This window comes from Anas acuta, chromosome 1, assembly GCF_963932015.1.
Source record: "Anas acuta chromosome 1, bAnaAcu1.1, whole genome shotgun sequence".
In the NCBI taxonomy this organism is placed as follows: domain Eukaryota; kingdom Metazoa; phylum Chordata; class Aves; order Anseriformes; family Anatidae; genus Anas; species Anas acuta.
Genome location: NC_088979.1, coordinates 117,283,720 through 117,355,808, shown reverse-complemented (window position 1 = coordinate 117,355,808; position 72,089 = coordinate 117,283,720). Strand labels below are relative to the sequence as shown.

At 44.1% G+C, this 72,089-nt stretch overlaps 1 protein-coding gene across 1 annotated transcript; it reads left to right on the top strand.

Moving 5' to 3' along the window:
- Positions 1-33,707: 33,707 nt before the first annotated feature.
- DPT (dermatopontin) lies at positions 33,708-60,983 on the top strand. Its single transcript, XM_068696434.1, has 4 exons — positions 33,708-34,083; positions 44,068-44,193; positions 54,957-55,064; positions 59,564-60,983. Exons 1-4 carry the CDS (start codon positions 33,785-33,787, stop codon positions 59,628-59,630), a joined length of 600 nt encoding a protein of 199 aa, XP_068552535.1. The 5' UTR covers positions 33,708-33,784; the 3' UTR covers positions 59,631-60,983.
- Positions 60,984-72,089: the final 11,106 nt, after the last annotated feature.

Below are 72,089 nucleotides of genomic sequence, written 5' to 3'. Positions count from 1 at the left end.
AGGAATATAAACCTCTGGCATAGTTAGAGCAAACCCTGAACTCGTTTTAATAACATTTTCTTTGGATCCATTTTAATCTCTCTGCAGGATAAAGGTTAGCTGGGTAGAACGTTAGCTGAAGTCACCTTGCCCTGCACGCTTTTCTCTGAGACAAATATTAACTTGATTCATCTGAAAATCGGGCCCATTATGATTAATAATTTCTCAGACACTTGTGGCACTGACCACATTTATACATAACCAAGTCATTTTCCTCGCAACTGCTGCAATTGCATCAAAATTCACATCCATACAAATGGGGCGGTAACAGGAAGATTGTGAAAGGCAGGATTCTCTGCAACTGGCCGTATATTCAGATAGTACGCTCACCGTATCACAGTTGCTTGTGAGACTGCCTGATTGCAAAGACGCATGGATGATGAGAAAGATCTCCAATCTTACCACAACTTAAACACATAAGAGTCAAAATACTTCAGAGAAAATCTCCCTGTTCAAGACACCAGCCTCACACAGGCCTGCGCACCTGAATGGCTGCAGTAGCATAAACAGACCCTTTCACCACAGCACATAAATTTCGTTTCTGAAGACATAATGATTACAGTAGAGTTTAGAAGACTCCAGACTGAAGCACATGTAGAGATGGGCTGCAGATCAGGCTGCCTGTTGAAACACAGGCACATGTGAGTTTCCTTGCATTATAGGTCCCCCCAGAATAGTCACTCCAGATCATTTCAGCAGCCTTGCATAGCAACTGCAGTATCTGCTGCCTTTGCTTTGTTCTCTGCCAGCTTTATTTATCTTCCGTGCATTGTATTGATGGGAGTACATGTGGTTGACTGGCTCACATGACAGCATGACAGGTTTCTGTCCTGCTCTGGGGCACCTGTTCCCCTGAGATGCTCCCCAGGGGATCACTGCTGATGCTCACCAGCTGTGCCTGGTATGGGGGGGTCACAGGGGAGAGAGAGGCTGCACTGTTGCAGAGAAAGCACAGGGCAAAAGTTGCCTGCTGAGGGGCACAAGCTGGGAGCTGACTGCCCGAGTTTTTCTTCCCTTGATGAGCAAGATCTGGCAAGTCTGCTGTGTTAGCATCTATAAACCAAGAAATCTGTCTGGGGTCTCCCAGAGCCCTGCATCCCGCTGGTAGCTGTGTATTGCCCTGGCCACGGCCACAATACTGATGGTTTTTACATTCCTTCTTACCACTGCTGGGCTGTTGCTGCGGTGATCTACAACTGTGAGAGCAATGGATGGCACAAACAGAGAACTAAGAGATACTGAAGGGCAGTGGCTTGCAGGGCAGCACCTGAGCTGTGGGCTTCAGCTGGCACGAAGAGAGAAGCGAGGGCTAGGAGTGAGCTTGAGAGAGGCAGGCTAAAAGGGAAGTGGAAAGTTAAACAAGGAAGAAAGGTTAGCAGAGACAACAGCTTTGGGTTAGGCAGGGAGTAGGAATTGGGTAGATAATCTATTCTACCACAGATTTTCTGAGCAGCTTTAGGCGAGGCACTTTGTCAGCTTTAACATCAGTTCTTCTTCTGTAAAAAGTTTTGGTGAGAGGAACTGTCACAAAGTGAAACGAGGAGCATAAATACAGAATGGCAAACACCTTGTAAGCGATAAAAGAGGACGAACAACACCCAGAAAAAAAGACAGCTTTCATCTGAATGGCCTCAACTAAGTCCCAGATCATGGGGGAAAGCAATCGGGAACAGACCAGGAGAGTCAGGGCTGTTTCTCTCTGCCTCCAAGACTGGTCTCTAAGAGGATCTTTTGGCTCATCTGTTGGCACCAGTATCGCAGGGCTGTATCCCCAGTTTGCAGGTGTGGTGTCATCCTGTGCTCCTCAGTGCTAGGGATGGACAAGGGCCTTCTGCTGTAACAGTATTTGCCTTTCCCTGCTGTCACTCTCTCCCCACCAAGTCTCCCAGTGAAACACCAGTTTGCACCTGAGCAGTACTGGTGAGGCTGAAAGCGTAGACTTAAGTCTAGGTAAAGTGATGACCTTTTGGTTATGGATGCCACCAAACTGATTCCTGGTTCAGCAAATATAGCTGTAGAAAATTCTGGGTCACTGCGTGCCATTACAGGCAGCCACGGTATGAACTGCCTTTCACTTAAGTGAATTCTTCTCAAAGCAAGTTGGGCTCCTTTCCTCACTTCTACCATTAATGACTGTTCCCAAACCTAATTGTTCAGATGGCTAGAAGCTTTCTTCTAATTTCCAAGCTAAATCCCTTTATGGTCAGTTCATACCCGTTCGTTCTTGGGATAAACTCTTCCTTCACCTTTAATGATTTCCCCTCTTCTGATCTTTACACCCTGATACACTTACACAGAGGAATTGCAGCCTTTCTCATCCGTCATTTTGCTGGCTGAAAAAGCCACCCTCTCCTCATCTCTCCACGTAGGCTAGGAGTCGCCGTGTTCCCGGTATCATCTGCTAGCCCTTTTCTTCACCTGTTCCCACGGGAATACATATTTCTAGTAAGTAGGTGACAAGAAGTGCACATCATTTTTTTTTTCAGTTCAGCTGTCTCCTGAGCCCTGTATAACACTATTCATTCTTCCCTCTCTCTCTGGATACGTTGTAGGGTACTATTTGTCTTTTCACATTTGTAACACGTTGGGGCTCACAGTCATCCTGTGATGACAATATAACATATTACTTGTGCAAGCTTTTGTGCTTCTCTGGCATTTCCAGCTGCCGAGCCATCACAGTGTTGTTGTTATGGATGCTGATATATTTCTGCATATTAAAGCTAATACACTAGCAAAGCCAGTCTCTGATTTCCATTCTTCCAACCTGATGCTTTCCTTCTCTGTACAACCTACCTCTGTCTCTGCATCAGCCAGTTTTTATCTGCCTTCTAATTTTTTCATAACTTCTATTTTAGCCATTAATTTTGCATACGGTACCGTGTCAAATACCTTACTGTAGTCTGGGGCAGACAAGATCTCTATCATTTTCCCTGTCCAAAATAGTTGCCTTATCAGAGAAAGATACCAAGTTATTCTGGCATGCTCTGCCTTCGACAAACTAATATTGCACTGTATCACGTTGTTGCTCATTTGCTTCCATATTTTTTATTATTCTTTCCTACAGATTGGCTGTAAGGCTGTACGCACTGTGGAGGTCAGAAGAGTGGGCCTGCAGTTCCCTAGATTACACTCTTCCTTTTCTTAGAGATAACAGAAGTACTGCATCTGTTATTCTGCAGTCAGACAGTGCCACCACCAACTTGATAGATTAATTAAAAATCCGCCCTAGAAGACTTGCCGTTTCATATGCCAGCTATCTCAATATTCTGAGATATTCTGGTCCCCGGGACTGGAGCTGATCGAGATGCTTACGTTCGAGTTTCATCTCGAATGCAGGCATTTCCTTTTCTATGCATACAGTGTTTGTCCTGCGTTCTCCATTGTCACAGTTACTGAAAACTGAACTATTACTCCATTTTATTCCTGCTGTCCTTGGGTCACACCTGTGATCTTCTCATCACTTTCCCCAAACACGCGTAGGTCCCCTCCATATCACATCGTAAAGGAGTTGGTTGTTGTTTCTTTTTTTTTTCCTTCTCAAGGTCTGTCTCAGGTTGGCCTTTGTTCATTCTTAATTAATCCTTACAGTTTTAGACCCCTTGTCCCCAGCCCCACAGCAATCACCCCAGTGACCAGCTGCTTACTTCTGGTGGGTCTGTGCTTTCTGTGCTCACCTCACTCTTCACTTACCATCGAAAAAATCAGTCTGGAACCAGTATAACAGAGATGTCACAGGGGCTCGCGTGGGCTTAACAGTAGTCACGTTTTAGACTACTTAAAATTAAACTTGTGCAAGCAGTGTGTGAAGATATGCCCTAAATCATTCACAGAGATTTAAATGAAGGCACTTCGTGCCCACGACCCAGTTGCTCTGGGTCAGGGAGAAAGAAGCATTTTCTCTCCTTGCCTGTTCTACATGTTCACTTATTTTGTAGATTGTCTCTTTTGTATTTTTAGAAGTGGATGTTGCTAAGGCAACCAAACTAGCTGAACATTTTGTTTCCCTAAGAACAATACATGTTTAAATATTCAGGCAATTTTCCATTGTTCGGCAGGAATGGTGAGATCAGTCAGATTATCCAGACCAGATGAGGGAAGTTTAGGTTGGCTTTCTATTATATTTAAAAGCCTTCAGCGTACTGACAGCCATTCAGCAGCTCTGTCCAAGGGAGGAAAATGTACAGCAGACACACAGCAAACCCTCCATAAATAGGAGAAATGTAGTTTTATTCTCTTCTGTTACACTCCCTACAATAAATCAAAGCATGTATGTCCTTCCAGGTAGCTGAGCTATGCTCACTCCTGTGTTGAGGCTCACAGAAGGCCTGCTCGTGCTCTGAAAGCACAGCATCAAATAATGATACTATCATCCAGCTCAGAGAGGGGAAATAAAACAGCTGTCTGATTTATCAGATCCTTCTCTCTTGCTCAGCCCATGGCTTTCAGGCACACGTTTCAAGCATCTGGAAAAGATTTTGAGTATTCCTGCAGAGCCAGCTGTTTGCTGGTATCCCCAAACGGGACTGGTGATGGGATCCTGCAAAGGACTCTCTAAGACTGCAGGGAAGCAGCCTGATACTAAGGGTTGATACTAAGGGAAGACAAGGCAGGAATACAGGGCTGAAGCTCTGAAGCTACTACTGTCAGCACTGGCACAGATGCTGCGCAGTGGAGCGAGTACTCCTCCACCGAGTGACACACAGCACATGCCTGCCTGACTAGTGTTACTATGGGATGGAGCTATTTATCCTTCCCAACTCATCTAGCTCCTGAAGCCTGCAACTCCTTCCTCCTAATTACCTTTTCTGGAGATGTGAGCAATACACCATTAACACTGGATGGCAAGTAATCAATTTGAAAAGAGAGCGAGCCTTAGAAACTTCTTTGTTTTTCATTATTTGACAGCTTTCTGTGTGTATTTCTGCTCTTCTCTGTCTTTCTCTTTTTAAAAGTGAGGCACATCACCAAGAGCATTCATATACTTCAGCCGAATAGCTAATCACTGCCCAGAGGGCCATGCTGTTCAAAGAGCAGTGACAAGGCCTCCTAGCATATCTAGGCCAGGTCCAAGCCAACCAAACAGCGTTGAGAAGCATCCTAGGGTTTCCAGAGATACTAGGTTGAAATGGCAGAGTCAGCAGAGAGAATTAGCTTTCAGGAAACCAGCTGGTTCCTAGGATGATGGACAGCTAGGCAGTCTGAATAACAAGGCAAGTCAATGAATCATGGGTTTGTCTGACATAGCCATATGAGCCATGAAAGAGCCATATGAGCCATCTAAGTCCTAGCCCCAACACAAGCTCATCTGTTTGGTTCTTTTCCATCCCATTATTTTTCCTGCAAGACGAGAACTGGTGGATTGGAGGTGGCCTAGGGTGGGTACACATCGCATCACAGATAACTAAACCACTCCTCTGGAAAGACAGCTGCCAAAAATGGCAAATATCATTTGGGATGATTTCCATCACCTCTGTCCTTCGCAGCACTCTCTCCCTGCAGAGCGGACTGCCCATGACCAGTCTCCTCAAGCCTGGGGCCTGGCCAAGCTGTCGGACTAGGAGGAAGGTCAAAGTCCAAAGCAGGGCTCATGGGTGAGAATGCTCTCAAGTCACAGACAGGGGTCTAGCAGATGCTTAAACCTGGAGGAATGGCAAGAAGAAATCAGGCAGAAAAGGGTTACTCAGATGTTGAGAAATTGGGCAGGCTAGTCCACCCTGAGCTCCCGGTTAGAGGAGGCTGTCGAGAGTCCTGATGCATCACTGCAAAACATCTGACTGCAAAACAGGTGACTGTTTCAACTTTTGCCTGTGGTCTACTGAAATCTCTGCACAACCAGGAGCACCTGAGCATCACCTTCCAACAAGGAAACCAAGGTAGCAAAATCTAGGGAGTGAAGGAAGCAAGGGACTGGAAAATGTAGACTGGAGTGGATTGGGAGATGGTAACAAAGGGATGAGGAGAAGAGGGGAAACATGAGGTGTGCCCATTCTCAGAGCATCAGAAGACAACAAAGCCTTCGTTTCATCATTACTGACTCTTCAAATGTCAATGTCTCTGCTCCTGCCAGGTGGTACCTATAAATCATTCAGTCACCCAACTGTATCATGTGCCCAGAAAGTGAAGACTGAGCTAAACTGGATCAAAACCCAAAGGAGATTACTTTAATTTAAGACAGAGCACCTATTGTGTGAAGAATAAGCTACTGTGGTGGTGGTGAGGGGGTTGTTATTGTTTTTTAGTGTCAACACGGACACCCTCAGGAGAAAGAAAGGGGAAGGTCCCCCAGGAGCACTGTTGGATCAGAGCCAACACTGGTGCAACCGCAGCGCTGGCTGTGCCAGCAGCGTGGAGCCCAGGGATGTGGCAGTCCCATTTATTGAACGTCTCACAGAACCTGCCCTAAGCCAGGCTTATTTTGAAGACTGGGCATTGCTGCTGACATTAGTCATAGCAATTTGAGCAGTTCATTTTCCCTCCATCTGTCTCAGTTTGTTCACCTGTGAAGCAGAGCCTGATGGTGGCTCTGCAACGTGTGCCTGCTCTTCTGGCCCTGGCTTCCCCGCCTGCTCAGCTCCTGGCACAGCAGTCTGCAGGTGGGTCTGCTTTCAAGGCTGCAGCCCTAAGGTCGGCAGTTTTTGCTGTGGGAGATCACAGCTGTGTGAATATGTGAGCAGTCAGTGCTGCTGTGACTATTAGAGGCAGCAGCAGTGGCTGATACAACCTCTCCAACACGGAGATTGCGGCCCGGAGAAGGCAGATGGTGATGGTGCAGACACGCGAGGGTTACGCCTAGCGCCTTCCAATCCTATTTGCATTCATGTATGTGCTCTCACTGCAAAGTGGCTTACCCCTACCTTTCAGTTAGCCAGGTAAATTCCCCTCTCACAATATAACAAAATAATCTCTGAATAGTCCTCTTATGAGGATTCCCCAGCGTACTTGCCCCATGACAAGGCTCTGCGGTGTCTGCATGTGACTGCGAAGGCTCTGTCAAACCTTTGAGAACAACCTTGGTCATGCACAGCAAAAAGGACACTTTCCATAAGGCAGCAACCAGAAATTGTATTGGGAACAGATATTGCTCTGCACTGAGCAGTGAGCTCCCAAATGATCTTTACTGCCAGTTTGCTGAGGACAGCAGCTTTCTATTCAGTTGATATAAGGAACAGAACCATGAGCTTAGGGGGCTGTATGGGTGAGATTACTTCTCTTTCTGTACACCTCTGCTCACAATTGCTGTTCTTAATGAGCATTTAGGAAACAGGAGGAAGGGAAATAGTATAAGAAGAAGGGATGAAACAGCCAGGCTTGTAGCTGTCAGGCTTGTGAAGCAGCTAACTGGACTTTCTTTCTGTACAGTACTTTGACTTTTGCAAGGCAAATGCAGAAGTTAAAAATAAAGCTGTGACCTTAATTATTCCTGCCAGCAGAGCAAACTATCTGCAAATGTAAGCCACCAAAAAATGACATTATAAAAAAAAAAAAAAAGGCGGAAAACCAAACAGGAATGAGGAGGTTTTCAAAACTGAACGAAGGTGGAGGTTTGGATTGTGCTCTGAATTTCACTTGTTCCTCAGCGCACGGCCATCCTCGCGATTTCGGTGCTGTGAGTAAGACACATTACATAACTCTGCAAAATGCCAGAGATGTGGGGGAACGAATCCTGTCGGGGCTCAGGTATTAGACTGGGACTTTGAAAATATTGCCATGAATTTTCATCGCAAATCCACTGAGTCACAGAAATGTTACGGATTATTCACACCGTGGGAGGAGACAAGGAAACCCAGATCTGGAAGGAGACCCTTTGTGTGAGCCAGCTTCTGCTTCAGGCAAAGGCGGCCTCTGTGCAAGCAGCCTAAATGTTCTTCTGACCACTGCACACCAAGATCAGATGTTTTCGCACACTCACACATACCTCTATCCTACATGTGTACCACTTTCCTTTGGTATTGCCCTAAAATATTCAACCAGTCTGGCCCTCCAAGAGCTTTTCCATCCTGCAGTGATGCAAAGAGCTGGCAGCAAATTTATCCTCATGTCGGCCAAGCAGTTGGGAAAGGCCTAACAGTGGGCCCACAGCTGAGAGCACAGGGAGAAAGAGAGGAAGATCTCCATCCACAAGGGGATCTCCACAGAGAGTTGAACAAGCACCCTTTGCTTTGATTTCAGAGAGACAATAATCTTCTCTTCAAAATGAAAGCTCCGAGCTCAGCTGCCACAACACCGTTTTTGGAATCAAATTACTGGAAAGGTCAAAGCCATTAACATGCGCTTTAGGAAGAGGGAAAATACCAGGCAAAACCTGCAAGCTTCCTGGGCTGAAAGATGCCCCCTGGACTTGCAGATGCTATTATTTGCTTCATTTCACTGTAGGCAGAAGGGTGTCCTCTCACCGAGGGAGCAGAAAAGGAGGTCGTTCTATTTGGAGGTCTCTCAAAAATGTGCACAGCAGGAGGAGCCTCTCCTGACTTTGTAGAATTTGAGAAGCACAAAACGGTGTTAGAGGCAGAGAACGAACAGATGATGTCCCTCTTACCTGGAGTGGCCCTAACTTGTACAGTACCTGCAGGGCCCCTTTAGCATGCTGTGTTGTTGGGGCTTGTTGTGCACATTGAAATGTACAGATTAATTCCTGCTCCCACATCCTCCGGGAGAGAGTGAATATCGAGTTGTTGTTAGGGTGAGACCTACGAAGAGAATTCTGCTTGAGCCCTGATCGCATGGACTGGGGCATAAGCATAATAATTGATTACGCTACAGTTCTTCTTCAGTGCACAAGTGCTGATAAATAAGAGAAAAAAGAGCAGACAAAGGCTTCCGCAATGTCTGAGCTACAGCTTTGTCTTTGTTGTTTACCAGACACCTTTGTGAGGCCACCTGAAGACACTCAGTACCTCAGCTGTGTATTAATCATCCAGGTATCTGGCAGATCAGGGCAACATATTTCCCTTCTGAGAGCATTCAAATGAAAAGCTAAATCATCTATCAAGAAATAGTATTGAATTCCTATGACGGGCTGTGTTTTGGGTGCTTTGTGCACCATTTGCCTCCTCTGAGCTGGAACTCGCTAACTAAAAGCCAACCCTACAAGCTCCAAAATATGGCTGACACAACACTGAGCCCACAACAGAGTCAAACTCTGCCCCAGTTTTTAAAGTTTAACAAGATAAACAGCATATAGTCACAGGCTTCTCTCCCACCAGTGCGTTCACCAGCTCCTCCCTTGTAACTAGGCTGCCTCTACATTTCATACTCCAGTGGACCTCTCGTATTTGTCATGCATACTCCTGGGTGGATAATAGGACTCACCTTGATATGACAGTGTCAACCTCCCTAATGTAATCTGTCCCATGAAAAATCATCCTTTTAATCCTTCAGAATGTCATGTGTATTAGCTGCAACCCTTCTGGTCTGAATCCTCTACAGTGGATTCAATTTCATGCAAGTCCTAGCAAGATGGACCGTCCTTGGCTAGGAATTCATATCCTCCTACAGCCTCTGTTTTTCAGAGACAAGGAACCCCTGCTTTTCCCATAGGATCCACCTTTAAACCTATATAATCCATGTTTGCCTTCCCAGACCAGGGAGGTTTGCTCTGGCTTTCACTGGTTAAATACCTTGGGCTGCCTTGCCATGTGTCTCATTTTTGTATTTGCACACCCTTCTTTGCAGCACTGCATGTTCACACTCAGTGTTCACCTTCACTTGCAGCATTTGAGCTTTTGCACTGGCTTTTTCCTTATCCAGTTCCCCTTGACCCACAAGAACCTTCCACCTGAGTGCAATGAGCCATTCAGTCTGGCTCCGGCTCAGGTTGTTAGCCGCTGTATTCAAACCCGCTGGTCTCCCAGTGCTTTTCCATTCCTTCCCCTGGGCCACATATTCTTGGTCAGCTACCTACTCACTCCTCCGACCTCAGAAATGACCCTTCACTACCACGCTGTATACCAGCTTTAAATCCACCTGGAATGCAGCCTGATGGGCAGGCATTATTTCTATTATTTCCATGGAGACACCCAGACCGGCTTCCAGCTACACAGAAAAAAAAAAGAAAAAAAAAATGTATCCAAGGGGTGCTGCAGGGCTGAGGACCTGGCAAATGATTGCACAAGCCCTACGGCCTCACTTGAGTGGGCGCTCCTTTGCAGAGGACACGCTCCAGTACAGCTTGGCACTCTTGTATTTGCTGGTCTAGCTCAATCTGACCAAGGTCATGCAACAGCAAAAACGTACCCTTCATGCAGGATACTCGTGAGAGCTCAGCCTTGCTGCATGCTTTGCTTGCTCCTGGTTGCAGCTGCCACGTGGTTATTCTCACACTTGTCACAGATCACTGTGACACAGACTGACTTTTTTTTTGTGTGGATACATTTGGCTTTTATTACTGCTTTGCATTGTATTGTGTTGGCTACAATACTGTCACTGCGATCAAGTATTTCGGTTCACAGCAGAATAAATGTTTGACAATATGAATAATTACCCTAATTTACCCTATCAACCCTGTACACAAAACTTTAAGGTTCTTGCAAGCACCCCCGCTGGAGAAAAGATAGAGCAGAAACAAAACATTAGGGAAGATTTTCCTCTGTATTCAGGAAAGGCAATTCAGGAAGGTTGTCTAGAGGTTGCATTTAGTTTGCCTTTAATGTTTTTGAAGGGGAGAGCGTTTAAAACCTTCAGAAGTGGGCAGCCACCTCAGGACAGTGGACTCTGCTCTCTCCAGTGGAGATCCCTCACTCTTTATGCCTGGCCCCCTGTGTGGGCCAGCATGAAATAGCTGCGGTCCCAACCATGCTCTCACCTTTACCTCTTACTGAAGATTTCTTTGGCAGCTGGGCACTTTTGGGGGCATGAGGGCAGTGAAAGGACTATGCTCACCTGACAATGTGGATAGGGCTTGTCTTTGTGCAGAAATGTAGGAGATGTAGTGAAAGCAGGAGTGCTGTGCTCCTCTTTCCTCTCTGGGGACTCAGGCATCCAGCACCTCCAGGCAGAATTCCCTCAAGGGATGGGCAGGGCTCACAAATCAGAGAACTGGCTCCTGGCCAGCACTCGGTCCTTCATCTGTTGTAAAAGCAAACTCCTAAGATGCCCTATATGTGAAATGAGCTACAGACAAGCTTGGTTCTACCTCAGAGGGTATTAGAGTTAATAGCTTAATGTTCTCGCAGCAGGGAGAAAAAAAAAAGCTATGCAGGCATTTTGAGCAGCCTCAGTACTGGGCTGTGTGTTTCTGGTTGTTAGGGAGAGGAGTAGGATCCCATTTTGTATGCAGATTTCAGTGCTGAGGTCTAACGTCTCATGATGCTGGGGCAACAGATATCTGGCCATTCCTTCTGCAGTGATCATCAGGCGACCTTGAGATCTACCCAACTGGGGCAGTACGGTTTCTATAAATATCCCATTTTCCAGGACTGTGTTTTCAGCTGCATCAGAGAAAATCCTAGTGAAGAATCAATTCGGTTGGGCTCTCCCTCCCCCTGGCCCTTAGTATGGGTTGTAAAAAAAGCCTTGGAGATTTCTCTTTTAGCACTGACCTTCTGAGCAATCTAATGATGAAGATAGGAAGAGGCTGCAACCAGACTGAGAAAAAAGAAAAGCCTTTTGCTAGGAGGGAAATGTGTGAGTAATATACACATTGTTGGCCAGTGGCCAAATCACTCTAGTAACGGCTGTTAGCTCCTCTCACCAAGAAAATGATCAGATGCGAAGGAGAGGCTGCAGTCGGGTGTCAGAAATGCTGAGTCGCAAGGGGAGAGTGCCGCATCCGATGGAAATTTACCCAGGAGCCGGCGACCTTCACACGCTGCTGGGGACAAGGAACGGGGGCTTGCAGGGATATCCTGCTCTCACTCACACGCAGCTGTGCCACCTCTGTGTCACCGCCCAGGTAGAGCACAGCCCAAAAAAGGAGGCCAGGAGCTGAGCTGAGGAGCTGTACAAGCTCCAGGACAGAGTGGGGTGGTGCTTACACAGCGCGCAAGGATGGCTGTCCCCACAGCATCGCCTGATCTATGGTGATTACTTGCCTCAGGTGACTACTTGCTGCTCATCTGGCCACTCCCCTGCTGCACTGGACACACGGTCTAGAAATGAGGCAATTTGGTCCAGGGGACTCGTGCCTGGGGCTACCCCCTCTGGAGAAGGCAGGCAGCAAGTTGACCTCACAGCTCCCTGGTTTTAGGGCTTTCCTAGGGGGAGCTTCAGTATAGCCATTTTCTCCCTGTTTCAGACATGGTAAGCACAGTTCAGAATTAGTCTGGCTTCACCCTTCTCAGAGGAGTCTGAGGTTTGGGAGATCACCAGAACATCTCCCTTCCTCCTCACCCCAAGCACTGGAACATGGTCGATGGCTTCGCCTGCAAGATTGCATCCTCTCCATGACAGACAGTGGGGAATGGAGGAGGATGTGTAATTATGCCAGAGGACAAAGGATATAAGGCAGTAATTGAGAGCTGGAGCTTAAAATACAGAGCAACTACTTGCATTGAGTTGCAAGATGAAAAAATAGGGAGAAAGAGGCAGTTGGTGATGCAATGATGGAGATGCTGGCTAGATGGTGCTAGCACATACTCCTGTGCACTTGTCAGGGACTAATACAACATTATTACTTATTTTCCTTTAGACAGAGGTTTCGTTTCCATTGCAAAAGCCTGAGAAACTACTGCTGGTTGATGGTACTGCTGACAGAGAACTGGCAGTCCCCAGGGAAGTTCTTGTCCCTTTCAAAAATTAAGGGCTTCTGCAATATAGGAAGGATAATGCACTCTCTGCAGCGTGCTGAATGATAATCAGATAACTTACTCAATCCAGTACTCCCATGTGGGCTAAACATAACACAAAAAATGGTATCTGCCTCACATCACCCTTGAAATCACCCCTTCTTGCACGGCACTGCAGGGACTTGTCCTTAATCCTCTGGACCATACTGGATTAAACTCTCCTGGTTGCACTAACAGAGCCAGCGGCAGTCACCAAGGCAACAGCAGGCTCCTCGGCCCCTAAAAGGAGCATGTCTACATGGCGAGGTGAAGATCTTGGCCCAAGCACACCCAGCCCTATGATCCACGCACCTTCCTTTTGTACACTGTGCTTTTAGTTTGACCTCCACCTGCTTGTGGATCTGCTCTTCAGAAGATCCAGGTCCAGGCGGGAGAGATCCTGTGCCTGCAGTGGTGGAAACCAAAGTGCTTCTGGGACACCTGCTGGGGCTTGACCCAGCAGGCTGTGTAAAGCACACTAGGATGATACTCAGACTCCAAAGCTTGGGTTCCATGCCCTCTGACTGAATATCTGTGTGTGAGCAATATAGATGGAGGTAAATTAGATCTTGGAAGTAGGCACAGACCTAAAGTGAACTCCCTATGAAGCTATGCCTTACAGAGAGCCCAGTCACCACTAGAGGGAACAGAAGGCCACACTGAATGACAAAATTATAAGATCGCTCTCTAAAATAAATGCAGTCAACTGGAAAATACCAGCAGGCATTCTCCATTAAAACTAGAAAAAATGAACCTGAAATACAGATACCTCCTAATCTGCTGGGAGGAGAAAGCAGAAACCGGCAATGGAGAGCGAGCGGGAATTTCAAACCTCCTTCTTCCAAGCTCCATCACCAACCCTTCCATATAAGCAGTGGAATAGAAGTGACACCTTTGTATCTACATATCCCCGAGGCTGTTGACAGGAGGCCTTTGTCAGTGGAGAACCAGGCCAATGGAGGCTAATTAGTGCTGTGGAGGAGCACAACACTACAATGTTCCCACCAAGATCTGGGCTCCCAAGAAGTTAGGCAAAGCTATAACCTGAGACAGTGTCTGTTTGGGCGAGGAGAAGATATGACCTTTTCCATTTGTAGCAAAAACATCCTACAAGCATTCCAAGCCCTCTTCTATAACGTACTGCATGTGAAAGCAGAACCAGCTGCTCTGCAGATGTGCAGCAGGCTGCATTTTTGGGTCCAGGCTTACCATGCACAACAGTGAGAAAAAAAGGCACCCAACTAATGAGCTAGAAAGCAGAAGTAAAAATTTGCCCAAGGTACTAGAAATAACCTCAACTTCAGCAGATGGTTATCCAGCACTGAGGCGAGCAGGAGCAAACGAGACCAAACAGCACAAATCCCTGCGAGTCCACGCCTGTCCTTAGCATCAGCAAGAAGAGGGCTTCACCAGCCTCTACTGCTGGCTGCTCCTTCAGGGTACTGGGACACAGCAGGGCGCCTTCCTGGGATGCTTCACACCAGCCCTCCTGCTGGCTGATGGCCGGCATCCCAGAGGCTTAAGTGGACTACGGGGGCAGAGCGGTCCTTTTCACTTGGTAATTCTCCCTAAAGGTCAAGGTTGGCTGGATAGAGCTGTGGGAAGAAACTACACTCCTACTGTCTCTGCTGCCAATCATTTTAATGTATCCTTCAGTCTTGAGGGCTGTCCCTTTCCTGGGTGATGGGTTTATGCATCTTTATCCTTCAATACTGTGTCACACCAATTGCTCTGACTTCGACAGATTCACTCCTGATTTACCCTGCTAAAATCAAAAGGAGAGGTAGGCCTCTGTGTTATTGTTCCTAGGAATGAATGCTGAAAGTCTCTTTTGATCTGTGCAACAGCTACAGAGCAATCTGTATTAGAAACTGGCCCATTACTGCCCTTTGTCCATATGACTCATCTTGATCCTATTGTTGTCAGCCATTAATGTAATTCCTAAGAAATCTTTTTTGTTGTTGTTGTTTTTTAGTTTCTGGCTGCCAGCTTTAGTTCCAACTCCTTCTTATGCACAAGCTTTCCTCCCATTTTTGCAGGTGCTACCCTGCCTGGCACAGAGTGAACCTCTTCCCCTCACTCACACAGGAGAATCGGGGCAGCCCTGTGCAGTGGGTACTGAACACTGCCAGTCATTCTCCAGTGAGAAAGTGGGTGCAGGGGCCCCCACCTGAGAAGAAACAGCTACAAAGCCAGCTAATGGGATGGTTCTTTTCTGAACCCTCTCCTCGCCTGGAAGAAGAGGGAACCCTTAGGTTAAATGTGACTGCGGTCACTGTGGCTGCATGACATAGAAGTCAATGGAACAGCACGGTGTTAATCCAGTCCAGTCCCTGTGCTGGCACTTATCAGGTCTTGAGCTGCCCCTTCTCTTCACCCCAACCCTCACACACAGTCCCACCACTTCTGTTGCCTGCCAAGCCCAGCTTAGTTCTGCTTTCAGCTCCTAACTCACAGATCCACTCACACGCATACACACACACATATCATCAACACCTGCACTCGTGGCTTGTCTTTCCTATTCTCTCCTCACCCCGAGATGTGAGTTGCCCACAGCCACAGGGCAGGCACAGATGCACAGAGGCTGACTCAGTGCAGGGCTGCATGCTGCAGCCCACCCATGCCCTGTGTTTCCAAGCAATCCTCCCAGGCCATCTTCACCTCAGAGGTCAGCTGTGAGTAAGAACGATGTGTCAGACGAGAATGCAAAACTCCTTTGCCAGTGACAAGGAGGGCTCAGGGTCTCGTTCAACCTAACGCTGCTGGTGAGACAGGCTGATGCCACGCAGCACAGTACTGGGAAAAACTCAGAAATCAAGGAAATGATGACTTGCAATTTCAGGCTTTCTGTGAGGAGAGAATGACCATTTGCCTCCATGTGGTTCCCAGTTCAGCCCTGGAATCTGAATCCTGAAAAACCAGCAGTTGGGTTTTTCCCTAATCTTTTCTGAGAGGCGCTTCAGAACTTTTCCATGCTGCCCAATGAAGAACATTGTTGCCTCATCCCATACAGCTCGAGAGTCTCTTATCAACTGTGTGGCTGTGATCCACTCTTGACTTGGTCACCACAGGTACACCATTTCTAAAATGAGATGTACTTTCACTACAAGAACAGATCCTTCTATATAGAAGCATATTAGCAGCTCAGAAAAATCTGGCCCATTCAGACTTTAGCCACTCACCATTTCTAGCAGGTAAGGTTTTGTGATCCTTTCACCCAAAGTATGTCAACTGGGAGCTTGGACCTTTATTTCTGTGAAGCCAGGCTAATTTCAAGGGCATTTCACCCCATCAGAAACCAAAAGCACTGCATATATTCCGTGCACATAGGTCTTACCGTCTCATTCAGGAAAATGCTGTCTCCGTGGGATGACCATGAACTGACAAGACATCTGTGTGCATGCAAAACCACCATATCTAGGCCCTAATTTTTTGGAAAATGTTTGGCTCCGAGAGCTATGCACATTAAACAGTTCACTTTCCCTTCCCTGTGGTAGAAAATAGGCTGAATCAAGAGAAGAATTACAAATGGGACTTGGAAAAATGTGTAATTCTTCAGAACAATTTGGGCAACAGCATGATATAGTAGCTGCGCACTTTTCCACGTGTTTGTATCTCACCATCTTCATGAGAAGTCTGCCACTGTCCTACAAACAAGAAATGGCTGAAGCATTTGAGGTATGAGAAGGCCAAAAGAAGCACGAACTGTCTCACAAGCCAGCTCTCTAGTTGGTAAGCCAATTCTCTTTCCCTGAAGCTATTCTGATGCCAAGATGATATTGCCATACCTTTGGCAGGAAATCACACTCCGAGAAAGGAGGGGGAAACTGAAACAGTGAAACCACGCTTCACCTTATAATAATAACCATCTTCACATAGGCAAGCCTGCAGGGACATGGGGAGCCTGTGCCTTATACGGAGAGAAACTTGCCATATGCCCAAGGGTCTCACAGCATAGGGGTCCATTTTAGCATCTGAACTGTATATGATCACTGATAGTCCATAATTTTCAAGGTAAATATATATGGTATTGTATTAAACTGCTTGCAATCCTGTTACCTCATGAGCATATCTTTACCTACAATGAGATGAAAGTAGAGGTTGCTGTCTCTTTGAAAGCTCCAGTGAGAAGTGCTTCTGTTAGACAACCTTCCTCTCACTCTGGTGTTACAAAAGCAGTGCTGCTGTGGGTTGCATGATCACCATCAGTGGACCTCAGCAAACTAGGAGACAGCTCAAGCATTGCTGACCAGTGATTAAGCATTAACAGGAATCCAGCAAAAGTACAGCAAAAGAGGACATCAGGGAGCAAGGAAAAGAGCTGCAAAGCTCCAGTCAGGGAGAGAAAAATGTTACATCTACACAGCAAGGCTGTTCCCCTTCCTACTCTCAGCAGATCTTGCCACTTCTGCAAGAGTTCTCTTTGCAAACAGTCAATAGGGGTGAGGTTTATACAAGGGGAAAAACAAACTTCTTGAGCATGAAATGCAGAATGCGAAAGACAAAACCAGCCTGAATAGTCTAGCAATCCATTAACATAAGGTTATGTGACCCATATTTTCCATGTTTCTAAAACACATCCAAAGTAGCTAACATCTCGTATGTGGCGGGTGTCCAGAGAAAGCCAAGCCAAAGCAAGACCGGGCAGTCCTCCAGCGGAGTGGTTTAGCTTCAAAAGCTGAAGTGCACTTAAAAACTTTAAGGGGGAACAAGAGGCCATCTTTAGATGCTGTTTCGCCAACTGTACATGGATTCCCAACCTGAGGAGAAGTTCCTCTCTCTGGATTAATGCTCCATCTTTGTGCTATAGTTTAGCACACCTGAACAGCCCTATCTAAGCAACTGAAAAAGGGTTTCATTGTTCTATGAATTAGCACAGCTGACATTGCCATTTCCTATATACTCTCTGCTCTGTACCCAGGGCAAATTTCCACCAGCACAGAAAAATACCTACTTATTTAGCCACAGACCAGGGCTCAAAGTGGGGAGGAATGGTTTTACAAATGAAGAGTGCCAGAGAAATTCTGCGTATGGCAGAACATAACCAGCCTCCAGTAACAAGTGCCACAGAAATGCATGGATAAGTAATCGTATGTTTAGAATAGGCTGTGTCAGCCTCTACTATTGGGGAAAATATCATAGCAGGGAGTTCATTTTTGGCCCATCTAAAACTACAGTTTCCACCAGCACCAGAGTAACTAAGATAGTACTGCTGACAAAATGGTACTTGTAGTGTAACACTCACAGTATTGGCTAAATCCCTTGCAAATCTCCCATCCATGTTCTTACTCCAGTCACTGATGTTTTTCTTGGGTAGAGGTAACTGGCACGTGCTGTAAAGTTGAACCAGCTGGTAGGCAGCTTAGCAGAGTGGGGCTATTACTTTTTATGGCTGTTTTGCCTTGCCATGTTCATCCAGGTAACTGTTGAGGTAAAACAAGTAAGAAGAAATACAGGTCTTTAAAGAGTTTTCCTTCTGAGAACACTGAGATGAAAGACGTGGTTTCAGAGATCTTCTAATATCCTTAAAGGAGAAAGAGGGGCAGAAGTCATTTCAGAGAAGATACATACAGCCAAGTGATTTCAGCCTCAGCAGCCTGCAGCATGCATGCTGCACTGAGCAGGCTAAAGGACAAAGGGCTGTAAGGCTGCTCATATCAACCCAGCACACACAGGAGCACTATCCACATCACAAAACCAGTCATGACATAAAACTCTGCTCTGCTGACAGCAGTAGTGAAGGAAGCAAGAGCTGATTCAACTTGAAGACTGAACTCCCACCTCTATCTAGTGAATGTGAAGGAGTAGAAGAACTGGAAAAGACCAGAGGAGTGGAAAGGGAAAAAAAATTGTTCTTCTCATACTGAAGCTGGCAGACAGCTTCTCTGGTGTCCTTACATTGGCAAAAAGCCTGCCCTCCTCCTTAGCAGCTGCCTCGTTTCAATATATTAATATCAGGATAACAAATGTGTCCAGAGAAGGCATTTACACAGTGCCTAAAATACCAAAAGTGCCCATGTCAATAGAAGTGCAGAATTTTGAGTTGACTCCTCTTACTTCACAGAGCACATTGCCCAGAGCTTTTTGAAATAACCAGGTGCAGAAGTTCTTTTTTTTTTTTTTTTTTGGAGGGGTTAAAAAACCAACCAACCAACCACAACAAAACCCAAACTCTAAACACATTCCTCTATTAAGCTGTATCATGTTTTATTGACTGTCTCTATTGGGGCACACTGCAAGGCAAACACCGAAGATTTCATGCAGGATGCATTTGGATTGTTTCTATGTGGGAACAACAGATTGCAAATGTGTACAGGTAATCTTTGTGTAAATACAGGCTGGGAAAAGATCACCCTCATCCTCACATAGTACTGCAGGTAGTCATACAACAGACATGGGAGTACAAGCTCCAAATCTACACACATTCCAAGCTACAGAGCTTCTCAGAATGGCCTGTTTATAAAGCAAAATACTTATGCCTATAACGCAAAGTTAAATGCCACCACTATAATGGGCCACCAGAAAAAAAAAAAGCAGGGAAGATGAGAATTACTGCCAGTCCAAGGTCTTTGAAAGAGCTGGGAGTTTGCTATGTGAAATTCCTAGTTGTTAGCATGTAAAAGAGAAACAGGATTGGCAGTGTGTAAATGGATTGCCATATGTGCAAATGAAAGGAGTGGTTGGGGATCAGATCCAGATTCACGAATCTGAAAAACAAAAACACTTTCAGGCATAAGACTTGCTGAAAGAGAAGATAAAACAAGGGCAAAATGGTGGAAGGAAAAGAAATAGAATACAAAAGAAAGGAACGGCTAAAAATAGGGGAAGAGATGGTGACCTGCTTTTGTTATTGCCAATGTTACTATACACTCTGTGCATGACCTTGATGACAAGTTAATTTTATTATGCTTTTCCTCAGTTTCCTACAACCGTAAAATAGATATAATAACATTTCTCTACATCACAGGTATAAATGCCTCAAGTTCCTTAAATGGAAAGCAATGGCAAGCTATAAAATACTAACTACAGTGTTAAAAAACATCAGGCAGGCATAAAAGAGAAAAGCCAGCTCAGAAAATAATCACTGGTGTCTGTGGAAAAATATCATTCAGGGTGCCATAAAAAGCTAAGTCATTCTTGCAAAGAGACATGGCTGAGGAAAGCAGTGCTCTATCCTTATTATCATTCCCCTTCTCAGCACAGCTTCCTATTGAAAGGACATTTAATATTAACAAATAAATGCTGATGTGATAGCGACAGTGATCATGACAGATGAAGGCAGATCAGGATCCCATTGTGTTAAGCACTGCAAACACCTAATGATCTTACTCCAGAGTTGCTTATTTAGAGTGTAAGCAAGAGACAGCAACAGACAGAGTATGCTGCTAAGAGACATGCATACTGCAATGATTTTTTTTTTCCAATTAGGTTTCATCTTGGTGAAATGATAAGTGATCCCAGCATCATACTTTTGGGAATCTGGATCTGTCTGTTCTGTATGAAGGCAGCCAGCAATTCTCTGCCACAGAGGGCAGAGACTGCATCAGGCAGTTCGCACAGCGGTAACTATATGCACATTATTTTCTCTGCAGTGGATGACAGGGAAGAAGGAATTTTTGGCAACACTCTCCAGATTATTTTTTTTTTCTGTTCCCCAGTGAATCTCTGCTTAAATGAAGGGCACTTACAGGGTACATCATTTCCTTATTCCTGCAGCTCGGTCATTATTTTGTCTGCAGCGCTGCAGGGATCATAGCATGCAGCTTTGGACTCTGCCAGTCAGTCCTGCCAGTATTTAAGGAAAGCAATGAAGCCAATGCAGCAAAAATGCTGATTGTACTATGGTCTGGGAGTAGTGCTATTCATATTCAACTCACGGTGAAGCCTGTTACAACATCATAAATCCTCTGTAGCTGCAAGGCTGCGGGAGAGAAGCCTGCTTTCTCTGCCTTTCTTGCACAGCCTATTCTTGTCACTGTATGTCACGCTCTCCTCCATCACCCTCCATCACTTCTGCACAGTTCAGGCAGATCCCAAGATCCAGGTTGGCAGGGTTATGAGTTAGCAAAGGCCTTTTTCCTCCATGACCCAAAAGCCACAAAAGCCAGGGAGTTTCCTGCTGTTGATCCACATGTTTGTGCTCCAAGTAAATTTGACATAAGAAATATGGAGTCCCCCATGGTGCCAATATTAACAATTTTCTGAGTACAACAGCACTTTAAATGGGAACAGAGACAAGGCTCTTGGAAGAAATAAAAGCAGCTGTAAATGTCAAATTCATTTAATGTTGGGAAATCATATGTCTAGAGAGACAGGCTCATAATAGTCATAACTGCTGGGTAAGAAACATTTTTTTTATTTTCTGCTGAATAGTTGTATGCTTCCCCCCCCCCCCCCCCCATCTTGCTTCACAATGGACAAGACAGAGACTCTTGAGAATTTTCCTGTGAAAAGACAGCAGGTTGCAACAGACAAATAGTTAATAGCTAGTGAATATGGCCATTTGCTTGGGGTTGCAAGACACTGATTGTCAAATCCATAGTAAGAGACAGTAACTTAACAACTAAGCTTACAGCATTATGCTAGAAAGGCCAAAAATGAGCAGAAAGCCAAAAAGGAAGAGCCAAAGTAACTTTCTCAAGGATAAAAAACAGTCTAGCAGCAGAGCCAGCTTGAGCTGTGACCAAGCCCTGTGTGTCAGGATTTATCAGTCCAGGACTCCAGGATTTAGTAAACCAACATGTTCCCTTGCCCTGCTGATATGCTGAAGCTTAGGTTTAAATATATGAAAATACTGCTGGAAGGAAGACATAAGAAGAGTTTCAAGCAATTAGCACAGTTCTTTTACTGCGTGCAAGGTTGCTGGGGCATTTGGAGAGTTGCAGCACTACTGAGCTAGGGACAATGACAGTTCCCCAGGCAATTGATCTAACACACTACTGACATAAAACAATAAAATCGTGCACTCTTATAAACTGCTGGCTTTTGCATGCCTCATATGTACCAGGTGAGAGCTGGCAAATTAGCCTAATAGCAGCTGAGAAAATCTTTGACTCTTACTGCATGTGTATCATGCATCTGTATCTGGGCTGCCTGGTGTTTTATGGGCAAAATGTACAGCTTTCAAGATACCACTTATAACAGGATAGTGATCAAGACAGCTACAGATCAGAGGAGTGCAGAAGTAGCAGGAGCTTGGATTCTGTTACCAAGTTCATCAGGTCACAAAGATATTACATGGCTAAATGCTGTAACTTACACGTTCTGTTTGCAGGTAGAAAAACTAGAGGTTGTGCATTCTCCATCCTTGGAGGTTTTTCAGACTGGATAATGCTGTGAGCAGCCTGGTCTGACCTCTGTTGACCCTGATTTGAACAAGAGGTTGAAGCAGAGACCTCCAGAGGTGGCTTCCAATGCCAACTATCCTGTGCTCATCATGGCATGAGGACAAGGCGCTGCTGCCCGTGGTTAGCAGAATGGCAGCTTCTGGCCATGGCTCCCTTCAGCTGGTGCTGAACAGTTGCTGGCTCCTGAAAACAAACCCCTCCATTTCCTATGCTCCACCAGGAAGTGTCACTGGGGTATGGCTACAGAGGCAGCTTAACCTAGTGGTGCAAGAAATACCCACCCACATCTTTACTTAGCTTAAATCATGAGCTCCAGATCTAATGAGTGCTGACACTTTGACACACTGAGCTGCCTGGACATACGATTTAGCCAGGCATTCAAGTCATGAGCAGAAATTTCTCTTAATCATGTCATATTCTCTTGAAGGAAGTCACATAATCCAAGCACAAACAATTCTGCTACTGCTCCTCACACCTGCTCTTCTAATGCCCCACCTTATGAATAACCCAAGCACGTAACTTTGTTTTCTGATTTTTCTTTTAGGGTTCTACTGATTCTTTTTCACTCTTTCCATGTCTATCTTTACATTTGCTGTCAAGTATTTTCTCTTCATTTATCCATACAAAGCAAATAATGCCAAGTTTATTCACTCTTAAGGCTATTCTTCCACAGAGAGACCCCCAGTGATCTCCGATGATGAGCAGGGGCTGTAAATGCACTAAGATGAGAAGAAAAATGGGGAGTCTGCTGCCTTAATAAAGCTGTTGGAGCTCTCAATATGATAAAATAACCTAGAGCATACAGCAATGAAAAAGAAAAGATGCATTATTCTGTCGATGTAGTTGACAAGCCATCAGAATTTGCTGTGATTAGAAAAGCTAAAGACAGTAATAGCCATGTAGGCATTTTCCTCCTTGGTGAATGCAGTTATTGCTTGGATCTAGCACAGTGTCAGGCTTGGCAACAAAATGCAAGACAGCTCTTACAAAAACAGCCTGCCATGTGGATGGGCATAAGGCATGGTAAGCCGTGTGGTGTGATGGTAAATTCTGCATGTTCAAAAGTTGAGAACAGGCTCAAGATCTACATGGCTCAAGCATGCAAAGACCAACTACTGTAATCATATTTCAGGGGCTCTCAGTCACCCTTCTTGTGGTGATGAGGAGGAACTGTTCTGCCCCAGCGCCACAAACAAGGGAAAGCAAACTAAGAAATAGGCAATTTCTAGCAATAGTTGTCATTGTAACTGCCTGTAACAACATGGGAGGAGGAAAGGACATCACGGATCAGAACTAACTATGGCAATGGGGAACTACTGCAAAAAGGGGTACCTCTTTTTCTGACCCTGGGAGTCAAAAAAACAATGCCTGTATAGAAGAGTGCAGAATAGGTCAAGCAAATATACTTTTGGTTTTATGTTAACTCTATCAGAATGGGATCTGAGCCAGGACAGCATCAACTCCACCTATCACATGCCCTGAAATAGCTTATCACCCAGTTGAATTGCGGGACGAGCAGGATATCCTTGCTACCTGACTGTTCTCCATTCATGTGAACGGATACAATGACCAGAGACTGGGTTTCAGATATCATCGCACTCTCCATGTTCTGATTTTCCATTTGAAATCCCAGCTATTTCCTGGGGGAAGGCAACCTTCCTTTGAGCTGTCATTGTGTTGTCACCTCTGCACAGCAGGTGAGCTGGAGCTGCTCATAAATAACCAGAGCAGCAGCAAGAATGACCTCTAGCCAGCCCCTGCTCACAAGATAACGCAGCAAGATTTGTCACTGCCATGTAACGAGGGCCTTGACAACAGCAGTTGCAGCCGTGCTTGGAGAAAGTCTGTAATCCTTCACAAAAGTGAGGAACTTGTAGCATGAGCAGGCATATCTGACCTAGCTTTAATCCACCTGGCTGAGGTATCCCCAGCAGCAAAGACAGAACTGCCACAAAGAGAGAGCTGCCACATAAATGGGCAGAGACCCAGGTGGTTTTGTACAGTCCAAACTGAAGTCCATGCTGCTGCTTATGTGCTGCTATAGCTCAAGGTACCTCAGGTAGCTCTTCATGTGCTGTCATTGTGTTCCCAATTCCAGCTGAGATATTGCCTCAGTTCTACGTGGAGAGGAAGCACAAATGAAAAAGTACTGGGAGGTGAAAATCCTCAGACCACCTTTCCCCTTTCACACACAGCACAACATCTGCTAGGAGACCAAAGCAGCACCTTACTTGTGGATCTCAGGCTGGAAATCCACATGCCAGTATAATTTCTGGGCCTGTCTTACCATCCTTTGACAAAGTTAAAAGTTATCCAGACTGGAAGATAAACCCATGAGGGCTGGCTCAAACATGTTAACCTCTGCAGAAGCTGTAGTTCTGCAATGCTCCTAGCTTTCTTACACCTTCTTCCCATGGAGCACCAAAAGCACTTTGCACCCAAACCCAACACAGCCAATTCATTCCTGCCTTCTTCATTCACTACACGTCCCTCCAGCTTCCCAGTGAAGGGGGCAGTCCAACTCGGTGGAGACCCCCTGCCAGCTTCAGGAGGCTTTCAGTTTATCTGCAGCAAGAGGGGTTGTCCCGTATAAAAGGCGAACAGCATCCACAGCCAGACTTTCAGGGATGGCTGAACACTGAAACTCCAAACACAGGCCAGAATTTGGGCCATCTTCCAGACTAAAAGCAGCCTGAGATGGAGATTTGATTCTGACTTCTTCCTGGGATTGCAGGACGAGGGGGCAGCATGTGTCCCTCATGCAAGTGCTATCCCCCCTGATGCTGCCGGGTCATGGCAGAGTTTGGGGGAAAGCTTCTGCCACAGAACTACACTCAGTGAGTGCCATTTCTCCTCAGGAATGATTTGGGCCAAAGTGCCTGACAGAGGTAAAAAAGCACAGGGCTACTGAAGGTGGGTGAGGCAAAGCTCCATCCTACAGCAGGGAGCAGTTTTCATCCTTCTCCCCACCTTTGACACAGCACCTGGTAGAAATAAATATCCACAAAATAACTAAATAACCACAATATAACCATATAACCATAAATAAATATCCACAAAATATCCACATTCCCAAATGCCACAAAACTTCTTACTATTTGGCCTAAAATACCGAGTGGCATCACCAGGATGGATGCCAGCCTGCAGGCCCAGAAAGACAGGCAGATGCTCTGAAAGTAAGAAACGTACATAAGGGGACCTGGACACCTCTGAGGCGCTCGCATGAGGAGCTGCCCAGGGCAGAGGGGATGGAAGAGAGAGACGCAGGCAGACTGAGCAGCAGGGCCTCTTCTGGGGCTGGGCAGATGGAGCTCATTTGGCACAGCCACGGAGAGCCACGTTTATCGTCCACCCACACAGACTCTGGGACTGTCAGCTTGATGCTTTCATTAGCAGCCTCACTTCTCAGAGCCAGCAAAGAGGGACGGCGTGCGGAGAGGAAGGAGGGGGGAACAGCACTGAGAGGACACCAGGAGAAGAAAGCAGGGTGAGACAAGGGCGCTGGATTGCAACACCAGGAGCATGGGGATGTCTCAGCACATTTGCTGAGGAGCTGCTTCTGGGGCAGGACAAAGCAGGCGGCTGTTTATCAGCAAACAGCTGCTTAGGTCCGGAGCTGAAGAAGGATCTGCCTGCAGCAAGAGGGTTAATTTTAAGTTGGCAAAGAGCTTCTCCAACGTTTTCACTTCCACCATCAAATCTCTGGGGCTGGCAGTTGCTAATTACAATAATGAGAGGTGACAGTCACATGACACGTGGTGGATGGCTGAGCTGGGCTGAAAACCCAGAAGGTCACAACGAATTGCAGTGACAGGATTCAGAAACCCCTGCCCCACATTTTCTCTCCCTCTCTCCCTGCTTCTTCTCTCCCCCCCCCCCCCCCCCATCTGCAGTACCACAAAAGCAGAAAATGTTATAAAAAAAAAAAAAAAAAAAAGGAAACATCATTCAAGTAACTAGAATGCAAACAGAAGGAGGGCATGAAGACTGGGGACAGGAGCTTAGTTTCAGTGGACATGCTGTCACTCCAGCTATCAAGATTCCCAAACCATATGGCCAAAAGAGACTATCTAAGCATCTCTTTTCATTTCCCACATAACACTAACCGGGAGACAACACCCTGCTTTAGTGACAGTTAAAGCGGTAGCATTCTGAACTCTAAGATTTTATTTTGACAAAAAGGAGCCTGCAAAGAGAGGGCACAAAACGGGTATACAACACATGAGCTCTGAGAGCTCCCACTCAGATTCGCATTGCACTGACATAAATGACTGCCCAGAGATAGGGTCCTTTGCATCATTGTGAAACTGAGCCTCTCCTAAGTCACATTCTCACCCCTTCCCCCCCTTATCTAGCACGGAGAAAAACGGTTTTGGCTCAGTCCCATTCCCATGACCAGTAAGTGAATTATAGCTACTGCCTTTCTCACATCAAAGATCAATCCAGCCCTGACCTTAGACTTACCCCGTGGGCCTGTCCAGAGCTATTATGAGTGATTAGTTCAGAATTTCCCCCGCAGCATTTCACAGCGACGCTATGATCTGCAGGTCATGGCATGTGCTAGAGAAAGCTATGTGAAAGCTTTCTAATGATATCAAAATTATGTGAAGGAGAAACCTGCTCACCATCCACAACATCTCCGTCCCATGACACGGATCCCAGCTGAGTGACCTCGCAATGCCATTCAGTCAGACAGCTGCCATCACACCGCTGGACAATGGGGGCCCGTAGTCAGGCCACAGACATTGAAAGTGCTGTAGCTGGCTGCTGAGGCCTTCTTTAAAATGTTTCTTGTGGATTATACTGCAAGAAAAGGTAACTGAGCCATCAATGGAAACAGTGAGATTTACAAAATAAAGGAAACAGGACTTGCGCTTCTTTTTGATCTCTGCTCATGTTATGAAAAATTGCCCAAGAATACTTTGATTGCTTTTTCTAATTTGTTCTGCATTATAATTAAAGGTTGGACTAGATGACCTTAGAGGTCTCTTCCAACCTGAACTACTCTGTGATAATTTTGAACGATTCTATGATAATTTAGCATTTTTCCCACCTATTTTATCACAACAGATTTCAAGAATCAGCTGAAGTTACACATTTTGAGGGCAAATTTCAAATAAATTTGGGGAGGGAGAGGGTCATTTTTCATAGATCTATTCAAAACTCCACATGTATCCACATTCAGTACCAGTTTTATTCAGATGTCCAACAAGCCCACTGCAGAAGAAGCACCTTTCTGAGGGATAATCTTAAAAAGTTTTAGAACATTTCTGCCTTCAATGATCTGGTGATGACTGCTCTTCCAAGAAAGCTCTCTCCAGATATTTAAAGAATCACCAAATTTTAGATAGCACAGAAGTAGCCAAGCTGGAATTTAGCCCACAGAGCAGACATAAATGGCTGTATGAAAAATAGATGAGGAGATCTTTGATGAAAAAGGGGATTCAGTTACTCAGCTCATGTATAAGAAGGTCCTAGAAAAACATTGCCTGCTAATTCTGCGAAGAGGTTCGGCACTGACTCAGACCTAAGCATCTGGCTCTCTCCTGAATCAATGCCACTGTTTCCTGAAGCCTTAAGGATTTTTTCTCTTCTTTTGGCAGCTTCACCTTCAGTCACTGCACCCTGCCTGACTCAGCTTAATATGGGACTGTAGCTGGAGACCTGTTACGGATTTTAGGCATACATGCCTAAATAAATAAATAGTGACAACGACAGCAGCAGCAACAGCAATAAAAAAAGACCTTTTTTAGCAAAGAATACTAGGAAAAAACACCTATCTTTTAGCAGTGACATGTAATTAGAAAAATACTGTGCCCTGTCCTGACATTTGAAATTGTAATTGCAAACACTCATCAAATTGGCTTTTCCTCATTGTAATGATCCTGAAGAATCACTGTAATTGCAACAGCTCTGTCATTTGCAACAACTTTAGGGAGTGAATTTATTAGCACAAATGGTAGGAGTTGCAGGAACTTTTACTTTGACTATAGGGCAACCTTTACAGCCTGATGTGTGGAGTGGAAAGGAGCAGTTACACCACCGTGCTGACAGAAGCCTGTACTTCTTTGCTACTAGTGGAGCTGAAGAAATAATGCCTCGTTTTCTGTTCATAAACTGTTCATGACTTCTTACTACATGTATGTAATTGGCAAGTTACATGGTTCCTCATGCCCAGATCTGAGGAATGGCTGTTACAGAACTGGGCCAAGTGCCCCCTAGTAAATCTATTTAAAATTATTTCAGGAGTGAGGTTTGTGGAAGTCAGTAATGACATTGATAGGCTCCTGGATTACCTAACTGAACATAGGTATATTGTGTGTGGACATCCTATGATGGCTGCACAAACCCTGCAAGATGATAAGCATGCCTCCCCTTGCACAGTTTCACCCTTTTCCCTATCCTGCTCAAAACTTGTGTCTAGTTTTGGGGGTAATTTGATCAATCTGTGAGACTGTTGTTCACTGATTACTTGAAAACTGTTTCCAAAATATTAATTTCAGTGTTGCAGATGTCAAAGATTTATCATAGCATCCAGATGGTTTCCTAGACCAGGAAAGCTTGCTTCGATTAGTTCTTTAATAATGTTTATGAGTGCAGTTTCCTTATCCTTTTCTCAGAGACTCTATGACCTGAGGTTTGCATTTCCTATTTCCTATAAAACCCATGATTTACTACCACACATTCAGGGAGAAACCTATTACAAAATAATCCAAAAGGCTAATGATAACCTTGCATAAACAGCACTGCAGTTAGAGCTTTCTTTCTCGATAGCACCATTTCAGGCGGTATCACATCAGAACTTTCTACAGCTACTTTCAAAGAGGAGATGGCTCTGCAGTGTCCTCTGGTATCCCAGGATTTTAAGCAGTACCTTCCCTTTTACAAAGAAAGAGCTACACAAAGCAGAAGCTGAAGCCATGTCTCCATAGGGAAGTGACAGGAAGAAGGGGGTGGGAAAAGGTGTGCTTTCCCACAACTGGAGGCTAATACTAATGGTTTAAATTAGGGAATTTAAAATCAACTTCTAGCCCTGAGGTGCTGTCTGACATTGGGCAGACCACCGGACCTACTGTGTAACATAAGGAGGGTTTTTTTTAAACATTTCCTGCTTTTCAAGAACATGAATGAACTCAATCAAAGTCCTTTGAGAACATCAATTGAAAGACACTAGGAAAAAATACCATTAACAGTAGGAAGTCTTGGCAAATGAATGAGCTCTAGCCTTCACCTTATACATTACTCTGAAAGAAGGCAGTAACGTTGAGCTAAAAAGTTGACAAGGATATATCTTTGTCCTTTGTGAAGCACAGGCCTCTGGCAGCTTAATCCTTCTCAATACCACCAAGCCTTCTGTAACCTCGCTTCAAAAATGTAACAAGGCACCCCAAATCCTCACGCCTTTATGAAAATTGACAAGGCACAAAGCTTATAAGAGGAAATGTCACACTGCAAAGATGATTTGGAAAAGTAATCAGCAATTGAGTTCAATTTACAGCTTTCAGATCGTGCAGGCTCCCTGACTCATCCAAGCCACTCTGCTTTATCGGAACTGCCAGTATCACCCTGAGACAATGTATAATAAAATATGGAAAAAGTGTTTGAAATGTGTGACCTCACTGATGCAATGACATGAGAAACACTTCTCACTGTAAAATATAATGATGTGGTTGCATTAGCTTGGAATCAGACCATATATTGCTGCTGCTACTGCCACTACTTCAGCCCTACCACTTCGTGTCCAGAGGACTTCACGGTTCAGGGCACGCACATCCAGCCCCCTTCCCCAGTACAAAATGCAAGCTTCACTTCTGGCTACAGTCCTGAGTCATATGGGACAGAACCACCCTTGCACATCATAAGGATGAAGTATTGTGAGGCAACACCCTTATATGCCCCTTCTGCTCTCAGAGAGGGGCAAAAAAATGGGTGTCCATGAGTTACTCCTTTGCAGATGGAGGAACATCAAATTATGATACGCCAAATAATAAATAAAGCTTTTCTATTCTTTCCTCTATTTTAGTATAGAGCTTGGGTGCTAAAATAACCCCCCCTTAAGCTGATTACTGTTACTCACTTGAATAACACTACTGCATTCATGATTTTAGTTCCAAGTACTGCAGTCTTTCTGCATTTCATGGCTGTAACATGGCACGGTGAGAGGATACTGCAGCATTCCTCCTAATGGCTCCAAAGCGCTGCTAATGCCTGCAGTGCCAGGCAGTGCTGCATACAGTATCTGCAGGAGGAGAGAAACAGAGTAACTCAGGTTGGAAGGGCCATCTCTCTTAAGGTTTCTGGCCCAAACTGTGCTCGCAGCAGAGCTAACTTCAAAGCTGGGCCAGGGAGGGAGGATAAACAATAATCGCTTTCATCTGCCACTCCTGGGCAAGACAGAAAGTAAACACTTGTTTACACAGATAAAATGCAGCATTTCTAGGAACTGCTAAAGAACAAAATCACCAGGCAGTATAGATCTCATAGCAAGGAATTGATAACAAAAGGTTGGCTCTAGCACCTCATATTGCTACTTCACTGACATTTTCTGTTTTTCTAAAAATCGAATGTGCAGGCTAGGCGGCTGCCTTTTTTTTTTTTTTTTTTTTTGAGTCAAATTAAAGGTTAGGTCATTTCAGAGAGAGGCAGATGTCTAAACATCCTGGAGTTATTTTCCCAGTGCAAACTGCAGCTGAAGCCACCCAAAGTCAATGCTGCAGACTAGTCTGCAGCTCCTCCAAAGTCTGTTTCAAACCACTAGCCACTGGCCCTTCATCTGCTAGGCTCAATTCAGTGGTCAGAACAGAACAAGGCGTCGTGGTTAGCGTGCCAGTGAGTCAATGGAAACACGTCTAAGATTACAACTCTCAGCACTGGCAACATCAGTGGAATTATCTGGGTTGGAGCAACGGTGTGAAAACTTAACAAAACAAGCCTCATGTAGTCTCAGCTTTGCTCCATGAACCAAGCAGCTGAATGAACATTACTCAGAATGAAAACTTGTGTACGTACACTATTCTTTTTTTTTTTTTTTTTTAACCCCTAACAGGAGTTTTCAAATCACAGCTCCTCCCACTGCCCAAACACCACCCTTTTCTAAGGTGACTAAAAACCATCATGTCCCTCCTGTAAGAAATTCTGCTCTCTCTTGTTTTTATTCAGCATCAGAATGAAGCATGAAATTATTCAAAGTTCCCAGAAAGCATCAGAGTCAAAAACACAGAACTGGGGATTTTCAGGTAGTCCCCAGTCAGGACATGTCTGCACTGCCACATCTGCTACAGGAGAGTTACAGCTCCACATTTCTCCGTCTTCCCTTCACACCTCTTTTCTCCATCCAAACTACTTGATCTTGGTGCAGCACGGAGGTGCCACCCCATCCCCAACAGGGCTTGGGCAGGGTAGACCTTACGTAGGAACAGTGTCAGTAGACACCTCAAAGCTTCACATGTCAACCTTAGGCAAAGGAAGACTGTCCCCTATTCTCTACAGAGGCCTCCTGGCACTTCCTCTCTTGCCCCTGATTTTGTTGGGTTATCTGAGGACTTCCTTCCATAGAATGGTGCTCAGAAAGGGTTATGCGAGGTGATGATCATATATATGATAATGTGGCACTTCCTGCTCAAATGACTTCCAGAATGCCTCTTGGGCACAGAGAGCAATGTGCAGTGCTCCCAGATGTTGACTACGTGTCTAAGGATATACGAGGGGAAAAAATGTACACAATGGAGTTAGCTGGAAAACGAATGTGAGACTGGGCAGTTCAAGTCTGCACTCTGATGCTCATGGGAACAGTATGTTTCTTCATTCTTCAATTTCCTCTTTCTTTAGACTTTGGCTACCTTTGTTCCCTACTATAACCTAAGATCTTGAGCAGGGCAGCTCCAAGGAAAGGGCTGTTCTGTACTGTCTGTATTTCCTCCTTCCCCAAGCCTCTGCTACTGCTTCAGCTGGAGCTGAGGTACTGAGCTAGATCACCAGTGGTGGGCTGACCAGTTTATGTGGACCCACACTGGCTGTCAGCATGGACAACTTAGGTGTTGCTGTACTGTGCTCTGGGCAAAGAGCTCAAGCCCTACTTACAGTTAGGTCAAACAAGGCTTTGCTGAAAAAAAAAAACAACAACAACAACAACAACAAGAAAAAAGCCATTAGCTAAAGACACACAAGCATCTGGCTACAGATGTTGAAGGGCTGAAGACAGCTCTTGAGATCTGGAGCTGGTTAGTAAAGGTGTCCATCTGCAGGGATGCCTATCTATGCTCCTGCAAAGCAATGACCCAGCATCATGGGTTTGGAAATGCCTAGAGAAGAGATACCACTTCAAACAAATCAACTCAGTTACACATTACAGATCTTCTTTCTGAGAGGATCAGTAACAGAATGAAAGCTCACGTGGAAATGTTTTGTTCATGGCCCAAATGGGGAAAAGAGGTAGTGAAAAGGGTGGAAGAGGAATTTGCAGCAAGAAATAGTCTCTGGACCCTTCAGGATTATTTCACTGGAAGAGACAGGATCTGAATCTGGAGCCAGTCCAACAGTCATACTTTTCAATAGTAACACAGTATTGGCAGCATATGCATATGCAGAGTATGTTAGGTTGACTTTGGACCGTCTTACTTTCTAAAACGTCCTCAAGTCTCGTAGTTTTCTATCAGTCAAGCACTCAGCTAAATAAAGCACACCATTCCATGCCCTCCTGAGTAGCGTGGTTTCCTGATAAAGAAATTGTCTGAGAATATGGCATACAAACACATTTCCAAATGGCAAGGCAAGGCTTGAATTTGCAGCACAGCAGTTGCTCAGGTGTAGCTCCTTGTTTCTAGCCCATGATAAACGCAAGGTAGCTTAAAAGGTCTTGCTTGAAGATTGCAATAGGCTGTAGTGCCACAGGAAATTTATCTCAATGTAACTTCCTCACATGCTTTATCTTCACATTAAAATACCGGCCAAGTTTTACAATGCTCACACACAGTCACAGCAAAATCAGCTCTGCATGGAAGCCTATGCCCTGCTTCGCAGTGTGGGCTGTTCCCATGCCCAGCCAGATTCCCAGTCATTTGGGCTCCACCTCCCCTCCAACCAAACCAAACCAAAATGTCTAAAGGATTTTTTACAACAGGAGCAGTGAGTTCCTCAACCCTGCCCTATTCCCCTCTTTCTAGGAACTGGCAGGATCCCTTCACACATAATTAAAAAGGAAAGAGGGAGGGGGGGAGACACGATCACATTTTGTAGGATGTTACTAATGATGGAAAACAGCTACTTCAAATAGAGCTCTAATTTCAAATAAAGTAGTTTTCAGACTTAACCGCTGTCTTGCAGATAGAAGTGGGATGTCTGTGACAGCTGTACTCCAACGTGCCTCTTGCTGTATACAGTAGCTCTGCCATAAGGGATCGTAGATGGTTTGTGGTGGTGGGAAGCCCCTGCTCCTAGGGCCTGCAGAGTTACTGTACTTGCAGAATTCCACCTTAAAAGCAATTGGACGTGCCTGTAACTCAGAGAAGTTTTGCTAAGCAATGACACATTGCACTTGGATCTGGAAGCATAACATCTGGAAGCCAAATGTTAGAGGCAATATAAAAGAGCCAGCCCAACACACCAGTGGGGCATTTCTAAGCCAGAAACATCCTCAGGATGGACCTTGTCCTTCTCTGGGTGTTCCTGCCTCTGGTGACAGTGGCATGGGGCCAGTATGGTGACTACTACTACGGCCCCTATAACTACGGAGATAATGATGAATGGGTCAATGTGTACCGGCAGGGTTTCAACTTCCAGTGCCCGCACGGGCAGGTGATTGTGGCTGTCAGGAGTGTCTTCAGCAAGAAGGAAGGCTCCGACAGACTGTGGAACTACGCCTGCATGCCGGCAGCCCAGAGCCTCGGTGAGCCGACAGAGTGCTGGTGGGAAGAGATCAACAGGGCGGGCACCGAATGGTAGGACACCCCGAACCGTCCTGGTAGGGCGCAGCCCTCATACCCCCTCTGGAAGGCGGGTGCTCGTACTGCAGCCGTAGCAATGGCAATGAGCAGTAACGCGATCCCAGCCAGCAGCTTCGCTGCCCTGACCGACTGCCTGAGACCCCTTAATCGCGATGCATGCGTGAGGGCGCTCAGCAGCATCCCCTCTGCCTCCTCTGTAGCGCTTCCTTGCTGGAGGGTCTCAGTGTGCTGTGCTGTTCGGTCACTTGCAGCCTCAGCGGTCATGGGGGTTGGTCTCGCAAATGTCACTTTGCAGGTGAGGAAAATGAGGCACAAACCTTCAGAGAGTACAGGACAGAGCTGCTTCTGAAAGGCCACACGCTGAATTGGTGACTAAATTGGGGAACAAACTGTCTAGCTCGTGACACCGACCTCCTGTTCTTATCACTAGAAAAAAATAATCTCTGTATTGCGCTGGCTTCTCTCTTTGTGTTTTCATTGCTAAGCTTTTTGGCTTAGGCCCAGTCAAAGGCTGTTTTCTAGTCATGCTGGTATTACAGGAACCAAAAATCTGCACTAACGAGTGATGATGGTGGCATATATATCCCTGATAATGACAGCGTATATATCCATGTTAATGATAGCAGAAGATCATGTTAAATCCTTCGTACAGCCACTTTGGGTACACTAAACATTACATTTTCTGTTATGCTTACAGGCAAAAGTGATCATATTTTGTGGCCACAATAATTTTTGGAAATATGTATGGCAAATCATGTTTAGGCAGCATATACCCAATATTTAATTTTCTACTGATTTCTTCATGAAATGTGAAATATTTTCAGACAACTCTGAATATGAAAATGTTCTTTGGACAAGATGAAATGAATGCAAGAATATTTTCAAATATTTTAAATGGTTCTGCTCCAGAAATTGCAATGTGACTTTTGCAAATTTTACATCATATGGGAACAGGTTAACAATGAAACGTTAAGCTTCTGCTTTTTAAATGATTCAAAGTTTTGCCCTGAATTATTCATAGTATTTCATTTACCATGGGATACATTCCTATGGCTGATGCAATTCCTAAGGAAAGAAAGACTGACCCCATACTTCACTTTTCAGAACTGAAAAGAAAGGGAGAGGGCTGCAAAACAGACAGAAAGAAGACATTGTGATAATACTGGGTGACTTCATTTTTCATACATTGGTGCAATTTCTACTTGCTGCATAGTAATTTTGAATTAGACCTTTCTGTTGTTCAAAATAAAATGGTTATTCTCCTTCCAAAAATCCCTGACAGCAACTGCTCAAGTTTACTTCTTACAAACAGGGTAGTGTACAATCTATACAGAATGTTTTCTTCTGCTAGCTGAACCATGAGGCCGTATTCATCATCACACTCCGTGTGCTTATTATGACTACATCCACAGCATGCCATCTGAATCCTATTTTCTCCATCTCTTAAAAAACTCTTTTCACTTTGCCTTCTTTTTTCGCTTACATGTTTCCTATTGCCATTCAACCAACCCTATCTTTCTTCCAAACATGTTTCTTGTCCAACCCTTCTTTAATGTTTTTAACTCTAACTCTCCCTCCCAGCTCTTGGAGTTATTCTAGTTATTTCTTCCCTAGCAGACGTTTCCAGTCTAACATCCTTACATCTATTTGTCTACTCTGCATAGATCTCTTTCTTTCTTTCTACCTAATTTAGAGGTGGAGCATGGGGGGGTGTCAAAGGCACCAAAGCGATTTGGGAACACACATCTCTTTGCAAAGGTGAACCTGTGCTCCTAATTCCTTAGGCTATTGCTGTACATCTTAGCTGTGCCTGGTCACGTTCTGCAGTTTTCTGTACCACAGGGCTGGTCTGGTTGCATTTATAGTGCTTCACGGAGGATGGTTTGCAGCATGCCAGCACAGCCCTCACTGTGCCCAAATGCTGCTGCCCAAGAACCCAGCGTTGGCCAGCAAAAAAAAAAAAAAAAAAAAAAACAGAATGGGGTGTCCGAGACCACACCCAAAGCTCACATTGGTGTGACAGCACAGATGCCATTTTTGGGGCCTTTGATAATCCCACACCTACTCTCTTGGCAGTCTTCACACTGCTTCTCATAGCTGCCTCTTTGCTGCCTTCCATACTCATTTCAGTGCTATTTGGAGCCACCCCAAGCTCTAAAAAGATTCACTCAATAATCAATTTGGATTACAAATATGAGTCATAACCTGTATCAATCCGTTTCTGCACTGATTTCCTCAATAACAAATGTGTTTGTGAGCAATGTATCATCCTCACATCAGCTGACACAGCACTCTGCTGGGCTACCTAGTCCACTTCCCATGCTGGGAGGATGAACTGTAATATTTCTTCTTCAGCTGCAGTCACAGGGCATTTTGTCTCACCTTGCACATCACAGCCAGGGACATTCAATGTCTTGTTTCACAATAACCACAAAATTGCCACGTTTTTCCCATAATTTAACTACATGTCCTCTGCTGTAATTGAGGCTTTTTCTTCCCTGCCCTACCTTCATGGAGTAACGAGCACACCGCAATCTTTGCAAAATCTCTTAGGAGGTAGCAGCTATGCCTCACCTTCACCCATGCTTTTGCTTTCAGACTGAACACATCTCTGTTCTTCTAGTTTTCCTCTCCAACTTTTAAACTTCCAACATACAGCTCTCCTTTGAATTCCCTCCAGTTCTCAGCCATCTCCCAGAAACACCAAAAACGTGTTTCTGCCAGAAACCAAAAAAATTACCTCTGACAAATGATGTTTGTGGCATTGCACAAATCACCAATTCTGACTGCTGTGCAGCTGCACAACAGAGCCAAATCCAAGCGAGGTTTCTTTAGAGAAGACAACAAAGCAATAAAAGCTTTAGAAAGAGGAACTGAGAGGAATACAAAGCCATTAGCATTATAGGGAAAAATGGTAGAAATTAATATAGGGGGGAGAGCTGGAGGTATTAGAGGGCAGGAGGGGATCACTGGCAGAGCTGTTGTAGGTAAGTTTGCTTCCTACACTAACACTAGGCATTATATGGACTTTTGGGATTAAACCTGTAAGACTTTGCATCTTACAGATATGAAAAAAAAAAAGGATTCAGCAAAAAGAGGGCAATGACACAGATCCACATTAGGCATCAACAAATCATCTATGTGCATTTGCACTTCTGAAGAAAGCATGTTCCTCTGTGTTTTGCTGAACCTCTGTTCTTTTATGTTTTGCTGAGAAACCTCTGAACGTGTTAGAAGACTCGCAAGGAAAATTTTGGCAAAAGATTTGATTAGATGACTAATTTCTTCTCAGCCTTCCCCGCTCCATAAATCTGTGAATACGTTTAAAGTTAAGTATGCTTATGAAGGCTTTGCTAAATCTGTCCCAACAACTTACTCCTAGGCCTACTGTCTCTGCAGAGGCTATCTGCTAAGCCAGATACTAACAAACTGGGAGCAGAACATGTTCCTGAATACTTTGGAAATACTCATGTCTGGAATAGGGAAGTCCTCAGGACATCCCCTCATCCTACAGAGTCTTTGGCCTTATAGTTATTTATTTGCTGTGACATTTCAAGGATTTGTGCCTTTTCAGACAGAATAAAGCATATGTTTTTAGCTTGATTTGTCCTGGAGGAAGTTTGACCTTGGGTATTTCACCACCTAAGAACATGTAAGATCTAAGGTCTAAGCTGGCAAGACTACTTCAGTGCTTCCCTGGATACTACAAAGCTGTCTCCACAGACCAGTCTTTGAACAAGGTACTTAAGAAAAACATTTTTTTCTGGCCTAAAAGTGATTGTATCAAAGGGCAGGGATGAAACAAGCAAATAAACTAAATAAACTAAAGCATGTAAGTGAAAGGCAACTTTTCCTTCCAGGAGAAAATGTTTGTTTTCCACCACATATGAGATGGAACTGTGCCATATCCCCAGTATACTCCCGGTTATCCATACAGCACAAAGTAGAAACGTTTCTAGCAAAGTGCTATTTCATGCATGTTTATTGGCTCTTTTCTTTGTTTAGGCTTCTGAGAAAGTCTTTGGATGGGACTTGGAAAAAATGGATATCTAGATTCTCCCACCCCATTCTCATTCTTGCTCTTTCCCTTCTCTTTATGCACACAAAGACACATGCAGGTCCTTTAAGCAGGCATGCAGCCCTATTTCCCACAAACTGGGTGCAAGGACAGACCGTGAGCAAAGGAAGGAAGTGTCTGTAATAGCCTCCTGTTCAGACGCTGGCAGCTCACCCCAGTACATCTGTGAGGAACTGTTTTTGTTCTCCATCTCTGACCAATCCCAAGACTCAAATTTGAGGCTGTATTACCCAAGCCTGATAATCAAGCTGCCTTTTAAAATATTCCCATTTGTGCTGTCTACACAAACAAGTTAATTTCTCCACAATCCTAGGTTTATATTAAAGGGATAGAGCTCCAGGCTTTTAGCACAGCTGCAGTGAGCTGAGTCCAGTGGGAGCACTTGCAGGGGAGGAGGGTCTTTCTGTGGGTAGGGAGGCATCGCCAACGCCTGGCAGAAAGAAATCAAGAGAGGGATTATGACCTTGCCTTCCCTTTGCGCAGTGAGGAGAAAGGACAGTCAGCACTTACCCCTGCATGATTATCTAGCTTTTGTGAGGGAAATAAAAACCTAGCAGACGTTCATAGAGAAGTAGCCTTTGGCATGTGGAAGTGGATGACAACACGTCTCCCCTCCCCACAACAGATAGTGAAGACTCCTCATAGAAGTGGCTGCTGGAGACTGGCACGGCCTAATCAAACACGCAGAAGTAGTTCCCATCGTCTGACTGTGAGTGCTCCAAGTGTCCTGAACCTGCCCTCAGCCACTTCTCTCTCCTCACTCATCTGTAACAACAGATGGATCATCGAATTAGCTTTCATCATGCGACTAACCATATTACACAGAGGGAGGGCAGTCCACAAAAACAACCCGATACTATGGGGCAGCCCCCCCCCCAAAAAAAAAAAACAACAAAAACAACTGTACCAAAAGTTTTGGATACTGAAAGAAAGAGATTTTGGTGAAACAACACTACAGGAAAACAGCATAACTAACATCTCATTATCAAATGCCTCCCACACTCTGGCCATGGTCCTACCAGCTGCATGAGGTTAGGCCACCTCTCTCCACGCGCTCCGGGCAGGACTGCAGATGGAAGCACGCAGCTTTATTTCTACTGGGTCAGTCTGTTGTGTCTGACATCTCGCCATAGTACACAGAGCTGTTCTGCTCTGACAGGCTCCAGAGAGGCAGCTTTGAAGTAATTAATGATACAAATTTTACAGAAGCCATCTGCTCTGGAGCAAAAAAATAAAGTGGGATTTTTGAAGGTACATAGAAGACACTCTCAGGTAACCCTGTTGTAAGGAACAAACTGCCCTTAACGCGCCACGACCACATGCCTACTGTGTGTCAGGCTGCATGTTTCCAGGCAGCTTTGGGGAGTGCTACCTCACCAGTATGGCAGGGGCTCAATACGGGCTCTAAAAGTATCCTTTACTGCAGCTCGACAGATCTGTTTTTCTTCGGGTCATCATCCTCAGGATACGCATGCTACGCAGGCTAATTTCTAACATATCTGAGGGACGGAGGGCCTCAGGGATGGGTTTACAGCACTCTGGGGCATTGTCTAGCAAAGAACAAAAATAAGACGCAGGCATAAGGATGAAGTATCACCACAAATGGTGCTTTTGTTCAAGGCAACAATACTATTGCAAGCAATATTTGTCTTCATTTTGGCAGGCAACTGTTGAGTCAAGGAGCTATACGCTTGGTTTCTGAGACTGTATCAACATTTGCAAATACTGTGGGATGATTTAAGTGGTTCTGTAGGGTGAAACAGTTTGTACACAGCACCCAAAATCCACACACACATTTTGAGTGGGTTTGCTTCAGACCACTTCTCGTCTGGTCCATGGCTAAATGTGAATCGGAGAACAAGGAAAGCTTTTGAATAAATTTTCCAGTTAAGTGGAAATTCAGTGGAATTTAATTCAATTTACACGCTCCAACATTTTGCAATGGGAACCAAAGAGCAGAAAGCAAGGATGACCAGGAGACTTACTTCAGAAATGCAGTCTTGTCCTGAGCTAACTGGTAATGGAGATACACTCTTTGGTTGTTCGCCTTGGCTGAACTACACAACACTATTTACTAACCTGGTCAGAAGAAGATTCAGCAAAGGAGTAGCTTTTCATAGCAGTTGCAGCAGGCAGTGGGAAGTCTCAGCCACCATACCCTACCTGTTGCTACACAGAACTCCTCCTGGCACAAGGCTCCCAACTTACTCTCCACAGAACACAGCTGACATCTCCAGCAGATGTAAACGAGGGAAGGGCAGGGCAACTTCCCATCCAGCAGCACCTGACCCTCACTGCCACCCATCTGCCCACTCCTCCATCTACCAGCCAGCTCACCTCCTCTTCTCCCAGTACCACCTCTGAAAGGCAACTCTTCATGCAACGCAATTTGAGCCAACAAGAAAAACAAAACAACCCATTCATTGCCAAATTTAATCCCACGCACTTCCAGCTGGTTTCTCACGTTCTTCTGCATTCACCTTCTAAAAGGTATCTTAGCCACGTCAGGACTTCAAGAATGAAACAAGCCCAGCAACATTATTTCTGAATTATCTCTATAACAAAAAGTGCTACAGAGCGGGTCTGGTGAAAAAGGATGTTTTTTAATTTGGCCATAAATCAAAGGGCCTGAATCACTGGTTTTTATTCACCCTACGTGTTTGCAGGATTTACTGTGACAGGAATAGTGAATTCCACACAGAAGGAAGAAATCATCACAAATTAAGTCTTGTTTTCAGATCAGTGCATACAGCATCTGACTAAAAAGGTGTGTGGGGAGGGGGTTGTTTGTTTCCTTTGAAGACTTATGTTCTGATTGTAGCGAAGAGGCCAACTGGGAGAAGAAAAACAGGAGAAAAGATTTTACACGAACTCACAAATAAGCATTCCAACTTCTGAGAGCATTTCTTCATTTCCAGAGGAATATTAGGAATTGACTTGAAAATTACAAAGACTGGAAGAAAAATAATCTTGTATTATCTCAAAGCTAAAGAAAAGTACTTCAATTTCACCATTATCTTTCTCTCACTGAACCTAATATTGAGCTTGAAAAATGGACTGCAGTACTTTATGAACATGAGACAGAATTAGAGAGGGAGAAATGAACATGAGCTTAAAAGATCATTTCACATTTTCCTTTGAATGTTTTAAAAATAAAATAGCAATGCAATTACAAGATGTGATTTATTTCCACTGCATCTAAGAAACTAATTTTTAAGGAGACTCCAAATATACATATATGTATACATACATGTTATATATTTTAAACACGCTTTTAATGATAACATAGACCCGTGATCATAAATAATCAAATCTTCCTGAAGTCTGGTGTTCAAATATCTACATATGTAAGCATGGGAGTGTTGTGCTAGCCACATTTTTTTTCAAACCCCAACAGAGAGAAGGGTCCACCTGTGACAACTCTCTGAAAATGAATCTTTCCATCAATATTTGAGTGCATTAGTAGAAGTGTTAAGAAAATAAAAACAGTTGTAGGGAAAGGAGAGCAGGGCTTTCCAGACTGAATGTAATCAAGTGGGGAGAGAAAAGGGGAAGGAGAACCTCTCACAAAGACAAACATGGGTAGGAATATTGAATGCTGATCAATTGAAACGGAAAATTGCATGGCAAAGCCAAGCCTCTGAGAGGAAATGCAAAAGAAATGAAGGAACAAAATAGTCACAGCATTGCACCTAGGCACAAGAGCTACAAAATCTCCCAGGCCACAAGGGAGCAGAGGAAATGCCTGCAACTGGAAGAGGGGGAGAAGAAGAAAATGAGGAGACACAAGTTTGGTTCTACTTTACACAGATTAATGCAGAAAAGCGCTCATTTTGCAACAGGTACATTCATTCCCAATATTTCTGTGCATCAACCTTTCTTCCCTCAGGATAACATCAATCATCTGAAATTATCCAACATGTTTACACAGAGTCTTAGCCATATGTTCCCATGGCCCATGTGCCAAAAAACAGAGCAACTTCCTATCAAAGTCCTGCTGAAATCCTCTGAGTGTGAGCCAAACTGCCTTACTTGGTGCGATACCATAGCAACTCTGAGTCCCCATCACTGCTTAATTCTGGAGGTCCTTGAAGGAGTCTGACAAAGTACAGCACATATGAGTGACCCCAGCAACGTGAGAGATGCGGGGATACAAACAAATGTAAATAATCTTGTCTGAACAACACAACACCATGGAAAAGACATACAGAAGAGACCTCTGGCTCAAAGGTGGAAGCTGAAAGTCAGGCAGAGGAATTCATCTATGTGCTGGTCAAAACTGATCACTATTTCAGTTTTTGCATTCAAGCCCTTGAGCCTCATACTTTGCAAGCACTAACACCTGTATACACAAGTGAATGGCTTTCAAAACACCAGAGTGTTAGACGATGTGTGTCTCTTTCTGGAAAGGCTCATGAATCAGAATCACAGAATGGCTGAGGTTGGAAGGGACCTCCAGAGATCACCTAGTCCAAGTGGGTTTTGAACATCTCCACTACCTTGGAGACTCCACAACCTCTCTGGGCAGCCCATTCCAGTGCTCTGTCACCCACTTCTTTACAATAAGTTCTTCTTCATCTAGTGATGAAACCTCCTGTGGTTCGCTACCCTTCACCCATTACCCCATGTCATTTCACTGGACACCACTAAGAAGAGTTTGGCCCTATCCACTTTACATTGTCCCCTCAGGTATTTTTAGAGGTTGATAAGAACCCCTCTCAATCTCCTCTTCTCTAGGCTAAACAAGCCCAGCTCGCTTAGTCTTTTCTCATAGGACAAAAAAATGAAAATAAACTGAGGTTACTGACTGAAACTGTGATTATTATTTTTATTTTTTTGGTATTTCTTAATCGTAAACTTACTTCTTGGATATATCAATGTATTTGACTTTAAGGTATCACAAGGAAGGTTTGTTACATGCGGCTACACTTTTCCTTGATAAAGGGTGAAAGAAAATGGAAGAAACTGAATTCCTGCAATTTTCCCCAACGGGGAAACAATGAGGCTAGGATGGTGCTTGAGAGAATGAGTGCTCATCATCTGAGTTAATGAGCTGTCTGTTTTCTTTTTCTCCTTGTCTGTACTCTCAAAGAAATGAGCTCTTCAAACTCTGATTATTACTTCAATTACTTTGGGTATCAGTGTCCAGATTCTTGTAGGGTGAGCAGAAAGAGAGGATTGTATTTGCATGCTTGGAGACCATGCATATTCTCCTTGAAGGCACTGACTTACCCGTATGACAGAATTCCTGAGTACACAGAAAGCATGAAGAAACAGATTTATCACAAAATTTATGTTAGTCTTATAATTTCGTAAGACCCGTGTCTCAATTTTCCTGATATGATTGTTATCAAATAATCATTTCATCACAAGCCTATAATGTTTTGCAGTAACTGCCTTCTCCTTGAAAAAAATACTTGAGAAAGAAATAAAATGAAAGGAAGTGATAAACTTCTCATATAAAGGAGTTTCTAAGCTATCTTTTTTGTAGAGAAGCAGTCAAAAAAATTACTCCAGTGAACTCCAAATGCTCAAACTCCAACGTAAAGGTATTAATGGACTACTTTGAAGTCAGTCTCATGATTTGTAAACAGTTGAGAATGGCAACACCACAACAATTTTCTTGTTTCACTGACATATTGGAATGTTTAAATACTTAAAAACAGTAAAAACTGTTTTAAGTGCAATGTAAACACAAAGACATTATTTGTCAATTACTGCTGCTTTCTTATATAAACTGGTAACTAAATATACAGCACATTCAGCCAATGCTTCACAATACAAAGCAAAATCCCTAGCTTCTGCCCTGAATAAAAAATGCTGTTTTCAGAAGTGCTTGAAACTAGTAAGGAATCTAAGACAACATCTTTACATGTTCTCTTCTTTCACTTCTCTTTTAGGTACCAGACCTGCTCAAACAATGGGCTGGTGGCTGGTTTCCAGAGTCAGTATTTTCCATCCGTGCTTGACCGCGAATGGCAATTTTACTGCTGCCGCTACAGCCGGCGATGCCCATATTCGTGCTGGTAAGTTCAGGCTGAAACCAAACCTATTAGTCTCTTTTCCCCAGCAGTTCCTTTAAGTGTCTTTGGCCCCTTGGCCCATTAACATAATTGTTTAAGAAAAAGTTAACTGTGTTTTATGGGACTAAATAAGTTATTTCCAATCTGACCACAGGCTTCTTGAGGCTCCATGACTTAAGGGAAGAGAATGAGAGCCTTGAACAATACAACACATTAGCTAGCCCTAAATGAACAAATCTGGGTATTAACAACAGCCTATCTATGCTGGACACTATGACAGGAATTCCCAAAATGAAATTACATTTCAAATATAGCTCCTATTACCTGATCCAACACATTTACAGGAGCATGAGCATCTCTGTGCTATGCTATTCTACCACAATGACTTACAATACTGAACTTCCTTCCAGGTACCTCAGAAAAAAAAAAAAATACTCTGTCTGACAACCTGGGATTTTTGTATTTTTAGTACATAAATATTGCTCCCCCTCTCATGGCTGTTCAAAGCCCAAAGTCAAAATGAGCTCCTGATCATAGCTGAAACCTAACAAAAAGGTGGCCTCACTTCAATGCAGTATCATGACTGGTGCTGGCAACCTCACAGAGGCTATAAAAAATGAGCTACACATCCTGAGCTTTCCTGTGGTCCCGGGTGTGGTTCCTCTAAACTGAGATGGAAGCACAGAAGCAGACTGTGTATGGAAAGATCATATTGCTCCTGTCCAGTCTGTGTAACAGAACTCCTGACGTTAGGCTCCAGGGCTATTAATCTAGCTATTCTCACTGATGCAAAGAATAACCCCTGAACTTAAAAAGAAATAGTAAATAAATAAGAATAATTAGAAAAAAAGGGGGAAAAAATCTGTGTTTGAATCTTTGTTTCCAGAACCCAACTTTGAAGTCAACTTCCCATCGAGATGCATACAAACTGTTTACATGCCCCCTGGTCTTTCTTTGGCTGCCTGGCTACTGGCCAAACACAACAGCACTGCCTTGCTTTGCAGACTTCAGTCTCTTTGCAGCAAGGAGGAAAATAGATATGTTTTATTTATTTATTTGTTATTATTTTTAAGGATTTTAAATGACAGGAACTCTATAAAAGCCTTTGAACATTTTCTTGCTCCCTCTCCGGCCTACCTTGCCTATGGATGCTTTCTACCTCAGGGTTTATTTACACACCTACCCAGGCTCTTCCCTCTGAGGAAAGCTAAAACTAGCTTTTAAGCACTTCTTCCAAACTCTCTTACTCCTCTAATGCTGCCTGTATTTCCAGTGAAAGAGCATAAATCCTCTTTGACTTCTTTTATTGTTGTTGACAGTTCTGCTTCCCTCAGATGTTGTCTTGACAACTTGGAACAGCTTTGTCTCTGCCTTGCATATTGGCATTCAGAGCAGTGCAAAGCCCAAATGTAAATGTTTGGGGTTACTGATGTCTGGGATGCATTTCCATCCCAGCTGCACGCAGACTCCTATGCTGCCCTTCTGTTCAAAACAGTGACAAGACTCCATGTCTCATGCTTGGAAAGGAATGCCTTATGCAGTTCAACAGCTAGTGTCTTCCCATGCAGATAAAGGCAACATTTCAAAGGCAGGTGAAGTGTTTCTGCCTCTAAGCATGGTATAAGTCCCATATGCTCACATCCTACTGGGAGTGGAGAACTGCACCCCACAGTACAAAACCTCTGGAAAGATCTTCACCTAGCTTGCAAAAAGCTTCTGGCATGTAGTATGTGATCATGGGTACATTTGGCAACCATTTGGCACCGGGTATTACCAGCCTCAGTCCCTCCATCTGGAGCTCCGTTTGTTCTCTTCAAGCTATTGGTCTTCCAAGACCTGTGTGAAAAAAGCCCTGAGCAGCCTGGTCTGACCTTGTGGCTGACCCTGCTTTGGGCAGGGTGCTGTACCAGAGATTTCCTGAGGTCTCTTTCAGCCAGAGTTATCCTGTGATCCCAAACAGAAGGAAGAGTGGGCTGGCAGCTAAACTCTCATGCAGCTGAACTCTCCCTCTTCTCCAAAACAGTGGTCTCTTGCTCATTGTCTGCTGGGAACAGTTTCTTTTCTCTTTTATTCCCTCTACTCCATCCAGACAGTGTTTGGGGGAGTGCTATTTTTTATGCTAGAGTATGAACAACATGAACCACAATGTGGTAGCATGAAAACCCATGCCCTGGAACCACTTCTAGTACTACAGATATGTCTAGTCTGAACTGATAAACTTCAGTGTACAGCAACTAGACTTCCCATTCACTAAACCCAGGGGCTCTTACTCAAAACTCCACTTCCAATGGCATTTTAAAGACACTGTCAAAAAACCTTGTTCATACATCACACTTCTGGTCTGTATCATGCACTCAGTTTAAGACGCATTTGCCACTGAGACTGTGTTCTCCAAACAGTCTGCCAAACATTTCCAGGCTACCATGGGTAGTATCTCAAAATGTATACACATATAAAACACAATAAAATTGTGTGTGTATAGTATAGTATTACATTTTCTACCCAAACCTATAATGATATTTATTCTGTTCCAGAAACTAGTTGTCAACAAACTATCTGTGGAGAAATGGCTATTTACCTGCTGCTGACTCATATTTCTTGGTTGAAGCAGCTTAATTTCATGCAAAAGCACCTATCAGTATACAGCTATGTGGGAAAATAACACCAGGAAAATATGTGATGACTGTGGTGCCTCATGGATCATGTGTGAGGCACAGGAAAATCCACATATTGGATTAAAAGACAATCCACGTTGCAGAATTCCTTCAGAGCCTTGAATTTTAACTTGCAATGAATCTCTCGTTATGAAACCAGCTATAGACAGAAAGGCATATCTGAGGAAAACTGGAAATACTGAGGGCCTTGCTTTAAATTGATTCTCACTTTGGGTATTTGATCCCTTCTTCTTCCAGTTGTCTCCTTACATGTCTCTCTGGCAAATATATATAAACAACAAGACAGGTGATCTTTATGTATGGTTTCTCTTGGCTCTTCTTCTTCGGGAATATATTTGCCTTAAATGAGCTTTTCTTCCCTACACTGAAAAAGACAGTTTTCCCCCATGAATAGGAGCCACACAAATGTTTTGTTAGAATTTGACCCAGTTTTTACAGCCAGAACCTTCTTCTCTGTTGTTTGAGTCCTGATGGCACTTAATGGAATACTGATTTATGACACCATCATGCAGACTGAAATCCACACTTAAACACTTTGCTTAATTTAAACACACAGTTAAAGCCAAACACATGCTTAAGGACTTTGCTTGGTAGCATCTATACTCTTACTCTGAGGTCCTAGCACTTTTGTTTCACAGTTTATCTTCTCACCATTAATTCCCTGTTTACCTGCACAGTAAGCCCATACTGCAAATAAGTATACTAATCTCTTCCAGTCTCATAGTTTTGCATTTGCTATTTTACTTTTTTTTACAAGTACTTTGTTTCCTTCATTACCATGCCAAGCCTTGTCATGGATTCTGCACATTTTTACCATTCTGAAAATAATTAACATTCCCCACAGGAGGCAGAAAAGCTCCAATTATTTCACCTGGCTGGGGAATGCTACCACAGTAAAATAAACTGTATGCTTATTCAAACCATAAAGGAAACAAATCCATTGCAGATGCAGAGACGGCATTATTAAATGGTCCCATTAGGCCTCCGATTTTTCTCTTTGCCAGGAAATTGAAAGCTCGACTCCATACTCTCAAAAGCAAACACATGTCACAGAGCAGCCCCAAGCCTGCACAGACTGTTTACGACTGTTTCCCCTCTCCAAACAACCAGCAGTCCATGTGCCAGAAGGTCTGTCTGGAGCTGTGGCTGCTCTCTGTCACAGTGACATTGTCCAGGCAAACAATTACTTTTTCCAAGAGCTGTGGGGATTAAAGAACTTATTTGTTTTCTTGACTCAACCTGCCTCCAAAGCCATATTGAAGCTGATGAGATCCTAAGCAGGCTTCTCAGAGATTACCAACAGCAGAGAGACAAAACCAGGAGGTGAGGTCAGAATAAATGTGGAGGAAAAATAAACTTATGGAGAACTCAGTTCCCCTTTGCTCCTTTTTACTGATTGTATAGTTACCCCAGTAAAACCTTGCAGTCCAATCCCCAGGACTGCCTTCCAGAAACACCTTAGGAGAAGCACATTATCTAGGGCAGCTCCAGGACATTTCTCCTACCCTGGCAGGCCAACAACCTGGGATCTATACTGGACTCATTGGCAGGAATTTCTGTAGTCAGTTTACTAAGACCTTCTTTGGCTTTTCAGGACAGCATGCTTTTTAAAAGGGAATGCCTGCTGTCTTCCAGCTGGAGAATGAATTGTAATTGATTAGAGGCACATGATTCCCATTTTCATTGAATGTGGCATGCAGGCTCCCAGTTCTTGAAACAAAATTCTTTGAGGAAATCCATATTCTTGAAGCACTTATAAAATAGCATCTGAGAGAGTAAGGCCATACGTAGGACACTCCTTGTCCTCAAAAGTCAGGAAGTTAACGTTAAAGCCTGTATTTCCCTCCTGAAATGAAACAGCTCCTTCTTTTGGCTGTGGCTTTGTTGGAGGAAGAGTTCGGCAAGGAGGAGGAGAATGAAGGTTGGAGACCAGCCATCCGTCTTGCTAGTTGCACAAGAAGAGAAAAGGGTAACACACTCCAAAACAACACACATACTAGCAGGGAATAAATCTATTGAACAGTTGGAGTAGGAAACCATGAGCTCTGCCACCGGCTGTCTTTGATATTTCAAAAGACTCATTTCTTTTGTCTGCCTCATATCTGAAGGCGAGGTATACCCACAATTGCTATTTACTTCAGTAAGGGGTAATAAGGCCTCGGTGTGACCAGATCTTCTTATCAGTGAAAAATAGATTCATAATACCTACCTTTGAAGTCGATCATTAAAAAAGTGCTAAGGATCGTTGTAGATTAGTACAAAGCATTCTTCTCGGTGCCAAATGAATAACGCTGTTCTCTATTAATCCCTAACGTAGTCATTCTTCTCCATGGAAAATAAACAACATTACTACTTTCAGACTACAATAATAACAACAGTAATCCTGTTACAGATCCTGACTTTTTCATTCCCTTTCCTGCCCTGAGTAAGATTTATAGGATTATTGTAAAGTATATCAGAAAAACGTGGGAATGGGTGGGGGCTGGAAACCAGTCAGAAGAGATGTCATCCCACACCAACTCTACACCAGCTAAATACCCTGAAAAATACCTTTTCTGCCAGGTTTTCCTGCTTTCCCTCATACACATTGAACCACTCACATTCTTTCTCACAGGTTTTTCTTCCCCAGCCTTTAATGTAGAATTTCCTGCTTTTTGTTCTCAGCAACGCCCCTACTGCTCCAAGCTTCTTGTGTTCAAACATCATACAATTCATACTAACCTGAAATAGATTAGCAAAGCAGGAGCAAAGTTCCTTTGTCTTCTGTATTAATTCTTGCAAATGGATTATATGGACTGAAAAGACAATCGCTTGCTAAAAGTCTCACATTATTATTTCCTCCCCTACAATTCCTTCCTCGAACTTAACACCTTTGTGCATATGTGGTTTTAGGAAACAATTCCACTGAATTCAGCTTGCAAGCTTCTGACTGATCCTCTTGCTCCTCAGGGTTTGTTTGACATCAAACTACTCAGTGCCTAGATGCCAAGATCAATACAACACAGCTCTTCTCACTGCTGCTCTGCAAGCCTCTACTCTAGTGTTTTCCTTCGTGTACCCTCTTGGGCACCAAAAGCACCACCCTGGAGTCCTTAGGTCACTCCAAATGGCAGCAGCAGCTTTGTCTCAGCACCCAACAGTTCCCAGGTTTCTCCATGCTCCCCTAATCCCTTTTTTTTTTTTTTTGACTAAGAGGTCAATGCCAGAAGTTCATCCATGCATGTTGCTATGGGTCTTCACAAATGAGCCTTGTCCTTGTTCTTCCAAACTCCTTTGGGTAGGCAAAGCCTCACCAATGGGCAAAAGGTGTCTCGTACTTGTTCCATGAGTCTTCTTGGGTATAAACATGTGGCTCACAAATATTACCATGTCTGTAAAGAAATTATCTGTCTGTAAAGAAATTATCTGTCTGTATGACCCTGGTAGGTAGTTAAAGATGATATGGAGAATCACATCACTGAGTAAAACACGGTATTTTTAGTCAAAAGACTGATAATAAAGTTACACACTGAGCTACAACAAATGCTGAGGGAAGCACCGTCCTGCGCTGGGCGGACTATGAGAAGACCTTTAATGCTGGGTTAAATGACCATTCTCCCTTCCGTGACAAGAAAACCAAGTACTGAATATCCATCCCTATGCTCTAAACTCTACAGTGTGATCTCTCAGGGAGATACATGTATATCTGTTATTCTGTTATTCTGTTATTTTGTGAGACTTATCCCCAGGTCTCCAAAAAACAGGGATAACAGAGAAGGGCTGGCTAACACTGCAGAGCCCTGCTTTGCGGATAACGAATCGCATTTCCTTCCAAAGGATACCGCTCTATCCAGATGACCTTGAGATGCACGGGCTTAAGGGAACGGTTCCATAAATGAGTGCAGCAAACATCAAAGCGAACAGAATTAGACAGACAGACCACACGGACCCAAGTGAACTTGAACACTGCTTTCAGAGCACTATTTATAATTTTTCTCTCCAGATCAAATGGAGTCAATAGGCATCTGTCCATACAACAAGAAAAACTTCAGAGTAGATCACGATCCTGTTTGTTTTTGTTTTTGTTTTTTTTGTTTGTTTTGTAATTGTATATGCTTGCCTTTTGAACATATCTTAGCAGAGTTGCCATGAGAGATAGAAAAGCAACGTGGAAATGTTAGTTGAGAGGGAGGGGGAAACGATAGCAGGCAGAAAGAAAAGAGTGGGAAGCTAAATGAAGGCTCTCCCTATTGCATCCCTTCGCTTCAGAATAACACCGCCTGCTTCTGCAAAAGGTCTGCAGGACCCTTCACAGTAATTCATGAGCTTGTCATCAGATTTACTCTTCAAGTGAAAGGCTCATGAAACAAGTTCAGAGAACTGACTCTCAGTTATTCATTTCTGCCTCTGAGTAGGGCTGAAAGCAGCTTTTTAACCTTGTGTTTTGCAGAGTCTGGCCTGCCCAGAACATAGTGCTGGTCAAGATTACAGAACATTTTCCTCGCTGAATGCCAAACAGATGTTATGAAACACATTTGGTGGAACATATATAAACACACGTCTTAGTGTCTTCTCAAAATAATAGCACAAACAAAGCCCCAAAGCCTGGAGCCGATGGGGGAAAGTGAAATGAAATCCTGATCCGTATCTGGTCCTTATGTCACGTTTTAAAAACCTATTATGACCCAGGAATCTTCAAGGATGGACTATCAGATGCTCAGACTACAAATTAAAATTATATAAGGGGAATCTCTAGAATAGGGAAGCAGCCACACTATTAAACTCTCTTACTCTTCAAAACAGGGTGTCCACATCCTGCCTGTTGGGAATGGTACCACACATGCTAACTCCCAAACTGCATCTTTGATTTTTCTGCAGAGGCTGTGCCAGTTGGTCTGGGCCAAAAGTGTCCCAGGGTTGTGGTTTAACCTGGCAGACAGCAAAACACCACACAGCTGTTCGCTCGCTCCCTGCCCCCTCCCAGTGGGATGGGGGAGAAAACTGAAAAGTGCAATAACTCACGGTCTGAGATAAAGACGATTTTATGAGAAAGAACAAAAAAAAGAAAGAAAATTATTAAAAATAAAAAATAAAAATAAAATAGCAACCACAAAAAAGAATAAACAAAACAAGTGGCACACAGTGCCATTGCTCACCACCAGCCAGCAGATGTCCAGCTGGTCCCTAAGCAATGGCTGCCCCCAGCCAATTCCCTCAGTTTCACTGTTCAGCCCAATTTCACGAGGTATGGGACATCCCTTTGGCCAGTTCAGCTCAGCTGTCCTGGTTCTGTCCCCTCCCAGCTTTTCATGCACTCCCAGCCTCCTCACGGGCAGGGTGTGAGAAGCTGGAAAGGCCTTGGCTTAGTGTAAGCACTGCTCTGTGACAACTAAAACATCAGCGTGTTATCAGCATTACTCTCATCCCGAATCCAAAACACAGCATCATACCAGCTGCTAGGGAGAAAATCAACTCTATCCCAGCCGAAACCAGGACACCTAGGGTTTGTTCCTACAGTTTGCAAGCCTAAGCAATCAAATTATGGTACTCAGAAACAATCTCCAGCGTTGTTTAATTTACTAGCACAGACGTAGCCCCATTTTCTCAGGTTCTCTGGCTAGGGATCCAGAAACACTCTCAAGTTTCCAAATTCAGATCGTTGGCTTCACTCATGCATGCAAAGAAATCCTCCTCAAGGCACTGAATTCCACTGAAATTAACTGGGTAAAACACAGAATGGGTAACAAAGGTCAGGCTTTGTGAAGTATATATACCCTAGCTCCCATCAGAGCTCGAGACATGAAGTGCAGAGCCCCCAGAGCAGCTCTTCGCTAACTGGGGGGCTTTCAGCAAGTTGGCTATACGGAGGGACCAGCTTATCCTCAGGTTAAGGTCCTTTTATGGGGTCATAAAGGCATATTAGATATCCAAGTCACAGGCTGCCTAGGTTAAAAAGTAAATAAATAAAGTATTCAAACCTGTACTGTAAGCTGTCTGGCACTGACAAATATATATTTGAGAACACAAGAGGTGATGTCCTGAAAGCAAAAATGATACCATCAGCCTTCAATCGAAATAGTGCCTAAATTAGGTTTGCCACGGCTTGACAGAAACACATTAAGGTGACAGTCTTTAGTCTAGGAAAAATTACCAGCTAAATGGTGAGAAGCCATGAGAAACAGTTTTGTAATATTTGTAATTACTCTTTCTGGGGGTCTGACCCAGTTCCCTTAAAATCCACAGTGGTCTCGTTTCAGACTTTCATGGGAGCTGAATACTGCAGCTCCGATTTTTCCACTTGCAGAGCCTACTGATGACTCTACCTACTCATCCATCCTCAAAACTGCTGGCATATGCAGTTTCTTCCATTTCTCCTAGTCTGCAGCAGCTGCCTGCATGACCTGTGAAATATTGCTGCTCATTTCTTATCAACAACACAGCGCTGTGAGGGCTCAGCAAATCCCCCAGCCCTTGGCCAGAGCCCTGACAAGGAACGCTGTGACCAGCCCTGATCTTCGGCTTCCCAAATGCGCTTGGGCATGGGTGTTCTTGTACCATGGCTCACAAGTTGGTTGATGACTATCATGGCCAAAGGGCAGGAGGCAGGAGAACGAGAGATGTTCAAAGAAGTTGTCTGTTGAGACTTGGGGATCTTGTAAAGCCATGCCTGAGTTTCAGGTTTCGTCCCATTTTTCATTTGGTAAGGAATAATGACTGGTTTGGAATGATGTTCTGAGTGATGATTTTCTTTTACTTTGAAAAGCTGAAAATGACCCAGAATTTAGTCAGATCTGCTTTGCAAAGATTTAAACAGCATAAGAAAGGGGTAAACAAAGTGATCAAAAATACATTTAAAATATACAGACAGCGGTGGCAATTTCTGAGGATTTTTCTGTTATAGCAAGTACATCTAGGGCAAAGCAGTCTAGTATATAATCCAGAGTGCCTCAGTTTTCAGGTAAACTTTCAGTTTCTGAGTATTCCAACAGTGCGTGGTTTGGGCAGCAAATACCACCAAAATACCTAATTATACAAACTTAAAACTATCCCAATAATTACATTCCAAGCAAGTAAAATATTTAAGCATATCCTCAAATCTCACTGATTTAACACTCTGTGAACACACGAGTGTTTGGCTGGGATGTGCTAGGCCCACCTTCATGTATCATTCAAGTACTGCTGCTGGGCTGAATGAAGTCAGAAACCTGGGTGCCAGGATTTCTGTCCAGGCACTTTAGCCCTTTTAGTCTGTACACAAGTTCAGCCAAGCATTTCAACAGGGACAGCGTTTTCCTTGCAGGGGACCCGATTCTTCCTGTGCTCTCCTGGAGCGAAGCTGATTCAACTCCACTAGCAACTCCCACATCAAATGGTGTAATGCAGGGAAAGACTGAGCGCCAGGTCCCCATTCCCGACCTCTAACATAATGTTGACATCAAGTACTGGTCAAGGTCCCAGCCCCTCCCTGCATCTGTTCATTAATCTGTGAAATGTCCTTAAAACCAAGTGCAGAATTATTTTGTATTTCCCAGGGAAGCAGCAACCAGTTTGTTTAATAAGTGCAGAAGCACTTTGAGCTTCTTAGATAAAATCCACTGAACAAATATTGTCCAGAGCAATATTTTTACATCACAAGCTAGGAAGAAAGTAGAAAGAACAAAGAGGAATGGATTAATTGCTACACTCATTTAATATAATTCATAAATGGATAAATGCTTGTAGTTATTTGACTTGGCAACATTTACAGCACTTTATAGCAGTGAACCAAACAGACTGAAACAAGGCCCAAGCAAGTCCCTGCAATAAAGATGTAAGGAGACAAACTTTAAATTGTTGTTCAGGCTGCTTTTATCCTACAGCTGCAGATGTATATGCATGCAATATTCCAACCTGCTTTGAACAATTCTAAACTTACTGAAATTTATTCAAACAGCTACATGAATTAATAATGTAGAAGAGAAATGCAGCCTTAGAGGTAAAATCTCATCTTACGGTGCAATAAAGAAACATGAACTTACAAAGAAACAGGAAAATAACCTGATCAGCATCCAATCAACTGGACTTTTAGGTAAGATGGTACATTATTTTATCTTATTTTTCCTTCATCTAAAGGTTAACAACAGAACACCCAGGGCACTATGGAGAAGATATGGACATGATGATGTATACTTACGACTACTATATCCGTGGGGCAACAACAACTTTCTCTGCTGTGGACAGGTTTGCTTTTCATTTATTTCACTAGAAATTAAGAGAGAGAGAGATCTTCCTTTCCTATTTCCCCCAAACAGTACACAGTGCCGCATCATCTGTAGCACTACTCAGTGTTGGGCTTGTGCTTCTGAGGACCAAAGTTCACAGTGCATGTGGTGAATTGTCCAGGACTGTGTATCAGGACACTCCGGGGCCCCCAATGAAAGACAGACATGCTCCTATTGGAGCAGGGCCAGAGGAGGGCCACAAAGATTATCAGAGAGCTGGAGCACCTCTCCTGTGAAGACAGGCTGAGGTAGTTCAGCCTGGAGAAGAGAAGGCTCTGGGGAAACCTTATAGCAGCCTTCCAGTGCCTGCAAGGGGCCTACAGAAAAGCTTGGGAGGGACTCTTTTGTCAGGGAGTGTAGTGATGAGACAATGGGCAATGGTTTTAAACTAAAAGAGAAGAGTTTTAGATTAGACATTAGGAAGAAATTCTTTCCTGTGACGGTGGTGAGGCACTGGCACAGGCTGCCCAGAGAAGCTGTGGATGCCCCATCCCTGGAGGTGTTCAAGGCCAGGCTGGATGGGGCTTTGGGCAACCTGGTCTGGTGGGAGGTGTCCCTGCCCATGGCAGGGGGGTGGAATTGTGTGGACTTTAAGGTTCCTTCCAACCCAAACCGTTCTGTGATTCTGTGATTCTACAAAAAGGGGGCTTTAATGCACAAGGGAATCATCTGCCTTGTACATTTGAGCAGAGAAATATAGAGTAACAATAGGCTTGGCTAAATCTGAGCTCTGTAAAGTGGAACATCTTCAGGATTGTTTCTCACCTTTGTCTAGCTAGGGCATCTTTTATCTATGCCGGTAAAAATTCATCCTTGAACAACCTATCCTTTAAGGGGATGAGGGACTCATTTTGGCCTAACTTTCTTTGAAGAGAAATGAGGAGTTTGCCAGCATGCAAAGAGAAGACCACAAGACCTAAAATGCAATCTGAATGCTGCAACCTGGCTGATCCATTGCGACACAATTCTAACTGATATGAGCCCACACCAGGAACTACTGTCAATGGGAAGTGCATGGATCCCTTTCCAGAAAATGAATTCACTAATTTTTCTTGATTGGTCCTGGTCATTACTTGTAATTGTTCTTCTTGAATGAGGCTCATGATGCTGCAGTCATGCAAATGGATTTGTAATCACCCTGCTCAGTTAAAAAGATGCCTTTCCTCCTCCCTACTATGCACATAAAGTGTTAAAATTTAGAACAAATATAAACTCAGCAGTGCTGTCTGCATGGAACCGTAGAGACCCTAATAGAGAAGGTTTAAGGAGAGTGTGAGCAGCCACTGAAACCTGACAGTGGAAGAGAGGTCTTTCATCTCGAGCTGACCTCTAATTCATCAACTCTGTGAGCTACCTCTTTGCTGACGTTTTTTATCAGACACCTCAGTCCAGCAGTATATTAAAGCATTTGTTACCCAACACAGCACAGACAACAAGGCAAGGTGCACCGCACTGGCCTACCACTGCCAAATCTGGCTAAAGGAGAACAGGAGAGAAAGGAGAGAGAAATGGGAGTTCAAATACACTGACATTTCAAGCTGTCTCTAATAACACCCAAAAGAGACAAGATGCTTTTGTCACTGGGATGCTTTCAGCTCGCTGGAGATCACTAGGGATCCCCTGAGCACAAAGATTTCCTAAAATAAGACCTTTCCAGAACCGATAGCACACTGTCAAGTTGCTGCAGATTCATAACCATAATTTTCCGGCCTATTCATTAGCCTATTTATTAGAAGGTTGGAGCTGTGTCTGCAATTTATTCCTACAAGTGGAAGAGTAACTTTCATAGTTGACACAAAAGTATCCTTTTAGCCAGTTTGATAAGTAAATTATAAGGCTGCAAGAAACACCCCTATTCTGTTTGTTTGTTTGTTGTTTTGTTTTTTCCTTCTCTCTCTTAAATATTCTCCAATGCTATTCTAAATCCTGGTTCCCCATGGCCCCTGCAGAGAGCCGGCGAGATAATACAGGCAGTGCACTCCCCTCTAGCTGGATTCCAGCCATCATCGGATGTGGACCAGGGTAATGTCAGGAGTCACAATGACATATCTGGAAAACAGAGCAGCTGAGGTAACCGATGCCTCTGAGCAGATTTCTGCCTGTGAGGGCTGAAGCTTACCACAGCCTCCTGTGCGGGCCGGCAGCATCACGGGGATGTCGGGAGGTTGTGGTCCCACAGTACCTGAAAAAGGGAAAAACCACCACCACCTCTGTCCTGCCACTGCTGTGATGGCAGAGACGAACCTGCAATAGGAGTGGGTGAAAACTACAAAGAACACATTTTACAGATGCGATCTAGGAAGTTTTTCTGAGCTGATGAATTTTCTGGCCTCCAGCTCCCAGAATGCCTTAAACTGACTTGTTCTGGTTAGCACATGAAGTGAAAAACTGTCTTGCTATAGCAGTTTGCAATTCAGATTCACGGAGCAGCTCTCTCAAATGACTCTCACAGAAGCGGGCAATGTTTGTCATCCTAAACAGTGTTTTTTTTTGCAGCTGGCTGAGGCAGAATAGGAGCAAAAGAAGCGACTCCCAGACCCAGCCTGTCGGGATGACACACACATGCAGCTTGTCTGTGCAAACACACTGTAGATTTTGAGACTGCTTTTCATCTTCAAGCATGTAAAACTTGTGTTCAGGCTATTTAACTCATGACAGGCAATGTTCTCAAGCTAACAAGAGGCACAAAAAAGCCTTTGAAGATATTTTAGTTTAAGCTTTCCTAATCACTTCAAACAGTTCGTTATTTTTAGACTTTTTTTTCTAAGAAAAATGACTATACCTCTGCTTTTGAGAGCTAAAAGTCTCTTTGACAATACTTGCTAGTTTAGCAGGCCATAATTTTGACCCATAAAATCCTGTTAATCCATGAATTGCCTTTTTTTTTTTGTCTCTCTGAGTATCTCAGTGACCAAAGGAACAGTGTTTTTGAAAAGCATACACACAGTCCAAATGAGGACTTCCTAAAATAATTCTAAAAATTCCTAATTCCTGTTTTTGCATTTCATTAACCTTTGGTAACAGTTTTATTTAGAAATTACAGTAAAAACCTATCTAGGAAAGGTCTGAAGAAATAAAAATATAAACCAGTATATAATTAAGCACAGACTTACTGACAAGTATGAGACAGATCCTATTCCGAATGAGATTCAGCATTAACCTGTGAATTAGTGTAATAAGTTTTCAATTAAAGAACTTCAGCAAATGAAAGCTGGAATGAGAGGCTTTATGCATAACACAGAGCTCAAGAGTCAAATCAACCTTCCTGCAGGACAGTCAGCCAGGCAATGGAGCCACAGAGAAGCAGCCATTAGTAAGATGTGGCCTCATGTCTCAGCACATCCCTTGGAGCTGGCCACCAGAAAACCAGGACCATGCAGGGTCTTGTAAGGAAAGCTGCTGCTGAGCCCCTGTTCAGTGGCAGCACTGCCCATCCTACGTCTCAGGTTGAGGAGACCACTATCAGCAGAATCCAACCATTCAGAAGCATTTGGGAGTGCTACCCATTGCCAGTTCAGACAACTGCTGCCATCTTCAAGGACTGTGCTTTAGATCAAAACTCCTCAGCCTGTAGCAAACAGCCTAAGGGGAACATTTTCACTGTGTATGCTCCGCAGCAGGACAGCATTTGATCTTCTGAACTCATGCCATTTTGTCAAGGGAAATGTAGTGCACAATAAGCTAAGGTGGAAATTTGCAGCTTGTTAGCTATTGAACACTAAATCACTGGCTTCCACTGTTGAATCCTGCTGCTCCAGCCATGCTTCCCACAAACAACTGCTAATACGTGTTGTATCACTCTCCTGAGAAGAGTACAGACATCCAATTACCCACAGACCAGGAAGAGCATGAACTCTCCCTACACCTATAAATATTATTGTTTTTGCCTCACATGTGACTTGTGGAGATAAAGGATGAGAAGCAAATTTAATTTCTCTCAATATTGATTCCTTCATATCTTTCATAAAGGTTACTAACTAGCAGACCTATCAACAGGAAAAGAAGTGAATTTTACTATGTGGATAACTGCTCTCTTAGAAACGGCTTGAAACTCACCCACATATTTTACTTCATACATATTTTGGAATATTGTATCATACAACAGTAACTGCAGACAGAACCATCCTTTTCCAATTGACCACTGATTTGATGTCTGTTTAGGACTGATCAACATCAATAGCCACTGTCTTCTGAAGGATGTTCAGAGACCTGCTTATTCAGATTGCTGATTTTCTTATCCTGTAGGGGAGTGGGAAGGAATTGTAGCTACCAGGCATATTTCATCTCCTTCCATCCCACAAAAACATGAGGCACTCAGAGAAAAGTTGGCTAATGCCAGACAGATGTTTTTGTTGCCACAATACCTTGCGTAAAATTTTCCTACTTGTACAGTCTTACCCACTGCAGTTGCCCTCTCCATCTGACTAACACCTTTCTCTTGTTTCTCTTCCCGTGCAGGGATCGTCAGTGGAAGTTCATTGTCTGCAGGATGACAGAGTATGACTGCCCATTCCAAAATGTTTAAAAAGATTGAGTATACCCGAATTGGAAAGCTTGGGAATGGACAAGGTGTGATGAGGGTCAGTGATTATATGGGTGAAGGGCAATTAGACTCACAAAAAATGTACCAAGACTCATCAGCTGTCTGCTGAAGATACAATTCTTCCCTCTGGAGCTATTAAATAAATTGCCAGCCCACATGCTTGCAACAGCAGTTTTGGAGGATTCCTTTGAGCTGCACTGGCAGTTGTATCCCCCAAGTAAAATTGCTTAGGACACACACTTGTTAATGATACAAACGTCTATGACATATGCACAATTACCATTTTTTTTTCTTTTCTACATATATATATATATATAGCCATTCTGAACACATACAACTTTCACATAGCAACTTTATATAAATTGCTTCCCGGCACAGGCACTCCAAATGAGGTGGAAACACACTATAAGCTTTCCAGCATGCAGTAGTCTTTCCTGTCTTCTACTTCCAACTTGGAACCAGCCCAGCGATATCCACCAGCTTCTCAGTGTTTAGCTAGGAGTGTGCTGGAAACAGGACCGGTAGGTCTCTGACATGCTGCATTTGGGGTTACCTGTTAAAGCTCTCAGCAGAACTCTGTTGCTGCAGCTGTCTGCATACTCAGGGGAATTCCAGCTATTTGCAATACTGGAAGATGTCTGTACCTGATTAAAATGAGAGCAGAAGACCCATCAGTAAAAACAGAAGCCTAACACAGCTTTACTGAGAGCCTCTTTTATATTGCCCTAAAAGTTTTCAGTGACATGGCTAGCTGGGAGCTCTACTCTGGGCAAACCCAGGAGCAGCTGAGGCCACTCTCCCTCTCAGTACATAGACATCCTGCACTTGTCAGGAGTCTGCTTTTCAGGTGGACTGGGTTTCCACTGTGGGTGCCTACACAGCACCCATCTGCCCTTGGTAATATATTCTTGGCTTGGAATAGACAAATGAAGTTAATGGCTTAGATGATCTCGGTTCCTCCGACTTGTGCATCTCATTCCCTGTAAATGGGGTGACCCCGTTTTCAGAAGACTGCACAGCGCCTGAGCAGCTGTAATCCAACAAGAAAGATTGCTGATCTCCTCCAGGAAGATCTAAGGTGGGATTTTTGCTCTTGAACAAACCAGAATTTAGAGCTCTTTTTCTTGGTTCATGAGGTCAATGACAAACTTAGCAGTGGCTTCAGTGGTGCTGGCTCAAGGGCCAGCTACCAATTTAAGACCAAGCTTCACAGGAAAGAGTGTTGTCAGACAGTCAGTTTTCAGGCTCCAAGCATTTTTAACATATTTACTAGCATACCCTCAAGTGTGAGCATTAAGACTACACTTGTCCAATAAATGAATAATAGGTTTGGCATTGCTGTAGCCTTGTCCTTTTTTTCGATGATACACCGACTTATTAATTTGCACACAAAGAAACCCTCTGTCATTCCCAGCGACCGTGATGGCAATTAGGGAGTTTCTGTGAGAGCCAGCTGCTGAGACAAGCAAGTAACAGTGGGCAAGAGAAATTAAGAGGCCTAGGGAAGCTGGAGAAGCTTGTTAGCTGACCCTGGTGGACAGGCAAAGGAAACCATGAGAGCTCCAAACAGGTGAGCACCAGAGGAGGAGGCACTCGTGCCAGGGAATTGAAGGAAAAGGACAGGCACTATAATCAGGCACAGAAGGATCATCTGCGGGAACACCTGCCCTAGAGATGGGCACCAAAATATTATGCAGCACATCCTTCCCCTGCCACAGTCTTTACTGCGATCACTCAGGCTGCTGTGTGCCCACCATGGGCTCGTGGAGGCCTCTGAGAGGACAGTGCAAGGATCAACTTCAGCTGATTTAGGTTTCCAGCGCTATGGAAAAAAGCAGCTCTGGTATCCTGTCCACTGGGGCTGCAGTGTCCTATTGTCCCACATGCCACCCTTGTCCCTCGGCCCTGTCCCAGTCACTTCCTTCCACCCATGCTCTATTCCCAGCTCCACCTCAGCAGCGCATCTGCGTGGGATGCGCTTCACAGGACTCCTCTTCAGAAAGTTAAAGTAATTCTCAGATTCGGAAAGGTGTGGGTGGGAAACAGAATGTATCCTGGGTGAAGGCAGAAACGGGATGTGGACAAAAAAAAAAAAAAAAAAAAAAGAGAGAGAGAGAAAGAGCAGTTCCCATCCCATGAAGTCTTAGGACAGCTGGTCAGCTGGTTAGCAAAGCTAGGAACTGAACGTAGTTATTATCTAAGTGGCACCATCCACCTCTAATGCTTTGGTAACCTTTGTTGTGTGGGGGAAGACATGACTCCAAAGCTGGTAAGGATCCAGCCTGAATTCCTCAGAGCAGAGCAGGACGATGATGCACCTGCCTTGAAAACAAATCTGATCAAGCCTCCTTTGGCTTTCCTAACACCGTTCTGGGAAAGAGAGCCTTTCAACCTCCTTATAGGCCACCCTTCCTTAACCCGAACCATCTTCCACTCCTGCTGACACAAACCAGAGGCTGCTGCAGGGAAATGAGCAGCGCTGTGAGTGCTCGGACCAAACCCAGCCAGGAGGCTTTGCAGGTGCACAGCATGGGGAGCCCACGGCCACCCATACCCTCACATATTGCACAGCACAGGGGCACCCACCCCACTCCTAGTGCAGGAGCTAACAGTCACCCCACTCTGAGAAGAGCACAGCTACTGTGTTTTTTTGTTTGTTTTTTGTTTGTTTGTTTGTTTGTTTTATTTACTGCCTTGTTGGGTCTCCTTACACCTGGAACTCAGTGAAGGTTGATGTAAGCCAAACCTGCATCTGCCATCTGATCCACTCCTCCCACAGAGAGGCTCGAGCAAGAGAACAGCAGAAGTCGCTGGGGCAAACAGGCAGCTCTACCAGCCCCAGACAATCAAAGAGGAGGCCCTGACTGCTTTTCCTCCCAAATCACAAGATTAACTTGAAAGCCATGGGACTTTTGTAGGACAAAAAAAAGAGCTCAATTTTTTTCATATATTCTGACTTCCAAGTTTTCAGGGTACACAAGCACTTCCAACATTTTTCAACATTTTTCACTTTCAGTATTTGTCAAATGCTTCAAACAGACTATTTTTCAGCTACTTCTCAACAAGTCTGAGCCTAGAAACGTGTTTTTTAAGTGATGGCTGAGGTTCTTATTTAATCCCTAGTTTTGCAGGACATCAAATACTATGAGACTAATGATAAATATATCAGACTTAGCAACACAGCACCAGTTAAAAAAAGAAATGTCAAACCCTCGCCATTGAAATATGTTGTAGAAATGCAGCACATTTCCTGTAAAATCAAGAGAGAGCTTTCAACTGCTTCCAGTCCAGTGTTCGGGGTTTTGTAATACAAGATAAGCCTGGCATAAAGTCATGGCAGCACCTAAGCAGAGAGATGCCAACACAGCTGAAGGGAAACCAGTCTGCGGATGAAGGAGAAGACCTGGCAGAAGATCAGCTGGCTCTCAGGAGAACTTACTTAGCCTTGACCCTTGACTGAGAGCCACTGAATCATTTGCTGTTTTTAAACTTTATTTCAAGTCCATGTTTATCGCAGCAGCAGCACGTTACTGTACTGGCCTGCATCGTTAAGGCTGCAGTACTGTTGCAGGCAGAGTATGAACAGCACTGGCAGTGGCACTCGGTGCCAGAGTTGTTGGTGTGAACCGTAGGCAGGAGGACTTCTGTTGATAACACATTACCAACGATAAAACACTGCTTGTGCCGAGGCTTACTTTTCAAGACACAGCAGTCACACCAGGGACTGCTGCTTTATTCCTCACTATTTCAGTGTACGGGTACGTGTGCAGCTGATGCACAATGAGCATGATCTAAGCACTGAGAGGTTTAGAAAAGGCAGAACGGCTGCCCACATGCTTGAAGTTAAAGACATGCACAAGTGCCTGTGGGTCAGAGCCAGCAGGCTTGGCTCAACCTCTCTGAGCTGCATACCTGAACAGCATTGATTTCGGTCTTATCCCCTGAAATCAATGGGCTGGCCCACTTGTGAACTTCGGCCAGAATCAATGGAGTTCAGTCTTAAGCAAGAGTCAGGCATCTAAATACTTTTCAGGATCTTACCTTAGCTGGTGCATATTTACAAGTGAGACTGGAAAAAAGGCACCCGGAGTTAGAGGGAATCAATCAAAGAGTCTTCTGGGAAACAAGAGGATGGGCAAGGTATTGTATAATCTGTTCTTACTTCAGACATAAAATTGTAACTGATTTCATCTTGTGCAGACCAGGACACATCCTGCCTTACCTTAACATTACGTAATTTAAAAAGAATAAAGAGGAGCTTTGCCATAGGAATAAATCCTAGATTTCCTACCTGTATATCAGCTTCACAATAACTGCTATTCCACTGACTCCAATGACGGCTTTGTCCAAGTGCTCTGCTACACACCAAGTTTCTAAGTCTGAGCTTTGCATAAAATCCATGCCAACAGGGTAAATCCCATTTCGTTAAAGAGAAAGACACAACATTTTTGTGTAATGTGAGCTTTCATTGACATGCAGGCCTTATTTAAGCCAGACAAATTTTCCAGGCCTCGTTTGAACCAGACAAGTCACCACACTGCAGAACCTGGTCCTAAAATCATCAACCCAAACGGTGGAGAATGCAGAAGACAGGTGCAGAGCAGGGATGGTGCTTTTGGAGAGAAAATGGAGGAGACAAGAAATGAAGAGATAACAGTGGAAGAAAGACATGACGCCACATGAAGAATTATGCAATTCCTTAAAAGAAATGCATGCTCCTGTATCTTGGGAGATGCAATGAGTTGTATAATTAATACCAGCAAAATTTCAGGAATTTGGAGAAAGCTCCCAAAATAACTGCAAAGTAAAGAGCCAGCACAGTATATCAAATACTACCCTTGAAAAGTAGAGGATTTGCCAAGTGAATCACAGCCAACTGATAATGTTGATATAATTCTTATAATCTATGTTGGGAGCTTTCAGCTCTTGACCAAAGAAAACAGAGAGATGAGACCAGAAGCAATAAGCTAACAGTGAAGTGTGAGCAGAAGGAGGAGGTGAAATCACAGATGAATAAAGAGGGAAGAAAAAAAAAAAAAAAAAAGCAGAATCAAATAAATCCTCGACAAACTAAAAAAAAAAAAAAAAAAAAAAACAGGCCTTTGGCACAACATGTGGCCCCAGAACTGAACTTTTAGCTTTCTGTGGTTGTATGAGGCTGCATAAAAGGTTTTGCTTCAGCTAATATAAACATATTGCCCAACCTCCTTCAAAGTTTGAAGCTGCTTAAGACTCTGGTTTGGCTTCAGACCCATCTTAGAGTGAACAAGCTTTGACTCAGAAATTGATATATTCATCAGCAAAATCACTGCCATAACAACAAAAGTAATCCAAAATTAAGTGCTCCTGTCTTCCACTGAAACCTAACAGATGCCATGGCTATGTCCTGGCGCAAATGTGATTCCCATCCACTGACTTCCATCCAGGCAAGCTCACAATATTTTTGCTCCTCACTCTCTCCTCCTGTTTTCATCTGGCAGACAGCCTTGTAAAACAGCTAAGATGGCCTTCTACTGGTCTCACCTTGGTTGCCCCTAGCCCTGTAACCTGCAAGGCAAGAAAATAACATCTCCTCTGCCATCTTTGTGGCCAAGCTTCTCCTCCTTTACTTCGTTTCGTGTGATTTTGCTGCCTGTTCTTGTGCTTTCACTCTCTCTCCCCTGCATCCATGTTATTCTTACAGCTGCTGGAAGATTCTGGGGCAGCAGGCTTCTCTTTGTGCATGGCCTGTCAAGTCACACGCAAATTAACGGCATAATACAGAACCATATAAATGATAAAAGGCAAGAGCACAGTACTGCTGTGCTAAGTAAACTAACTCTGATCATGATCTTGCAGGGAAAGTTCCTTCCTTACTTTGTTTATCCTGATTTTACCTAATCAGCGTGAATTTGGCACTGGTGGAAAACAAAGGTGTCCCTGGAGAAACACTTAACACTTAACAGGCACAGCACTTCTGTGCCACGTCTTTCTGACCTCCCCTGGACAGATCTCTTTGGTGTCTAGGAGACCAGCTGAGGGTCTGTGGCTCACTCACCAGCAGCTCTACTGCTGAGGCAAGCTTAACTAATGCTAGTCACTGGCGCTCCTCTGCTAGGAACTGACTCCTGACCACAAACTTAATTCAAGATCAGCAATCAGATGGTTATTACATTGCAACAGGCTTGCAATTGTTGCAGCTCACTGACTGGACTGCAGCATCAAGAAGAGATTTTTCCAATGGTTTTATTTGCTGAGGGTACTGCACTGGGTTAGGAAAAGTCATCGATCTCAACTTCTCTAGCTGCAGTCCAGGGAGAGACCTAGATGAGACAAGACTGATGCAAACATCCATTCAGAAATGCCAAATCTGAGCCTTCCTAGCAGCACAACCTGCATTTTGCTCTTTTGCTGGTTCAACATGGCCCACTTTCCTGACACTTCCATCTGATATCTGCTGTCATTGCAGGTGGGAACTATGGCACACACCTCACAAACTCTGCATGTAACGTTGCAGCACAGCAAACGTTGCATCACGGGCACAAAAACATCAGGGTAATAACCTGGGCTATCATTTGCTGCTACTCTCTGCATTATTTACCAAAACAGGCAAGAGAAAAAGGACTTTGAGTAATGGAGTGCTGTTCAGCAGATACAGTAAATACACAGATCACCATGGCATTAATTTGAAACGGTGACTTTAGAGAGCAACCACTCTGCAACCACTTCATACAGACTCTGCACATTTGCAGGATTACCAGCAAGAAAGGTACATCACGGCTTTAGTCAATCCTTTCCTCCGTTAAGCTCAATTTGTCTCCTGGTCCCTTGCCTCATACAGATGGGCTGTAGTAGTGGGATGCCTCCTGCTCGGTGTGAGCTGAGCACGCAGCCTCACTGCTTGCTTCAGGCCAAGGAATCTCACATCCAAGGTCCCCGTCCAGCCTCTGTGCTCTGCCTGGGTCGTGCTGCATGCCACGGGCTGCTCCACGATGTACCTGCCTTTACCTGGCTCCTTCCAAGCCCCCTGAGATGCCCATTTCACCCTTTTTCCTCTTGCACCATACTAGCAATTGTAATGAGTAAGCAACAAAAAATCATTAACATCAACAAATCATTGACACCAGAGGGAATTTCAGGTATTTCAGCACAATCCAGCAGGACCTCCATGTGCCCATTTCCAACAAAACAGAACCTTTACACATAAGGAACCACTATTCTGGTGCTTTTGAACAAACCTTTCTCTGATAACAAGATTTCTCCTTTACATCAACATTTGGGCTGGGCTGACTGCTCTATCTCTCATTCCTTGTATTAGCTGTACACCCAGTGGTTGGCAAAGATTCCTAAGACAGACTTAGCTCAATCAGTTCAGGGATGCAGTATGTGAGTGCACTTGTTCTCCCTTTGTTGTGCCTGTTGATCTCATTACCTGGGCTAGATTTAACCAGCCCTGTTCTGCAAAGCCAGATACACTCACTTGTACCACAACACCCAAATTCCATGTACATATTCAATAAAGCTAATAACGTATTTCCATAATGTGCTCTATGAATACCTGCAAAGATAATGAGCTGTTGTTACATCTTTGTGAGCTGAAGTTTACAGCAGCAATGAATTAACTCTTTTGATCAGGCAAAAAGAACAAGTGAGTAATATATATTATTCTCCCGCCTGCTCTATTAAAAAATTTGAGTCAGTCTGTTGCTTGAGGACCATGCCAAATAAACAGAGAGTGTAATGATGTGGTGTGGGATGAGCAGAACTAAAGAAAATCATGATTTAACTGCTTCTAGAGCCAAACACCCTGAGCAAGAAGGACGTGCCATGGAAGACACACCTCAGTTCCCATCCTGGTTCTGACTTTCCTTTGTCTCCTTTGCCTCCCTTTGTCCCCAAGGGTCTCAGCCACAACAAAGAACAGATCGTCGTGTGGTGCTGACACACCAGAGCGTTTTGAAATCACCCTGCCTGTCAGAGCAGTATAATTCCAGTTGTCCGGAGCTTGGCATTAAGTATCTTAGCATGCTTCTCCTGCTGAGTTAATTAAAAACTATCCAAAATGGCTGGTGCTTCAGAGGTATCTGTCAGAAAACAGAAAAAATATTTCTACTACTGGGGCTTTCTTTCTGCTGAGATCTACTTTTTCCTGATACAAAGTGTAGGTGACATTCTTCTGGAGGAGGAAGGTAAACTGGTGCACTGTGACCCATCCTGTCATAATTAGACACATTTCTGTATCCCAGCTATTACGCTTCGCATTTGCTTTGGTGTTGCTAGGTGGTACTCTGCTCAGTGCACAACTAACGTTGTGCTCGTGTTTTATTTACATATTACACATTTAAATATTACACATTACATGACGAAGTGTGAACATTTCAATTAAAAACAAGTTAAGAAGCAATACTCATTATGAGGCTTTGCTAGTAAAGCAGTCAACTGTCTGAAATCTTAAAAACCAAAGAGTGCTTGTATGATGATAAAATTAAGGGTAATTCCAGAAAAAAATAGTCAGAACTACCAGTTTCTTAGGGGGGTTTCAGGTTGAAAGTCCAGTCCAGAAACACCTACATTATCTTCCAGTCTTTGCTTGGGCAAAGACCTTTCACTGATCCATGCCAAGACCTTCAATTCTGGGAACAAATCCATTATTCTGTTTAAAGGACTGTGCTCCACCAAGACGTTCGACTTTCAGTTTGTGTCTTGAAAGCTTGTGCAAGACAAAAAGATTTCAGTTATGCCAGCAACTGTTTCACAGAAAAAAGAAAGAGGGAAGGAATGGATGTAGGAAAGAAACCTCCACAGAGACAGGGAGTCCTGGTGAATAAGCATTCAGAGCGGTACCGAGATGTGTTTAGTCCCTTGAAAAACCCTCTCATAGACCACTGTGAACAGTCCCCTTGTGAACAGTCTCCATGGAAAGAGCGCCCAGCAGCTGAAGTGCTGGCCAGGGACTTGAGAGGCTCCAGTCTGGTTGCCCTGCTTTGTCAGACACTTTTCATGTGAGCCAAGCAGGCTGCTTAAGTATGTTCCCATGCCACAGCGCAGAACAAGGCGAGAGATCACGCTGTGAGCTTTGTGCAGGTCGGTGCTCCTAAAAGGCCCCATCCAGAGCTGCTATCACACCTTTTCAAAGCAATACAGTCACTGTGTCCAGACTAATTAATCCTTAAGCTAACATGGCTTGCCCAGTTCCAGGACAGCTTGGTTAATACTAAGACTGCTTTGTTTCATACATAGTTTAGGTACGTGAAACATGCCCTGTGTCTCGTTGCATCTCATCTCTCTCCGCATGCAGATGTTGTCAATGAGCTGGCTGTAAATTGGGCTGGGCCATCTGCGTCCTCTAGGAATCACTCTGCTGAGGAGATAAGGTGCACCAGTGGTCTAGGCAGGCATCACTTTTCTCAGTTGTGCCAGCTCTCTCTTTTCTTTCAGGACAGAGCTGTGGGGCTACTCTGCTGCCTTTAAGCTACCAGGGCTGTGGGATATTGACTGTTAAAGTGCTGCAGGCAAGACACAGGGTACAAAGGACACCTTCCCCTGACCCCACCACACAGCTCTACTGTATCAAGGAGAGAAAAGGTTCTTAAGAGGTCCAAGAGAGTCTTGGATTAAAATGCTTTATATACAACATGCTAAGGAGCTGCTATGAATATCCCCCTTGACCAACCTACCGATTTTATACTAGCATATAAGACAGAGACTTTGCATTTAGGAAGTGTGTACACTGAGATCTAACTGTGTTGCTCCGTTGTTACCAAGTAATTTCATGTACTTCATTTTACAGAGGTGATTCCTCATGGTATACGGATGGATTTCAGTCTCCCTCCAAAAATAGTAATAAAGCATCGTTATTTCCCTTTGCTCTTCTATTCCATCTTACTTAGCACCTCTCCCTCTGGGAAGTAAGAGTTGCCGAGGTTGGCACATGGAGGCTTCAAACAGCCAAGTGCATATTGCTTTTATTCAGAAGAGGAAAAGCAAGACTCCCCCATCAGGGGATGCCTGATGCCTTTTTTCTTCCCCAAGAATTTTTTCAAAAAGTGGTAGAGTACAAAACAAGGTAGTGCAACTGAAAAGCATAACCAGCCCAGGAATCCTGGAAGCCAGGCAGAGCCCTTGGGAACTCTGCTCAGTGCCAGACCATACCTAAATGAAGAGAATAAAGTGCTTTAGGAAGTGGCAAGAGTATGGAATCAAAAGGGGAAAGGGGAAAAGTAAGACCATGCAAACACACCTCTTAAGAGAAGAATAAGATCTGAGGGATTTAAGGGGAATCTTTCTCCTGTATCACATCAGCCATCATTATCGTTCAGCCACAGCTGCTATGGATTGCAGATACTGGGCAAGGTGAGCCACCTCTTACCTACTCCCAGACCTAGGACTGTGCTGCCTACTGCCTCGGCTCACCCCAGAAGAAAATAACTCATAACAGCATATGCAGTGTTACCATTCAGCGAGCCCCCAAAGGTGAGATGTTGGTAACTTGATCACCTCACGTTTTCAGCTGTAACAGTCTTCTCTAGCAAATACTAAATTTTTTATGCAGGGTAGAATGGCTTCAGCAAAACAAACCATGCAGGCCAGAAGATGGGGCAGCTAACAGTTCCCAGCAAGTGGAAAATCCAAAGGAAATTCTTACTTTAAATAAGGCAGAGGAGAGACCTCAAGCTGGATTTCCTATATCCTAAGTAAACTTCATCAGTGCTCTCTTGTGCACAGCCTGAACCAGACCACTGTAGTCTGGGAGCATGTACTGAACAGGGTCCTGCAGGGGAAAAATGCCTGACAGTCCTGTTGGGTTTTAAGGCTGGAGCCAACTGGAACAGCTGGGTTTGCGCTCAGTGGCATAAATCAGTCAGGACTTTCAGGGAAGCTTCATACACACGTAGCAGTCAGGCACCTCCGACTGGAACAGCTGCTGGCTGAGGCTTGAAAGGAGGTGCTGAAGCACCTGACTGGGCGCTTGGGCTTCTTGGCGGAACTGGCTCTTGAAAAACAGTGCAATTGTACCTGCACCTCCTGTGGTAGCGCATACGAAACAGATCAGACTCTGGGCCCCAAGCTCCTGGTACTGCTCATTTAAGAATCTCGCTCTGGAAAGTCCCAGGCCAGACGCTGAAGGTCAAGGCTAGATGTAACTTGAAGACGTTGACATAAAGCTGCTTGATACAGTAGCCAAGAAAATGTGAACCCTTTTTAGCTCCATGTTCTCAAAACCTGTCTCCATAGATAGCTAGTGACACATGGGAACAGTCGCTGTTCTAGATAGCGGAGCCTTTACTGGCTCCAGAGCTTAGAGAAACTTTGAGTATGGAGCAGTTTGAAATAATACCCACCTGCTGGAACTGGCATCGGCTGCTTACTTAGGGTAAATGCTAACAAACCAAGCCAAAAAGTTCCACAGCTAATGACCTGACATTAAATCATATTCTTCTATGGAGGAGGTTGCTATGTTTTTGTAATGGAAGGTTTTTCTACTTTTAAACAACTGAGTGTTTAAAAGCGGTAACTTGATAATGATAATAATAAAGGCATGAGTACAGAGTAAAGGCACTGCATTTTCATAAGGCCAACCTATAAAGATATTTATAACAGTCAGCACCCTTATGAACTCCAAAACACAGCCCACAAACAACCATGAAATGGATACGCTTAGACGATTGCTGGGCTTAATCCAGTGCAAGCTGCAATCAATGGAGGGACGTCAGGGATGCTGGACAGGGTCCAGAAGTGAGCAAATTAAAGCACGGCGCAGAGTGGTGATCTGGGCAGTCTTCATCCAGCAGGCCAAACACATCAGACAGTGGCAGACCTGACGGGAATTCTCTATGGAAAATCCTTGCTACAGCAGAAATTGCCTCATTTTTGAGCTATTACAGGCATGTTTTCAACGCCAAAGCTGAGGTCTCGAGCCACAACTAAGGCTTTCCATGGAGCTTAGGGGGTTTACAGTGAGTCTGGTTTAGTACAGTATCACTCCCTGCTTTGCAAATCCTGTTGAATTGTTTCCACTCTCTCACCACTGTTTCCAGTAAAGATGGTTTAGCATGGGCTAAAGGAAGCAAAAAGGAAAACTTTAGTTCCTTAGCAGTAAAACACAGACAGTTTCTGCAGACAGCTTGGATACCTTGAGTGCTGAAAGCCAATACTTGGGTTGTTTCAAACAGGCCTGGACAAGAGAAAACTTTCACAATTCTCTATATTTGTGTCTGATCACCAGGTACAGGTGGAGTATTTCTGACAGTTCTGTACTTCCATAGTCATTTCCAGTAGGTGTTCCATAAAGGTGATCCCCCTGTGGATCTCCTGAACGGATCCTAAGGACTTATGTTTCTTTCCCCCTCCTCAAAGGCAACTAACAGTCCGTGCTTGTGGCCTCCAGGAGTACTGCCTGCTTGCGACTAGCTGGGAAACACCCTTCCTACACGTCTGCTTGCTCCTGATACTCTCCTTCTC

Excerpts from the sequence above, each read along its gene's own strand:
- DPT (XM_068696434.1), top strand. The coding sequence starts at position 33,785 with ATGGACCTTGTCCTTCTCTGGGTGTTCCTGCCTCTGGTGACAGTGGCA. Across the intron at positions 34,084-44,067 it reads AACAGGGCGGGCACCGAATG|GTACCAGACCTGCTCAAACA; the intron begins GTAGGACACCCC and ends CTTCTCTTTTAG. Across the intron at positions 44,194-54,956 it reads CGATGCCCATATTCGTGCTG|GTTAACAACAGAACACCCAG; the intron begins GTAAGTTCAGGC and ends CTTCATCTAAAG.